Below are 72,089 nucleotides of genomic sequence, written 5' to 3' on the forward strand. Positions count from 1 at the left end.
AGCCTACTACACCCCTAGGCTACATGGTATAATCTTATGGGCCCACCATCACATATGCAGTCAGTCATTGACTGAAATGCCATTATGTGGCTCTTGACTATAATAAAGATTACAGGAGAGAGAAACAAAATAAAGAACAGAAATGCAATAGAGACAGTCAATGAAACTCAAAGTTGGTTCATTGATAAGATCAGCAACATGACATACCTTTACCTAGACTGGCAAGGAAAAAAAGAGAGAAGATGCAAAGAACTAAAATCAGAAATGAAAGTGGAAACATTACTGCCACATTATAGAAATAAAGAAAATTATAAGACAACACTATAAACAATTGTATTCCAAAAATTAGATAACCTAGTTGAAAAGGACAAATTCATAGAAACACATAAATTACCAAAACTAAAGAGGAAATAGAAAATCTTAACAGACACATAACAAGTAAAGAGATTGAACTTGTAATAAAAAATCTTTCAACAAAGATAAGTCCAGGACCAAAAGGCTTTACTGCTGAATTCTATTAAACCTTTAAAGAGGAATTAACACTAATCCTTCTCAAACTCTTTGAAAAATTGGAAGAGAAGGAAACACTTTATAACTCATTCCAAGAGGTCACCACTACCTTGATATAAAAGCAAGATAAAAACATCACAAAAAAATTACAGACCAATATGCTTTATGAATATTAGATGCAAAAATCCTCAGGAAAATACTAGCAAACTGAATCCAACAGCATATTGAAAGGTTTGTATGCCATAAACAAGTGGGATTTAACCCAGGAATGCAAATGTGGTTCAATCTAAATCAATCAGTCAATGTAATACACCAAATTAATACAACAAAGGAAAAAAAAACCCTGATCATCTCAATTGTTGAGACAAAGCATTTGACAACATCCAACATCCTTTCATGTTAAGAAACACATAGAAAACCTAGACTAGAAGGGAAATTCCTCAACATGACGAAGAGCATTTATGAAAAAACTGCAGCTAACAGCAGACACAATGGTGAATAACTGAAAGCTTTGCCTCTAAGATTAGGAACAAGACTGTGATGTCTACTTTCATTTCAACATCGTACTGTAAGCCCTAGTTAGAGAAATTAGGCAAGAAAAAGAAGTAAAATGTTTTGAGAATGAAGTGGTTGTTGAGCAACATTGTGAGTGTATAGATGCTGTCAAATTGTTCACTTTAAAATGATTAATTTTATGTTATGTGAATTTCGCCCCTATGAATTATTTTTTAAAATTAGGAACAAACCTGAAACTCTATTGACTACACTCAATTACCAAAGGAGAGGGGGCTTCATCCCAACTGGCTTAGGTTTCATATATGCTCTCATTCATTCTTTAGAATCCTTTCTTCCTGTGGTAAAATTCTACTTCAATCCTCAATCCTGGGTCAACTTCACCATAACATCACTCTTGGTTGATACTCTATCTCAGAGATTGCTGAAGAAATTCATAAATATTTCCAAATTGGACCATGACCTAATTTAGTCCCTTTCTTTTAACCAAAACTGTGCTTAACCATTTTCCACATACTTTGTAGACTGTAGTGGACTGCCTGGAGTGAATGCTCCAAAGTTGTCTTCTCTCTTGTAACTCAGACTCTTACTCCTATTCAGGACCTGCTTATGGTGAAAAATTGTTTAATGATATTATTTTTCCTTCCTTTAGTTTTTTCACATGGCAATTTCACATACATTGCCTATTTTTTCTTTGGGACAAGACTAAAAGGGGTAGAAGCGAGCATGTGTTCATGCATCTGTATGTGAATGTGTCTTTTTTTTCTTTGTGTGTTTATTTCTTTGTCTTTGTGTGTCGGAGGATGGGGTAGAAGAAATAAGAAGGAGCTGGTTGAAACCATTTTATAGAAGAGAAAACTGAATATCAGATGTTATATAACTTGTCTAAATCGCCAGTTTGAACGGTCAGTGTTTGACTCCGTTATGTAGGGCCCCCAGGCAAGAGGTCTTTCTACCATGCAGTGTCTTCCGGTCAAGGCTTGGCAGTGACTGTGCTCCATCATCTGGTATCTATGGATCTTTAAGATGATCCACACATTGTCTGTAAAAAGCCTCACTGCTAAGGACAGACTAGTGTACTTGCTCTGAGTACCCCATGGACATCCTTTCTTCTTGCCTTTGCTCAAGCATCTACTGAGCCTGGAATGTTCTACATTTCAATCCAAATCCTATTTCTAGTTTAACTCTCACCTTAATTTCAACTTCTTTCTTAGATCTTCCTTGATCATTTCCTTCTCCAAAACTCACCATAATATGTAATAATAGGGCAAATATTGTTTAGCAAGAATCCAATAAGTTCCAGGCACCCCTAAATGCTTGGTTTTTATTTTCCGAAAAAATTTGGGGCAAATCATTATATCCAGATTGTTAAATTCAGGAAACATAGTATTTGTATATCTTCTGAAATGATTAACAGCAGGATATCTATTTTAAAAATATGTTTTTTCTTTCTATCCTTTCTCTTCCTTCTTAATTTCTTAGGAATTCCTGTTTTTCTCCACAGTATGAAATAACTCATCAGCTCACATTAAGTAACTCTTCCCTGTAAGCATCACATGAATTACTCTCTTGATCTGGTAGTGTTAGTGCATGTGAGGTGTGTTTCTTTTTTTTCACCTCCAATGATGTTATAATGTGCTGTTTAATATTTTGTATCCAGAACATTTGGCACAGTGAAGGGAAATGCACATATGAGTATCTATTCAACTTGCTCCATGAAGACTGAAAATAATAAAGTGAATAGTACAGACTGTGTAGCTGACATTTTTTTGAGAACAGCTCAAGCCCCATAAGCTTGATAAAGATTCAGCACTAAGGGGAAGGGAAAGAGAAAGAAATGGTGTGTGTGTGCGTGTGTGCGTGCGTGTGTGTGAAAGGGGAGTGAGATTGTTGTAGCTGTGAAGGGTCTGGTAGTGGCCTTTAATTGTTCATCTACTATTACCTACCTGATCCCTGTATCTAAGGAGGCATCTCACACCCATTAGCCAATTTTTGATTATACTAGAAAAATTGTTTAAAAACCCATGAGATGGATAGAAGTCAAGATGGTGGTGTAGGCAGACTCTGAACTCACCTCCTCCCACGGACACAGCCAATTTACAACTACTCTTGGAAAAATTACCCCTGAGAGAGAACTGAAAACTGGATAAGAGGGACCCCTGCAACAAACTACAATCCCAATTGAGTGGAAGAGGCAGAAATTCCCTTTTGGAGAGAAAAAAATGCCACTTTACAAGCTGGAATGCTTCACGGCCGCACAGGAGAAATCCAAAGGTACGCAGCCTTCCCTGGAGGAGTGGGGGACCTGAGCCAGAGAGCGTTCCCGCTATAGGCATTTTTTGGACCCAGAACAACCGAGATGAGTGGCATAATATCTGACTTTGCTTGCTGCTAACAGCATTGGGGAATACCCACAGAAAAGCTGGTTCACAAGAAATTAAAGCTGGGTCTTAAAGGGCCCGTGGGCAAATTCACCCATTTCAGAAAGCAACCTAAAATCACCAGAAAGAAAGGTGCACAGTCCTTTGGTGAAAAGAGACTCACCTGATAGGCTCTGAGTGCATCTCGGTGAGAGGTGAGACCTCTCCAGGGACTGGGACATCGGCGGTGGCCATTGTTGTCACCTGGTGTGGGTGTGCTGACACAGAGGCTGAGACTTCATTGGAGTTCTTCCCCTGGCCTGCTAGCCCAGGATCTGTCCCACCGACTAGAACACCGATTTAATCCAGCTTAGCCAGGGCAGGCAGCCTCCCCTAGGAACAGGCCCCACCCAACAACAAGCCCTTGGGCAGCTTGTGGGCCTACTAAGTGAGCTGCCTGGATTCTCTGCAGCCTGGCGAGTGGGTCCACCTCTGTGGGGCAGGGTGTGCACAAGGAGTGGGTGGAGAGCGTGTGGCATTGGTGGAGTGTGTGTGGCTCCTGCCTTGGAGAGACTGGGTCCTCTTCAGGAGGTTGGGGCATGTGCATGGGGCAGGACTGTGTTGACTGTGTGTGTGGACCTGTGGGCATTGGGGCTTGTCAGCTGCACAAGACTTGTGCTTCCCAAAGAGCCACATAGGGGATTGGTCCCACCTTCCAAAGCCTGAAACAATTGGGTGGTCTCATGCCTGAGGCCAGCCCCACACAGCTGCAATCCTCAGAGAGCTGATAAGAGACTTAAAGCCCAGATGCTTATAGAAATTATAAGCCCCTGAGCCTAAGAACCTGCCATGCTAACTTAATAGAAATACTGCAACAGCAATGTGCTATTAGACCTTGCAGCCAACTGTGCTGGGGCTCCCCACACCTGATAAAGATACTAAGGGCCCACAACAACTACAAGCAGCTGAGCATTACAACAGCCTCCCTGGGCACCTAGGGGAAGAGCAACCCAGCCACAATAGAAGGACACATGTAGCCCACACAGGGATCACTCCTGGAACATTCAGAACTGGTGGTGAGAGGGGAGCACACTGCCGGGCTTCATAAGACATCACTTATATGAGGTCACCTCTCCAAGACTGGGACACATAGCTGATCTACCTAAGACATAGAGACAAGCACAGGGAAAGAGGCAAAATGAGGAGGCAAAGGAATACATTCCAAGTAAGGGAACAGGACAAAACTCCTGGAAAAGGAGCTAAATGAAACAGAAATGAGCAACCTACCTGATAGAGAGTTCAAACAAACAGTGTTAAGGATATTCACTGATCTTGGGAGAAGAACGGATGAACTCAGTGAGAACGTTAACAAAGAAATGGAAGATATAAAAAAGAACCAATCAGAAATGAAGAAAACAATACTGGAAATGAAAAAATTCACTAGAAGGACTCAAAAGCAGAGTAGTGGATACAGAAGAATGGATCAGCGAGCTGGATAAAAGATTAGAAGAAATCACCCAAGCTGAACAGATAAGAGAAAAAAGAATTAAAAAGAGTGAGGACAGTCTAAGGGACCTCTGGGACAACATCAAGGGCACTAACATCCGTGTTATAGGTGTCCCAGAAGGAGAAGCGTGAGACAAAGTGGCAGAGAATCTATTTGAAGAAATAATAGCTGAAAACTTCCCTAACCTAAGGAAGGAAACATACATCCAGGTACAGGAAGCACAGAGAGCATCAAACAAGATGAACCCAAAGAGGCCCGCACCAAGACACATCATAATTAAAATGTACAGAATTAAAGATATAGAGAGAATCCTAAAAGCCGCAAGAGAAAGACAAGTTACATACAAAGGAAACCCCATAAGTCTATCAGCTGACTTCTCAGCAGAAACCTTACAGGCTAGAAGAGAGTGGTACGATATATTAAAAGTGCTAAAAGGAAAAAACCTACAGCCAAGAATATGCTACCTGGCAAGGTTATCATTCAAAACGGAAGGAGAGATAAAAAGTTTCCCAGACAAGCAAAAATTAAAGGAGTTTGTTACCAAGAAACAAGTACTACAAGAAATGCTAAAGGGACTGATTTAAGGGGGAAAGAGAAGACCACAAATAGGAAAAATTATCTATTTCCATGATAAGAGGGTAATGGATACAAACGCACAAAAAAGAGGTTAGATACAGTACCAAAAACATAAAATGTGGGAGGAGGGGAGTTAAAGAGTAGAGCTTTCAGACAGAGGTCAAACTAAAGAGACCATCAACTCAATACAGATTGCTATATACATAGATTACTATATATGAACCTCATGGTAATCACAAACCAGAAACCTATAATAAATACACAAAACCCATGACGCTTAAAAATGGTTAAAATTGTAAGTTTTATGTTATGTATATTTTACAATAATAATAGTAATAAAACCATAACATTCAGTCTATAACCTCCTACCCATCCATCCATCCATCCATCCATCATCCTTTTGTCTGTTTGTCTAGTCATCTATTTGTCTGTAAGTCAAAGATTCCGTTCATAATCCCTCTTTCCATTTGTTTATTCTTCTACCGTTTCTCCATAACCCATTTATTTAGACAGCAAATATTCACATATTGCCTGCTATATGCCAGATTATGTTAGGCATTGAGAGGAAGACAACCTAGTATATACTGTGGTTCAACTTTTACATGAATACTCTTTTTTCTCTTAGATTTTAAATCACTCTTGTCCAACATTTAGGGATTTATTCTCTTAGCCTTTTTCCTTGTGCCAAACTTCAAGCCTGATCCAGTCTATACACTTAGGTTGTGCCTATTCATGAAACCTCTTGTCTGGCTTGGTAACACCACACAGTCTTCTGACCCCCTTGAGCTTGGTCTGCCCTGTATTTTCGAGCTTTGCCCTGATAACACAGAATCTGACCTTGGTGTTGCCCAAAGGACTCAAAACAACAAGTTAAATTCTGTAGAGCAGCCACCTTCCTAATCTTTGTTCTTTCTGGTCATTTCTCTGCTATTAATATTGAATATTCATACACTTTCCTAGACTATGGGACCTTATTAGATTCAATTTACATCTCAGGTCTTTGTACTAGACTAATATGCAGCATAGATGGTTCAAATCAACTCATATTCAACACTGAAGGGGAACAGCATGCTTGAACAAAGTAAATTTTAAGGAGTCCCTTTATCTCCACATTTGTCAAATCCTGTTGGAAGCAAACCACTTCTCTGGTATTTATATTAGCAGAAACAAAACCAAAAAATAAAGCAAATTGAGACCATTTTTATCAAGAATATGAACATTTCTGTGTTTGGAATTTTCTGTGTGAATTAGGTAGGTAATTGCTTCAATTCTTCTACATTTACTCTTTGGCCTCCTTGTGCTCACTTACCCTTCTAGAGAGATCACAGCACCTTCAATTCACACTGAAGTTTGGGTGACTGAGCCCAGATCCACAGCAGTAGGAGAAGGGATGTACTTCATCTTTACAGGGAGAAGAGAGAGACCAATGTAGAAGTTAGAATGCTGCTCCTAATGGAAAGCTGGGTTTAGCAAATGTAGAAGTGGCAATATGATAACATTTCTGTCCAGAATGTTGAATTTTGGGGGTTATTTTAATAGTCATTTCATTCTACCATTTATTCCACTAGAATGAGTATGTGTTTACACATAGGGTAGCACTTCAAACTGGGTTCAATATTAACACCTCTAGATATGATGAATAATGGTGATGATGGTGCTGATGATATGAAGAAGGCTAATTTTAGACACCAATCTCAGCAATTTACGTACATTAACCTACTTATTTCTCACATAAATCTTACCAGATAGTGGCCATTTTTATCCTTTATCCTTTTACTTTTTAAAAACAGATGAGGAACTGAGGCAGAAGGCGGTTAGGCAAGTTGCCCAAGGTCACAAAGGTTCCAAGCGGTGGAGCTGAAATTCGAGCTCAGTGGTCTGGCATGTGCCTTACCACACCCTTTCCAAGGGGACCGGGTGATGGGAAATATTCCTTGAGAATGAGACACATAACAAAGATTCCTAACACTTTGCTAGCCACAAATGTATTTCATGTAATAACGTTAGTTAATTTCACAAGTGTTGGGATTCATGAAGTAAAGAGAAGAACAGAGCTGTTCAGTGTTTTCTTTATTCACTGGGCATCAGAGAGTGCACTACGTGACCCCAAATAGGATAATTTTGATACTCAGAGCTAGGCTAAATCCCATGGGTATCTGAGAGGCCCCAGGACTAGAAGAAGGGATGAAAGTAGGCAAACATGGAATAATAACATTACTGAATTTAAATTTTTTCTTGAATTTTTCTTGGCTTCTGCCTCTTTTACACGTGCTTCAGCATCTATATTGGTTTGATCAGTTTTGAAGGTGGAGAGAGTTAGTAATAGCAGAAAAGTAGACTTTCTATGGTTTATGTGGTTGGATCAAACGTCCACCATCTACTCTCATGTACTCTCCCCATTCCTCCCCTGTCTGTTAACCTAGCTGCTTACCCTGCTTTCACTGTCCTCCTAGGGCCTGGGCTAATGCAGAGTTTGAACACAGAATGCATGAAATTCCCATTCCCATTGCCCAACATAAATTGCTGAGGCTAGAGATTTTTCTCCCAAGTAGCTGCTCAGAGAGGTGAACACATAGACCCCACTGCAAGGAAAATATGAAAGTCTGTCTAGATTTGAGGGCTCAGTCTCAGCACGTAGAAAGTCTATGAGAAGACCCAGGGTGATCTCAGACAGCCAGAAAGAGGTCATATGAGGAGAGGGAAAGAAGTTGTCAGAAGTGAGAGAGAGGGGAAACTTCAGAGAATCATGGAGGACATTACCGAACTCTGGGCTTTTTATGGCTCAGAAGACTTCCTGCAGCGCTGATCTTTCCTGAGGCTGAGAAGTGTCTGTATTTACAGGGACCGATAGTTTTATAGCCCAATTACAGGAACTTCAGATAATTTCTTTTTCTTGCTAAATTACAATAAGAGAATCACAAAAGATTACTCTAGAAGCTTCAGGGCATGCATCCTACGGACTCTGGCTTGGTCCTGCGTTCTCTCCCACTAGCTGTTAGGATGCTCAAATCCTCAACATAAAGGTGTGAGGAGTTTCTCTCTGATAGTCTTCAGCCCGACCACTGGGGCATCTCTTTATTTACTTTCCTCTCTGACTCTAAATACTGTGCTAGGAGAATCCATGAAGTGAGCGATTCCCAGATATAACTTTCAGGATGGAAGGTGTAGATTAGGCAGTCAGTAATTGGCCAGCTGAGCCTGGCAGCCTGGGAGACAGAGGATCCAATGTCCTTGTTCTCTGGAGTCACAGCCTGAAGCCCAAATTTAGACTCACACACTAAACAAACAGAAATCTTTAAAAGCTCAGGGGATTCTATTTAGTGTGGTCTTTTGGAACTTCTGTGTTGAAGCTTTGACTTTGATGAAAACTCTCAGGTGTCTGGTGGACTTTGAAAGGAGACAAGCTGGGTAGAACATCCTTCACGTGCTTAGTCTCAGTATGTCACATTTGGGAAAGCAAAGGGAAGCTGTGCACTGATCTTTAACTGAACTTCAGGTTATTTTCCTTTCCCCACATGATTCGAATTCATAAACTTCTCTCAGGTGAATATTTTAGTGATCATTTGTGTCAATGATCAGAGAGGTTTTCAGGGAAACAGCTGAATGCAGGTCACGAAAGCCAAGGGAAGAAATGATGTTAAGGACTGAGTGATCAATAGTGACAAAGGCAGCAGTTTGATCTTGAAGGAATAGAACTGAAAAATATCCATTAGATTTCAGAATTGGGTCTTAATGTTGTCAATAAGGAAGGGTGGGAATATTAGTCAGATTTAAGAAGATTTAGATATGCATTAATGATCAAAAACTGGTATGTTTTCAAACTTTTGGAAGATAATGAGACCAAAGCAATAATAAAGAAATAGCTGATATTTATAATGACTAACCAAATGTCAGGTATTGTTCTATAAGCTTTTGATATGTTAACTAATTCTGTGGAACAACTGTCTGAGGTAGAATCCCTTATTATCCCCTTTACAGATGAGGAAATGGAGGCAGAGAAATGTGAAATATCTTTCCCAAGTTCACATAGTTATTTAAGTGGAGGAGTCAGGATTAAAATTCAGATCACGAGACTTCAAAATCTGCTTTTTGTCACTGGGCTAAATGGCCTCAAATGGAGAAGTTGAGTCAAAGGTTTGTCACAGGAAGGTTTGTAGGCTGCAAAGGAGCTGGATATACCAAAGAAAGAGAGGGGTGACGAATAAGCAAAGTCTAGTGCTCTGATAGAAGGATGTACACCTGTTCTGAAGAATGACATTGGGTTAGCAGGCAGGACACATTCCACAGCTTTCGTATTTCCTGAATTCACACTGTTATAAACAGCTAAATGGTTGTTATTTTTATTTTTGACATGTACATGTTTTTTGTGTGCATTTCTGCTTACATTTGGAAAAATATTGGGATTATGCTATTCCTGACTAAACGTTGATTGAACCGAATACATTTTAATATCTGAATTAATATTAATGTAGATATGCTTTGTGGTTTAATTGCATTGTTTGGTACCTGTTACTTCTTTCCCTTAATCATTCAAAATAGGTAAATAGAATTTTATGATATTCTTGACTGATCCTTTCTAAATTGATACAATTCCTGCTGGTCTATAGGAAATCATTGTCACCCCAAAAATCAATTAAATTTTTCTTTCAATTTGAGCATCTCAGATGTAAATTTGTGATAAAGGAAGAGTAAAGTATGTATTTTGGCTTCTGAGTAGGAAAGTCATAAATCATTTCTAAACTCACCCTGTAAATATCCTTAACCTGCAAGTCATTAGAAGTAGAAAATGCGTAAAAGTTGCTCACACTACTTTTCTCAAATTAGTAAGTAGTTACATTTTTACAAGCCAATTTATATTCTTGTTTATGAGCCATGACTTCATCTTACAGTGCATCTCTGTCTCCTAGCTGTATCTTAACTAAGTTTTAATTAGTGCAGATTGAGACAATAAGCATTCAGTTAATACTTCTCACTGCAGTGTGCCTTCTCACATTGCACAGAGTGCAGATGCAGCAAGGAGAAAAAATTAATTATAATTTTTTTCCACCCAGTGCAGCCTTAATCATGAAAGGGCAGTTGTGAACATTGTAAATATCCATGGCATAACCAAGAACCCCTTTAAAGAAAGATTTGTGCGTAGAAGCCAGCAGAGCACACTGGAGTACTGAGAATAGGGCAGTCATGCAAGGAGGATTAGATTATCAGAACAGATTTGATGCTTTATAGGGTAATGCGTTTTTTTTTGCTGACTACATCATAGATAAAATGATTCTATATGTTTAATATTTTCTGTTTTTGAGTCCTTATTTCTAAATACTATGGATATTTCACTTGGGGATGTTTGGATAAGATCTAGTTCTTTCCTCTAGTTCTAGAGGAAGAAATAAACTGGCACTGTGACTGAAATTGGCCAAAGCAATAATGATGCATATGGGGTTTATGACAGCATAGAAATGAGTCATAACAATAAGAAGTAGGAGATATAATTTGGCATATTAGCAACGTGTTTCTAAAACTTTGAAAGACAGTACTATTTAAACCAACCCCAGTACCATTGACAATTTGGGTTGGATAATTGCTTGTTGAGTGGGGCTGTCCTGTGAATTGTAGGGGTTTTGGCAGCATTCCTGGCCTTTACCCACTGGATGCCGGTAGCACCCTCCCCAGTTGTGAGAACCAAAAATGTCTCCAGACATTGCCAAACGTCCTCTGTGGGTAAGGGAACAGAATCACCTTTGGTTGACAACCACTAATTCAAACACATGATTATGTGAAGTAATTTATATTATAAGATGCAGAATAGGGAATGAATATGGTACATGTGAGATGAAGTTTGTAATTTAGTTAAAAATAGAGAATTGCTAACATAGTTCATCTGTCAGAATTAAAGGCAGAAAAGAACATAATGAGGAGTTCAAATGAAATCACTAGCAGGAATTCATAACTTTGAAAGATCCAGCTCAGGCATCTAGTGTCACTATGTCTAAAAGCAAGAATCACGTAGGATGAGAAAAACATTCAGCCTTGGCTCCCATGGTGTAATTCTTTGGGCTGTTCTTCAAATCAACTAAGGATGCTTGAGGGGTAACAGGGCCAGATCTAGTGACAGGAAAACAAGATAGTCTTGGTTATCTTGCTGTAGTTGGAAAGTGATAATGTCCTTCTTAGTTTTCTGGCATAAAAATTGTGACAGTATAAGAGCAGGCCCCAACTGGAAGTTGACTATGAAAAGCAGTGATCATAATCTATTGAAATAAGCTGAGTGTATATGCGACATAAGCCCTCCCAACAAGATAAAAAGGGACAAGATAATATGAGGTTCACTCAATCACTCTGAGATCCCATATTGTCTTTTTTCCTGTTAATTATCATAATAAATTAATTTTAAAGTATAAAATAGAACACAGAATCACTGTAGAAATGAATTCGTTTGTATGAGTGAAAGTGAATTAACATAAAAGGGTGAAACAATGGTCTTCAAACTCACTGACTGCTAGACAGATGAGAGGTGAGAGACAAAGTTGGCCTCAGTGCCCTCTGGAGATGAGATCCAAACTAGGTCTCTGGTTGGGGCATTTGGTAATTCAGCCTATAGTCTGCAAGGCAGAGACACAACACCGTTTCGTTATGAGGATGAGTAACACAAAAAGAAAGAGGAAGATATATATGATAAAAAGTACTGTATGATACCATTTATGCAAAGTCAAGGATACTCAAAATAATATAAATATTTTTGTAAGTACATAAGTACGTCTTATATACTTTTAAGTACATAAGAAACATTATGAGAGAGACACAAAGGAAGACAGAGAGGAGTATACAAAGGGGGCTCAACTCTATCTGGAAAGTTTTGTTTCTCAAATTAAAAAAAAGTGATCTGAGGCAAATATAACAGTAACAAACAAAAGAGTAGGCAAAAAATAAAGACTACTGGATAAAATGAACTTGCTAGAGCTGTCAACCTTTTTTATACCCTCCTGTGTCAGCGCCAGGGCCGTCCCTGAGTGCAAAAGATGAGCAGTCCTATTCAAAAGACTGTATATAGTTAGGAAAGAGAGAGTCATTTACTTCAACAAATCACATCAGCCATAATTTATTTCAACTCTGCCCCCTCTATCTTGGTGATTTGCCTTCAATGAGTAGATTGCACAGATTTGATTATAAAAACTTAAAGCTACAGTATCATAAAAAAACAATAAAAGAGAGAGAGAAAAAAGGAAAAGGTAACAAAATAAGTTTGTAATGCTTATTAGACATTGAGGTAGGCAGAATAATGCCCCCCCCCGTCGATGTCCACAATCTAATCCCCAGAACCTGTGAATATGTTACCTTACATGGAAAAAGGGACTTTGCATATGTGATAAAGCTAAGGATCTTGACATGGGGAGATTATCCTGGATTGTCTGAGTGGGCTTCATGTAATGACAAGGGTTCTTATAAGAGGGAAGTAGGAGATCAAAGGCAGAAAAGGAAACAGGACAAGGGAAGTAAGCGGTGGAGTGATGTACTGTGAAGATGGAGGAAGGGGCCATGACCAAGCGATGCAGACAGCCTCTGGATGCTGGAAAAGACAAGACCATGGATTTTCTCATAGAGCTTCTAGAACAAATCAGCCCTGTTGACACCTTGACTTTAGCCCAGAATGACTGCTTTTGGACTTCTGACCCCTAGAACTGTGAGATAAAAAGTTTGTGTTGTTTTAACGACTGTTTGTGTTGATTAGTTATGGCAGCAATAGAAGATAAATAAGAACATAAAGGTTAATTTTCTATATTAAGAAAATCATATTTACGAGAAAACCACTAAGATCATAGCATATTAGTGGTGAATCAACTGAATACAAATTATTCATGGATGAGAAACTATAAAGATAAAAAAATGTGGAGAGAGTCAATTAAATCCACCATGATGTACGATTTTGTTGAGCAATTCACCATGATTTTAAAAGTGGTAATACTCAATACAGATGAGCATGTGCTTAAATAGACTTTTTCATATGTTATTGGGTGTAAATGACCTAATTGACCTTAGGACCTTGGATTCATACAATATTTAGATAATTAGTTAGTAACCTTTTTTCTTTTAATCTTGAGAAGTTTTAAAGAAATTAATATTCAAAAGAGACTGAGAGAGAATATAAAGAACACAATCATAACACAATCCCCTTGTTTTAATTGGTACGTTCTCACCTACTTATTGACGAATTTATTTTTCATAACACTCAAATTAAGATATAAAATCAATGCATTATAAATATTGTTTTGCAGTATGCTTGACAAAATTCTTTTTAAAAGGCTAGAGTTTTAAACTTAAAGATATTGTCATTTAAATATATTGTTTGCTACAATGATATTTATGCATATGTATAAACATTTGTATATATCAAAGTACATTAAGTTACTGAATAAAAACAAATCTGGTGTCCTAGAGGAGAGTGGTGTGGTATCTTAGAGAAAAATATTTTGAGTATACAGATTTTTCAAAATGAGATAACAAAACGTTCTTGTTTTCCTTGTATGCATCCTGCCCATATAGTGAGCTACTTCCCCCCAAGTGTGTATTCTTCTCAAAATCTGTTAACATTTTGACTTTCATTGTGGTTTTGTGAACTGCAAGACAAGAAGTAATCAACACCTAAATGTTCCTTAGATGTTCTATGTTACCTTCTGCTGAGGCTGTTATAAATGTTATTCTGGACAAGAATGCAGCCAAGATTCTGGCCATTTCTAGTACTCAAGCACATTTGCTTATTGGTCAACTGGCCAGTCTCCCGTGGCAACTTAATTTCCGTCCTTCTCCAAGATCGTGTCCCAGTTAAGAACCTTTGGAAGAAGACATGCAAATGGCCAACAAGCACATGAAAAGGTGCTCAACATCACTAATCACCGGGAAATGCAAATCAAAACCACAATGAGATATCACCTCACACCCGTTAGGATGGGTAGTATCAAAATGACAAGAAATAGTAACTGTTGTTGAGGATGTGGAAGAAAGGAAACACTGACACACTGTTGGTAGGAATGTAAATTGGTATAGCTACTGTGGAAAACAGTGTGGAGGTTCTCCAAAGGATTAAAAATAGAACTGCCATATGACCCAGCAATCCCACTTCTGTATATATATATGAAGGAAACAAAATCAGAATCTTGAAGAGGTATCCGCACTCCTATGTTCATTGCAGTAGTGTTCACAATAGGCAAGATATGTAAACCATATAAGTTTCTGTCAATGAATGAATGAATAAAACGAGGTGGTGTATATATATGTACAATGGAATATTATTCAGTCATAAAAAAGAAGAAAATCTTGCCATTTGTGACAATATGGATGAATCTGGAGGGCATCATGATAAGTAAAATAAGCCAGAGAAAGAAAGTATTGTATGATATCACTTACATGAGGAATGTAAAAGAAAGAGGGAAAGTGGGGAGGAAGGAGGGCAAAAGGGATGATTAGGCACATGTGTGTGGTGATGGATTGTAATTAGCATCTATGCAGAAATAGAAGTATAATGATGTACACCTGAAATTTATGCTATGTTATAAACCAACGTGACTGCAATAAAATAAAAAAAAAAAATAAAAGAAAAAAACCAAACCCAAAACTGTTTTCATTGAAACAGGGAATAGAATGGTGGTTGCCAGAGCTTGGCATGAGAGGGAAAAGGGAGATATAGAATAAAGGGTACGAACTTTCAGTTATAAGATGAATACATTCTGAGCATCTAATGTACAGCATGGTGACTATAGTTAATAATATGGTATTGTATACTTGAAAGATGCTAAGAGAATAGATTTTAAATGTTTTCTGCACACACACACACACACACAGTAATGAAGAGTGACATTAGCATCATGACAGCAAAAGATGTTCCTCCTTTTTAGCTCCTATTTTTAACAACGAATTAGACATCCATCCATGAAGGCGATAGTCTGCAAACAGATCCGAATAGGTCAAATATTAAGGAGGAAAAAACATCAGCCCAACTGGAAAGGGAAAACATCCACATCGGCTGAACAGAAATGACACAAATCAACCGGAAAGAGAAGCACCAGGTTGACCGAAAAGAGAACACATCAAATCAATTACTTCATATCAAATCAATTACTTCACATCAAATCAGTTACTCACAACATCCACGCCCCACTGCTGGGAGAGCCCTGTCAATCGACACGGCTGGGCATGGTGTCCCTTCCACAGGTGGAACTCTCACTAGGGCTCAGTTTCCAGCAGTTTTTATACCATCAGTAATTTTCAGAGTAAGCAATTACAGAGTTTGCAGAGCAAGCATTTAGTGTTTCCATGCACAAATGGTTATCAGTGGCGTACGTGCACTGAGCCCCCTGGCTAACGTCCCAGCCCAGTAGTTGTGTACGTGCATTGTTCTCTTTGGTTATCGTCTTAGCCCGGCACAGATGGACAGTCCATCCCGCGCTACGACGCTCCAAGAGCCTTGAAATGTTACAACTTGCAACTCTCTCCGTGGGAGAAAGGCCAGTTCCCGGGAAAAGGCCAGTTCCCACCACACAGAAAGCAGCTTTGTATTTCTTTTTTGTGCTGGTGGCTGTAGGTCAATGGAGCGGCCAAACATGGTTGTACTCATGTCAAGACAGGGATCTAGCAGCATACGCCAATGGTCCCCAGAGTAGTCTTAACCACCTGTGCACCCAGTAATAGGCAGACAGACCTCGGTATAGGCTGGGGAACCAGGGGAGCCAGGGAGTCTTCCCAGACCTCTCTCGCCATGGTCAGTAACTAGCTTGGAGAGTGTGAAACTGGGCAGATAACCACACCCAAGAGAGAATTTGCAGAAGTCCAGCCTTACCAAGGGGAGGTTCCCGTGTGCCACTGGAGAGAAAAAAAAAAGTTTGGTTGCAGTGGAAGCAGTAAGAGAAACTTTCCTAGCACTGCATTCTCTCTCTGTCCCCGCAAGGAAACACTGCGTGGGGCTGATTTATCCAGGGTCAGCGACCTCTCTCATGGGGTAAAGGAGAGCAGTGAGTGAGTGCCCAGATATCCCAACTGTACTGGACACGGCTGGAGAAACCCATTTCTCTGCAGCAGCGTCCAGAGTACTGACGCCGTTGGGAAAGTGGCAGATTCAAAGGGCATTATAGAGAATGGGCTCAGCAGGAAGTCCAACCATGAGCCTTTGGGAGTACCACAGCCAGCGAGCTCCCTACAGGGTCTGCAGGTACTCTCAAAGCCCCGAGTACTAAACCAACACCTCCACCTCTCTGTGGCTGGCTCCTTGTGTGGCTTCCATGTGTGGTGATGAGATAGGGCTCTGGGAAACAGGGAGCATGCTCAGAAAACAGGCCAAGGTCTGTGGGCAAGAGAAAACCACAAACTTGAGCTATAGCACAACTTTCTGTGAAGCAAAAGAGAAGTTTCCTGTAGCCTGCCTGGTGTGTTGTAAGAAGAAGAGAAGATGTAAAAGGTTAAGAATTCTGCCAAAACAGGGAGCAAGAAGAGTGGAGCAGGTGTACCCACACAGACAGAGAAAATCCCAGATAACAACAACTCCTTCACGCCAAATACCTCATGGGGAGGCAACTAGCACAGATTTAAGCAGGTGTCTGCTACTTCAAATGTGAAAGCAGCAACGCAAATCTACAAGGAATATGAAAAATTAAGGAAACATCCACATATTTAAATGAAAAAAATGATCAGAGCATGTAAAAATGACACAGCAGCCAATCTGAAAGAACTCCTAATAACAAAATAAATAGCAATAATATTGGACTATACCCCAAAGAATAAAATAAATATCTATGAGTCTATATATATTATAAATAAATGATTGAATAAATGAATAAATGAGAGAGAAGGGACAAATCTTTATAGAAGAATTCCAAATAATATATGTAAATAATCTTACTTTAAGGAGGTGATGCTTAATTCTCCTCCTCTTTAGTACGGGTGGGACTTAGTGACTCACTTCCAAAGAACAGAATATGGAAAGGGAAAAATAATACCTTTACAGTGGACAAACTTGGCAGATGCCACTTTAATCAAGTGATCAAGGATAACGTCATGAGTGATAAATCAGGTTTTTTAATGTCCTCCCTGTTATGATGTGATGTGAAGGGTACTTCACCTCTCTGGTTTTCTTCCCAAAGCCATTACCTCATCTAATCACAAGAAAACACTGGACAAACTAAAATTGAAGGACATTTCACAAAATACCTGCACAATACTCTTGAAAACTACCAAGGCCATGAAAAATAAGGAAAGGCTGAGAAACTCTCATGATTGGAGAAGACTAGGGAGACATGATGACTAAATGCAGTGTAGTGTCCTGGATTGTATTCTGGTGCAGTAAAAGGACATTAGTGGAAAAAATTGGTGGATTCTGAATAAACTATGTGATTTATGTCATAATATTGTTCTAATGTTAACTTCTTAGTTTTGAGGAATATACTGTGGTTATGTAGGATGTCAATATTAGGGAAAGCTGGGTGAAGAGTATACAGAAACTCTCTGTGCTGTAACTGTAACTTTTTATTAATTTAAAATTATTCCCAAAAAAGTTAAAAAAATGAATCACTGTAATTTACTGCTTAACAAACTAAAGAAGAAAGTTATCCTAAAGATGTTGAATATCCCTTGATAAAATTCAACACCCATACATGATTTTAAAAATAAAACAGAACTCTCAGTAAACTAGCCACAGAAAGCAACTCCTGCTATCTCATGAAGGGTATTTGTAACAAACCTACAGCTAATATAATACTATATTGTGAAACATTGAAGCCTTTCCCCCTAAGATCAAGACAAGAATTGTAGTATTGCCAGTTCCATTCGACATTTTACTGGCATTTATATTTACTTCAGTAGAGGAAGAAAAAAATCAAAGAGGATAAAAATGAAAAAAGAAAGAAGTAAACCTGTCTTTATTTGCAGATGACATTATTGAGTATATGGAAAATCCAAAGAAATTTACCACCTAGTAGAACTACTTAGCGAATTTACCAAGATCGAGGAATTCAAAGGCAATATACAAAAAGTATTTGAGGAGGGAAGTCTGCAAAAATGGTGGAGACCTCCTAAAAATCTCTCCTCCATAAAAACAAAGGACACAGGCAAAATGGTCAGAATCAACCTTTTCAGAACTCTAGAAATTAACCCAAGTCTGCAGCAATTCTTGGAGCATTTAATGAAGGCAAGTGGCTGAATCTTAGCAAGAATAGAGACCGTGGTGGTGTTTTGACTTGCCCTATTCCCATCCCACCCTCTTCAGCTTTGCAGTAGATTAGAAAATCAATATTCCTCAATCATGCTTAAAAAATCAGCAGACTAGCAATCTCTGGAGGGGGAAGAATGGGGTTAGAGCTCCTTCAAAGACTCCCCTTCCCCCCCCAACCCGAATTCCCAGAGAACAGTCATTATTTGACCTGCCTGGTGATTCCTGGGAGACCCCATTCACAAAGCTCGTCACCTAGTGTGAACAATGTGTTCTCAAGGGGTGTTTGTTGATAAAAATCAGAGGCAATTATGATTAAACATCACAGCCACCTAAGGCAGTAGACAACAGTTGGGAAAAAAAACAGGCTAATCAAAAAGCTTAAAAGGAAGAAGCTGGGAAAGAAGATGTCCATAGGGGGCGTTGAAAAGCTCCAATATATTACATGGAATCTAGAAATTCACCCACATTCATAGGTCTGTGCAAATAACCAGGGCTGTATGTATGCTCAGGAAATGAATATGTAACTAAAGAAATTGATCATTAAGAAAAACTTCTTCTTTAAGGAAATTTCCTGTTGTTGAATTGTTCTTGGATGATCTGTTCAGCTTCTGAAAATTCGAAGAGGCGGTGGAAAGGGAGTTCTGCAGAGGGGCATTTGAGGGCACTGGGTTCTTGGGGGGGCAAAACGGGGCATCAATAAGTGAGAGGGACAAAGAAAGGGAAGGAGAAAGCCAGCCATCTCTCAACCAACATGGACCCAAGGTTCTGTGCCCAGTGATACTTGACCATCTAAGTTTTAGACCAGTGTCACCCAATAAGACTATCTGTAATGATGGACACGTTCTATATCTGCACTGTCCAGTACAGTCACCACCAGCTATGGGTAACTATCGAGAACTTGAAATACATCTAATGCGAATGAGAAATTGAAATTTTCATTTTATTTAATTGTAATTATTTTTAATTAAATGAACACATGTAGCTAGTGGCTACCATACTGGGCAGTGCATCTCTAAGCCAGAGGTTGGCAAATTTCTTCTGTAAATAATACAAATAACAGGGCCGGCCCTGTGGCTTAGCAGTTAAGTGCGTGCGCTCTGCTACTGGGGGCCTGGGTTCCGATCCTGGGCACGCCCCGATGCACCGCTTCTCCAGCCGTGCTGAGGCCGCATCCCACATATAGCAACTAGAAGGATGTGCAACTATGACATACAACTATCTACTGGGGCTTTGGGGAGAAAAAGGAAAAAAAAAAAAAGGAGGAGGATTGGCAATAGATGTTAGCTCAGAGCCGGTCTTCCCCAGCAAAAAAAAAGAAAAAAAATACAAATAATAAACATTTTAGATTTTGAGAGCCATGCAGTCCCTGTCAGAACTACTCAACTCTACCATTTTTCTGCAAAAGCAATCACAGACAATAAGTAAATGAATGAGCTTGGCTGTGTACTCATAAAATTTTATTTACAAAAACAGGCAGTGAGCCGGATTTGGTCCATGGCCATAGTTTGCCAGCCTCTGCTCTAGACCATCCAGATCCAGATGCCCCAGGATATGAGATGCTTTAGTGCTCATTTATCCTCCTGGACTGATCCTTTGATTTTAATTGTGGCCTCAGATTACTTCCTTTACTTTCTTAACGATTCATTTAAGATCTTTTTTCAGTTTCATATTTGATTGACCAGATTTAGAAATTATGTAGCAATAGTGTTTCACGATTTCAAGTTCACCACTTTGCTGGCTATGATCTTTGTAATATGTGGTGGCAGTGGCATCCATCAGGTCCCTCAAGGTTAAAACTTGGATGTAACTCTGAGTCCTCTCTCTCATTTACCATAAGCATCCAGAAATGGTTAGAATTTAACTCCTTGGGTGTTTTCTCTCCCTTTTGTCACAGGAGTAGTTCAGAGTTCTTTCAGAATTAAGCTATAAACATCCTCCTAATCGATCTCCTTGCCCACAGTTCTACTCTCCCCAAAATCCAACTTCTACACATATGATTCAATGTTACATATAAAATGCTTATGTGCCCATGTTTTTCAAAGCTTAAATCCTTATGCCCAGTGCTTGGAGAATTTAAATCCCAAATTACTATATTTAACGTGAAATATAAAACCATAGACAATCTACCTCTAGAGTCTCATATCTAATTCACTTCAGTTCCCAATCACTAAATTCATGGTATTTTCCTATGAATCACGCTATTTTTCATATATTTGAACTTTATTCAAATTGCCCACTTGACCACTCATCTTCAAACTTGCTGGGTAAGTGTCTTCTGTCTACATCAATATTGCCTTTTGCATACTGCCCTTTCAGTACATAGCACATTGCTCCACCACTGCCCTATTATAGGAATGACCCTCCTTAGGCAGTCAAAATCTCTGTAGGCCAGGGACTCTTCCATAACCATTGTTATAATTATGTTTGTAGCTCATTCTAGGTATTTAACATGCCCTTTTATAAGCAGATGCCCAGGGCAATATCCCGGCAGCCATAGAATACGGGAAAAATGAATTGCTTTCACATATGTCAATCAGAAAATACATTTTTATGTTTCTAAATAAAAGTTTAATTCTCTAATTTTATACCAAATGCAGAGCTATTAATTATTAGATTAAGGAAGTGCTAATAAAGCAAAATATTACACCATTTATAATCTCGTTTCAATTCCCTTAATACAGTAGTTTAACATTTTATTATAACATGAAATTGAAGGCTCGAATATACAGTTTGGACTGCTGATTAAACTCTAATTAGCATACTTATAAGCCAACAAAACTTTGTGCCCAGTGCGAGTTTATTCAAATCCATGAATCAAACAGTTTTGTAAAAACCTACTATCTAACAGAGACTTCAGAAGTTCAGATTCACATTCTTTTGGATCCAATAAAACTTCAGTATCTTAATTGTGATAAAGATAATCTTTTGTGTGGTAAAGATAATATATATACCGAAAAAATATATGAGTATTAGTGTGCATACATACATATATCTTATACATGTTCTGTCTTCATTCTGTTTCAAATATTTACCTAGTATTTCCTTGCTTCCTCTAGTGTCTATCAGTCCGATATTTGCCAATAACAATAAAACATCATAAATTTTAGACAACTAGTTTTATACATTTAAATGTATGAGAGTTTTATATATCTAAATACCTGGAGAGATCTAGGTATTTTAACTGGCTCTTTGCATATAATGAGTATTACGAAAATTAGAAAAAACATGTAAGAAAATATTGCCCTAGCTCTGTCATAAATTACTGTATTACTTAGAGCCAGTCTCTCTTCATCTCTCTAGATCCAAGATATTACTTGAATAATTGGAACAGGAAATTAGGCTGGATTATCTCTGAAGATGATTACATCAATATTCCAAAATATCGCTGCCAGGTCCTTATGAGCTGGTTCTTCACTCAACAGGCTCTGCCAGACTAGGCCAATCATGCCACCAAGTTCAATCCTTTGCAAGTTTCCAAAATCGTTACAGAGGAATAGCCCTTTGGCATAGCAAACTGTACAAAGGTAGTACCCATCTCCAAAGCTTAATATTCATCAAATAATGTAAAATTCACAGCAAGGTAGTATTTTTATGAAAGACTACTCATAGAAAGATTTTTGAGCTAATTCATTCAGTTAATACTATGAGATAAAGCCAGATATTAAAACAGCAGATTGGGACTAAATTTATCCTCATGAAGAATAACATTTCAGAGATGTGGATAAATCACAGCCCAGACTGTAAGGTTTTCAGGAGGAAGAAGAAGATCTGTTTTACTGAGAATTTCCAATTTGTTTCTCAGTACTTAGAATTTATTGAGAAGGAAATAAATGTTTCTTTAGTTAACATTTAAAAAATTAATCTTCCCGTCTTGTTAATTATAGCCATTCTGACTGTGATGGTGAACATGATGTAATCTATGCAGAAATAGAAGTATAATGATGTACACCTGAAATTTATAAAATATTATAAACCAATGTTATTGCAATAAACAAAAAATTAAAAAAAAATCTTCCATTGGCTTTCTTCAGTTATGCAGTCATCTGGTCCTGTATGTGTTAATTATTATGTATGGATCTATGTATGGATCAGATAAAACAAATTTTTGACATTTCTGCCATTAAAACAGTCATGTCAAAAAAAATTTAAAATAATTTTATGCTGCACATGTACTTGCATTTTTTAGTTGATAATTCATTTCTGGAGATAAAGCTGCCCCTGAAAATGTGTGTTAGTTTACAGGCTGGTCTTCACATTAGCTCTTTTATTTTATAATTTTATTTATTTATTTTTCCCCCAAAGCTCCAGTAGATAGTTGTATGTCATAGCTGCACATCCTTCTAGTTGCTGTATGTGGGACGAGGCCTCAGCATGGCCGGAGAAGCAGTGCGTCGGTGCGCGCCCGGGATCCAAACCCTGGGCCGCCAGCAGTGGAGCGCCAGCACTTAACTGCTAAGCCACGGGGCCGGCCCCACATTAGCTCTTTGCAGTACTATAGTGTAAGTTGAGGGCTCACAGACTCCTCCAATAAAGTATCCACATCCAAATTTTTGTTTTTTCAGTTCCTTCATTCATTTTATCTTCAGACTGTTTATGTTCAGAAATGGAGCTCATGTAAACACAGGAAAATCTATGGAAAAGAGGAGTACACATCACAAGTTCCAAGGAATTCGCACACGAGGTATCCACAACCTAAGTATCAAATGTGGAAAATCTTCCAGCCCTGTCTCCTTTCTGAAGGGCAACAGACCCTCAGGAACATTCATCCAAGGGTTAAAAATACTGTATCAACCCAGAAGGTCCTAAAGTCCCAGATGCTAAAGAATTCCCTGTGGCTTAGAAGTTAACTTTACTTAGACAACGAATTAAAGTCTAGCTTCAGGCTGTGGCTTCAGGGAATAGATGTCATTGACCAGATGTCTCTTATACTGCCAGGCTTCACTAAATATAGATGCCATTCTAAAAGACTAGATCTGAAAATCGCTCATTTTCAGGTAGCTTTAGTACTTTACACAGATGTACAATGAGAAATAAATGAAGAGATGTTTAAGTGGCAGGGCTCCATCAAATGAGAGAAATTCTATACTTCCGTTATTATTTTCTCTGTGGAGATGTGTTCCAAGGGCAAAGATGAAGATTTTTCTCTGAACATAACAAGAATTTTGACTTCTCTATTTTCTTGCCTATTTGTGGCTTTCTATAAGAAAAAAATGTTGTGTGCTGTTTCTGTAGTTCCTTAGAAGAACTGGTTCTTTTGTGTGAAGAATTACTGACCTCAGACAAGCTCATCAGGGACAGGAGAGAGAAACGGACGTGTTCTGTACCAAAAAAGCCAGCAACTTGGTAGGTCAGATATGATTTCTCTAAAAGTTTTTCCTCCCTCTTTCTAGCTCTTTCCAGTTCTGTTTCTCTCTCCTCTTCAGATCTTCTCTCCCCCGGGGATCTAAGGTATATCTTTTCCCTTTGAATCTTCTCCCCTTCTGTGTCTCCTGTTACCATTTCTCTGCATCAGTGCTCCTTGCCTTCCTCCTTTGGTGGGATCTTGTACTCAGCTGCCCAGAAAGACCACTTTTCTTTCCTGAATAATAATGAGCATTGGCAATAGACACTCTTTGCATTCTGCACACAAACTCTGCCTGGCCTGGGCCCTGGAAGATTAGGGAAAGCTAATCCCAGAGGCTTAAGCTTCATTTTCTGAGAAGAAGAGGGGAAAACACTTCAGAACAGATAGTGATTTCCTGGTGGCCTACGCTTATCCTCTTTGTAAAACCCAAATTCTAATGTTATTGCAAAACTGCCGCTGCACCTCCACCGTGGACTCTGCTGAGGTAGGTGGAGGAGGGAACAGGAAAGAGTGTAAGAGCCACCGTAGGTTTTGGAGGATAGAAATTGATTGCACGAAAGTTTGTCTTCTGTGCATCTAATTACCAGCTTCCTCACCCTTCTCTTCTTTCTGCGTCCTGCCTCATGAACTTAGGTGTGTACACTGCCTCTCTGGAAGTCTTCATTCTAGTCAATCTGTACAGTTCTTCCATCTGTGAGCAGTGGTGTTCTCATCCTCCTTAGCCTCCAGTCCCTTATTCAGCTATCAATTCATTCACTTAAGCATGGAATTAATACTTTCTGAGTCCTTTCAGTGGGGAGAACCAGGTAGCAAGCACTTGTTATGTTTCTCATTTTCCAGGAAGGAAGCCTCACCTGCCTGTCACCTTGGGAAAGATATACAATCACTTGTGCATAAAAGAATTAAATTTGAAACCCGGATTCGTGTGCTATGTCTCCCAGAGTTGTTTCAATTTATCTGTAGATAATTTATCCTAATGGAATGAACCTCTAGTGGCTGAATTTTAGCCATTGCCAGTGGTGATTATTTTGGGATGGCAATGAGGCCATTGGGGAGTGGTGGGAGATCTGACGGGAAATGGAGTTAATATTAGATAGAGGAGGCTGTTGAATTTGAAGCAGAAGTTTAACTTTATTCTATGGGTCGTGAGTGAGAGCCATTTTAATGAAAAACAAAGCTCTTCACATAGAGATATCACATAAATGCACAGCTAACTAATGTGGGAAATTAGATTTGTTTAGGGACCTCCAGTATTCTCATCTGTAAAACAGACATTCTCTTTCATTGCTACCGAATTCCCATCTACCTGTTCACACACATAATCATACACAAGACTCTCAATCTTATTCCTAGGATTAAATCAGACAGTATATATAACCAATGTAAATAATAGAACATACACAAACACAATATGGTCTTATTAAGCATGAATTAATTATGGAAAGGTTTGAATGAAGAATTAAAAATGTGGGATAAGGGAGAGCAGAGAAGGTATAAGGGGCAGCCACTTTCAGAAGCATGCTAAAATGCATAAGAGATGATGAAGCTAAACAGAAGTAAGGGCCCAACTGAAGAAGGTGGAATAAATTAACATAGCTTTTAGATCAGAACAAGTATGAGAATCAAAATTTTGCATGACTGATCAGAGGGGTTCATGACCTGTGAGGTAGAAGAAAAATGCCTGGAGGAGATCAGTGAGCACAGCTTTAAAATCCTGATAATACCACGCAGACTGAGGAGAGGGGAATGTATAGGGAGAAGAAGGGGATGTCTAAACATTGGCAGGGGCCACTGGAAGGCTCAGTCCACTTCCTGTTCTTTTTTCAAAGGAACAAAGGATTCTCTAAATGGCCTTGGGGAACCACAGCACCATCACCGAGTTCATCCTCCTTGGACTTTCTGCTGATCCCAAGATCCAGGCTCTGCTCTTTGTGTTGTTCCTAGTGATTTACCTTCAGACTCTGGTGGGGAACCTGATGATGCTGCTGGTGATCAGGACGGATTCTCATCTCCATACACCCATGTACTTCTTCCTGAGTCACCTCTCTTTCCTGGATCTTTGTTTCTCTTCTGCCACAGTGCCCAAGATGCTGGAGAATCTCCTGTCTCAGAGGAAAACCATTTCTGTCAGGGGTTGCCTGGCTCAAGTCTTCTTTGTGTTTGACACTGGGGGCACAGAAGGCTGCCTGCTCTCAGTGATGGCCTATGACCGCTATGTTGCCATCTGCCACCCTCTGCTCTATGGCCAGAAGATGACCAACAAGCTCTGTAAAGGACTAGCATGGGGCTCATGGGGCCTGGGGTTTCTGGATGCATTCCTCAATATCCTACTAGCTATGAGTTTGGACTTCTGTGAGGATCAGTCCATCCCCCACTACAGCTGTGAGTTGCCCTCTCTCTTCCCTCTGTCCTGCTCTGACATCTCCATGAATTTTACTGTTCTGCTCTGCTCCAGTCTCCTTCATGCACTTGTAACTTGTGTCCTAATTGTTTTTTCCTATGCTCTCATTGTCTCCACCATCCTGAGTATCAGCTCCTCCTCAGGTAGAAGCAAGGCCTTCTTCACCTGCTCCTCCCACCTCACTGCGGTGCTCCTGTTTTATGGTTCAGCTTTCCTTCGTTATTTCATGCCAAACGCAGGTTCACCATTGGAGTTGATCTCCTCTGTACAGTACAGTGTGGTCACTCCCTTAGTGAATCCCCTCATCTATAGCTTGAAGAACAATGAGGTGAAAGCAGCTGTGAGAAGGACCTTTACAAAATATCTCCAATATTGCAGGAAGCTGACCACAGAGGATGATGGAGAATTAGTCTACCGGAGTAAAATATTCTGGTTTGGTGACAATCAGAGAATTTCCTGATTGCTTCAGATAATGATTGCAGAAAGGAATCTTAGAAATTCATAGAGCTAGCCAGGTGATCAAGAGACCCATATCAAGAATGAAGGAAAGGAATATTTCTTTCATTGCTGAGTAGTAATCCATTGTATGGCTGTTCCATGGTTTGTTTATCTATTACAAGGGTAAAAACCATTGTTTTGTTTCCAGTTACTGGCTATTACAAATAAAACTGCTAAGAACATTCATGTACAGGTTTTTGTGTGAATCTGTTTCAGTTTTTGTGGGTAAACACAGTAGAGCATTGCTGTAGCGTATGATAAGTGTAGGTCTAACAAGAAAAACAAATTTCCAAGCTGTTTTCCAGAATGACTGTATCATTTTACATTCCTACCAGAATAGTATGAGGGATTCAGTTAATCTGTAACACTGCCTATACTGGGTATTGTATTAAAAAAAGTTTTTTTAGCCGTTCTATTAAGTGTGCAGTGGTTTAATTTGAAATAAACTATACTCCTAAAAATAAGTGCATGTGAAAACTGGTGAAAGAAGAATAAGTTTAATAATTTTCCACCACTGTCACTTTCCTGGTTTTGATTACTGTACTAGTCTATGTAAGATAATATTGTTTAGGAAAATTAGGTGAAGTGCACACAGGAACTCTCTGCACTTTTTTTGCAAACTCTATGTGATTCTAAAATTCTTTCAGATGATAAGATTTTTAAAAAATGTGTTACAAACTGTGGATTTTGGGTGACTATAATGTGTCAACGTAGATTCATCAGTAGTAAAAATGTACCACTGTTGTGGGGGATGTTGATAATGGGGGAAGCTCATACATAAGGGCAAGGAACATATGAGAAATCTGTGTGCCTTCCTCTCAATTTTGCTGTGAACCTAAAACTGCCCTAAAAAATAAGGTCTTAATAAAAAAATATGTTTTCACATAGGTAGAGTAAAAGTAAAGGATTAAAAGATGATAAACAGTGCAAAGTCAAATAAAAGAAAGTTAGAGTGACTATATTAATATAAGACAAATTCAGCTTCAGAACAAGAAATACGATCAGTGATAAAGGGGATATATCATAAGTATGAAGGAGTTAACACACCAAGAAGACATAATACTCCAAAAATATATGCACACAACAACAGAGCTTCAAAATAAAAAAGCAAAAATTGACGTAGCTGAAACATAAGGAGACAAGTCCACAATTATAGTTGGAGATTGCAACACTCCTCTCTCAATAATCAACAGTAAATGTGGAAAAACAGTCTGTGAGCTGACTGTAGGAAGTGAGTGTAGAGAACACCTAAAGAACAATATAAAATAAGTTGATCTAGCTGACGTTTAGAGAAGAGTACCACAAGAACAGCACAATATACATTCTTTCAAACCGCACATGGAACATTCATCAAAATGATTTATTCTAGGGGAAAACCAAACTCAACAAGTATAAAAGAATTGTAGCCATATAAAGTACGTTTTCTGACCACTACTAGAAATCAGAGTTTATTCTAGAAATAAACCAAACATCAATATCAGAAAGAAATCCAGAAAACCTCCCAAATATTTTTGAACTCAGCCACATTCTTACAAATAACGAATAGGTTACAGATGAAATTCCAAGGAAAATTAGAAAATGTTTTAAATTGAAGAAAATAGAAATGTAGCTTATAAAAATATATGGGGAGAAGTTAAAGCAGTGCTTATAGAAAAACGAATGGCGTTAAATACTTGTACTAGAAAACAATGATAGCCTTGAATAAATCATCTAAGCTTCAATCTTAAGAAACAGGAAAAAGAGGGGCCAATTAAATCCAAAGTAAGCAAAACAATTGAAAATAATAAAAGTGAAAGCAGGAGTGACAACATCAAGTTGGCAACATATGTCATTCCCAACTTCAGTTCCGCTCACGAGAAGACCAAGTAACAACTATCCGTGGACAAGTCACCATTGTGAAAATCCCAGAACCCAGGGGTGAGGCCTGGGGTGAGGCCAGGTGAAACACCTCCCTGGATCTCAAGATGGAGAAAGACCACATTAGAAGGGTAAGAGGAGCTACTACACTCAATCGCATTGCTCTTCTTCCAGGCTGAAACAGCACTACACCAACAGGGCCCTCCTGGGCCTATAGTTTTTCTAGTGGGAAAAAGACAGCCAAGGTGGATATCCAGCTCCCCCAGTGTTGTAGCACACTTCCTGGGAGGCCCATTTTAGGTCTCATGTCACAGGGATTACTGGGGGAATCCATGGAGCTTGACCACTGGGGATCCGATAGAGACAGAGAAAAGGGCTAGGGCTTATGGCAACCACCGCCCAGATCTTGGTAAACAACATTTCTTCTTGCAGCAGCACCCAAGCAGAGACCCTGGCCAGCAGCTCTGCCCATCTGCAGAGGCAAACTGGTGGCCCTATCTGGCTAGGGAGCTGGTGGGAAGATCTGCCTGATTCATGTCCCCAGCTATAAAGCCATACCAGCTGTGGAGACTGCTCTATGGCCTGGTTCAGGTAGGGAGGCAAATTACAGCCCCACCTAACAAGTGAGTATAGCCTACAATCTCAGCCAACCAGGAAGCCTGACCTAGAATCCAGGTAGCTTCAGAGCCAATCCTACAGCCATGCTTGGGTAGGGAAAGAAGTCAAAAGTCTTGCCGAATGTTAAGTATAGTCTCTGGTGCTACATAACCAGGGAGCATTAATAGTGACCCTGGACAACTCAGAACCCAGTGTATGGCACCACTTAGCTGTGGCACCCAGCCTATAGCCTGTTCTACAGAATATCGCAGACTTCAACCTTCCCAGCTGCTGAATGCAACATGTGGCCCCACTCAATGAGAGAGCCCAAACAGCATCCCTTGCCAACTTCAGAGCACAGCCTGTAGCCCATCCAAAAAGAGCAGGGGTAGCTATACTTATATCAGACAAAATAGATTTTAGTTAAAAACTAACATGAGACAAATAAGGTCATTATATAAAGATAAAGAAGTCAATTCATCAAGAGGATATCACAATCATAAATATATATGAACCCAATATTTGAAAATCTAAATATATTAAGCAAGTACTAACAGATCTAAAGGGAGAAATAGAAAATAATACAATAGTAGTAGGATATATCAATACCCACTTTCAACAATGGATAGATCATCCAGAAAGAAAATCAATAATGAAACATTGGACTTGAACTATACTTTAGACTAAATAGACCTAACAGAGATATACAGAACATTCCATCCAACAGCATCAGAATACATTTCTTCTCAATCACACATGGAACATTCTCCAGGATAGGTCACATGTTAGATCACACCACAAATTTAGCAAATTTAAGAAGATTGAAATCATATCAAGCATCTTTTCAATGACAATGGTATGAAAGTAGAAATCAACAAGATGAGAAAAAAAGAAAAATCCACAAGTATCTGGAAATTAAACAACATATTCCTGAACAACAAATGGGTTAGAGAAGAAATCAAATGAGAAAAGAAAAAAGGTCTTAGACAACAAAAATGTAAACACAACATACCAAAACTATGGAGTGCAGCAAAAGTAATACTGGAAGGCAATTTTATAGCAATAAACACCCATTAAGAAGATATAAAGATGTCAAATTAACAGCCTAACTTTACAACTCAAAGAACTAGAAAAAGAAAAACTAAGCCTAAAGTTAGTACAAGGATGGAAATAACAAAGATCAGAGTGGAAATAAATCAAAGAGAGACCAGAAAAACAATAGAAAAGATCAATGAAACTAAGAGGCGGTTATTTGAAAAGATAAACAAAATTGAGAAAACTTTAGCTAGACTAACTAGAAAAAAAGAGAGAAGACTCAAAATCAGAAATGAAAGAGGAGACATTACAACTAATACCACAGAAATGCACAGGATCATAAGAGATTACTATGAACTATTATATGCCAACAAATTGGATTAGCTAGAAGAAATGAATAAATTCCTAGAATCATACAACCTACCAAGACTGAATCATGAAGAAATAAATCATCTGAACAGATCAATAACAATAAGGAGATTGAATCAGTAATCAAAAACTTCCCAATACAGAAAACCCCAGGACCAGAGGTTTCACTGGTGATTTCTACCAAACATTTGAAGAAGAGTTCTGCCAATCCTTCTCAAACTCTTCCAAAAGATCAAGGTGGCGGGAATACTCTCAAACACATTTTATGAGACCAACAATACCCTGATACCAAAGCCAGATGAGGATACTAGAAAAAAACTATAGACCAATATCCCTGATGACTATACATGCAAAAATCCTTAATAAAAGATTAGCAACCTGAATTCAACAACACATTAAGTGGATCACACACCATGATCAAGTGTGATTTATCCATGAGATGCAAGTATGGTTGACCATATGCATATCAATATATGCACCACATTAATAAAATGAAAGATAAAGATTATATAATTATCTCAATAGACACACAAAAAGCATTTGACAAAATTCAACATCCTTTCATGAAAAAAACCTCAATGAATTGAGTATAGATGAGCATACCTCAGCATAATGGAGGCCGTATACAACAAACTCACATCTAACATCAAACCCACAGTGAAAGGTTAAAGGCATTTCCTCTAATATCAGGAGCAGGACAAGTGTGCCCACTCTTACTACTCTAATTCAATATAGTACTGGCAGTTCTATCCAGAGCAATTAGGCAAGAAAATAAAATAAAAAGGCATCCAAATTGGAAGGGAAGAAGTAAAATTACCTCTGACTGAAGATGATATAATCTTGTATGTAGAAAATCCTAAAGACTCAGCCAACAACTGTTAGAACTAATCAATGAATTAAGTCAAGTTGCTGGATACAAAATTGGCATACCAAAATCAGTTGCATATCTATACACTAAGTATGAAATATCTGAAATATCTGAAAAAGAAATAAAGAACACAATTCCATTTAAAATAGCATCAGAAACAATAAAATACGTAGGAATAAATTTAACCTAGGGGGTGAAATATCACAATAATAGAAAAAAAATCCTAAATTTCATATGGAACCACAAAAGACCCTGAATAGCCAAAGCAATCCTGAGAAAGAACAAACCTGGAGACATTCTGCTTCCTGACTTCAAACTATATTACAAAGCTATATTAATCAAAACAGTATGATACTGGCATAAAAATAGACACATAGACCAATGGAAAACATCGAGAATCCAGAAATAAACCCTTTCATATACAGTCAACTCATATTTGACAAGAAAGCCAAGAGTGCAGAATGGGGAGAGAGTTGTGTTCGTAATAAATTGTGTTGGGAAAACTGAATAATTACATGCAGAAGAATGAAATGGGACTCCTATCTTACATCACTCACAAAAATTAACTCAAAATGGATTAGACTTAATCAGATGATCTGAAAATGTAAAACTCCTAGAAGAAAAATTCAGGAAAATGCTTTTTGACATTGGTCTCAACAACGTTTTTTTGGTTGTTATACCAAAAGTAAAAGCAACACAAGCAAAAACTACATCAAACTAAAAACTTCTGCATGGCCACAGAAACAATCAAGAAATTTAAAGACAACCTATGAAATGGGAGAAAATATTTCCAAATCTTCTATCTGATAAAGGGCTAATATCTAAAATATATAAAAAACTCATTCAACTCAATAACAAAAAATATGATTTGGAATAATATGAGAAATCGATATTGTGGCAAAGGCTGAAAACATGTCTAGTAACAGTAGGATTATTATATCAAATTTAGTTACTGTGCTTGATGAAATTGTATGATAACTGAAAATGAGGTTTTTAAAATTAGAAGTAATGAGAAAATGTTCATGATATAATTTTACATATTATGGTAGGATATTAATAAATACATCAAAGAATGCATTATGTAAAGATTTGCTATAGAACAAATTTAGAAGGAAAGAAATATAACTATTTCTGTTACTAGTTTTATTTAGGAAGTTGATCATTTTAAATAATTTATTTTTTAAATATATATTTACACATAGAAAATGTTGATTAGTGTTATTTATATAATATTATTTCATTACTTTTTATAAAAAGCAAGTGAAAAATAAAGTGCAATGGAGCTTACAAGTGCTCTAACATATGCATGATATATTTTTATTCTTTCTTTTTTTTTCTGGTGAGGAAGATTGTCCCTGAGCTAACATCTGTGCCAATCTTCCTCTATTTTGTATGTGGGATGCCTCCACAGCATGGCTTGATGAGTGGTGTGTAGGTCTGCTCCTGGAATCTGAACCCTCAAACCATGGGCCACTGAAACGAAGTGAGTCAACTTAACCACTACGCCATTGGGCTGGCCCCTATAATTTTATTTTAATGTAATTAATGGGAAACTATAGCAAACATATGGGAACAAGAATTGAGTAGGCACTATTTTGTTTCACAAAACCGTATAAAGTATGTATGCAAATATTTTAAAAAATAGTAAATGGAAGAAAAGAATCCTCAAAAAGGCTGAGTGAATCACAAATGAATAGTGCATATGTGATAAAACTTGTTAAAATATGTCAATAAAAAGAAGAGATAAATTAGCCAGAATCTCACCATCGAATCAAAAATGGAAAATAGATTGAAAATAAAATAAAATGTTCTAGGCCTAAACATATTTATCTTCTATGAAATCTCAAAGTTTGAAAAGAGAATTGACTACTGGCAAAAATAATCAACCATGATTATGATGTATAAAAAATAGTTCATAATGATTATGGTTTTTAGACAAATATCTTGTGGGAGAAAAGTCAAAGGAGCTCTGCAGAAGGTAGTTTGAAGGCACCAGAGAGACCAAGAGGTAGGAGAGTTGCACAGCAAGAGGGAGGAAAAAGTGACAAGGGTAGCTCCATATTTATCCAGGACAATAGGGTGTTCCAGAGCTCTTCCAAGGTCTCCATAGTATGAAACAAAGTGCCATGGACCTTGTGCAAGGCCATATTTGTGTATTTTGTGCTATTATTTTGTGCATAGTAAATCCCAGGGCAGAAGTGCCAATTGAATAGGTCTGGGATATGCCCTATGCTATGCATGATGAGGTAATTCTGAAGCAGATAATTGATTGACCACTTAGAAACACTGATAGAAAAACGGTTCATCTCATTTAATTGAAATGGAGAAGTTCAATAGAATTGATAAGCTCAGATTAAAGAATAAATTGCAAAAAGTTAATGTCTGGAACACTTTGGTTCTTTTTTTTTTTTTTGTGAGGAAGATCATCCCTGGGCTAACATCCATGCCAATCCTCCTCTTTTTGCTGAGGAAGACCGGCCCTGAGCGAACATCTATTGCCAATCCTCCTCCTTTTTTTTTTTTTCCTTTTTCTCCCCAAAGCCCCAGTAGATAGTTGTGTGTCATAGCTGCACATCCTTCTAGTTGCTGTATGTGGGACACGGCCTCAGCATGGCTGGACAAGTGGTGCACTGGTGCATGCCCGGGATCCGAACCCGGGCTGCCAGTAGCAGAGTGCGCACACTTAACCACTAAGCCACGAGGCTGGCCCCACTTGGTTCTTTTTATGTCTTTTTCTTCTCTTACTGGAATTCAGATTTTCTTTTTGTGTTATGTTTTCTCATATTTCACTACGATGTGTTCTGAAGTTTAAATGTGACTACCTACCTGTGACTCATTGGACTTCTTGAACATGGGGATTGATTTCTTTCATCAGATCTGAAAAATTCTCAGACATTATCTCTTAAAATATTGCTTTTCTTCAATTATTTTCTTCTTTTGGAACTCCAATAAAATTTATGTTAGTCTTTCTCACTGTGTCCTCTATGTCTCTTACTCTCCTCACTGCATTTTTTTTCTTTTTGTCTTTGTGTTGCTTCAACACAGTGTTAATGACATGTTACCCATTAACTAATTCTCTTCAGCTGTGTTGCATCTGCACACCGAGTTCTTAACTTTTGATTTTTATAATTTTCAGTTAAATTTTTTCAACTCTCTACTGCCACTTGTTAAAGTGTCCAATTTTCTGTGAAGATTTCCAAGCTTGGTTTTATCTCCTTAAACATGGTAAGCATCATCGTTTTATTATTGGTGTCTGACAATTGCATCATCTAAAGTTCCTGTTAGTCTGTTTTTATTCTTTATTGCTCTTCCTAGTTCTTACTCACTGTTCTTGTCTACTTACACACCTAGTGTGTTTGCTTGTAGGCAAAACATAGTAATCAGAAAATTATATGTATATAGAGACTGAAGGTGAAGTTATCTTCCAGAGTTAATTGATTATTGATTGATTGCTTCCTCCATACGCCTATGATGTCAGTAGTCTAGAATCATGTAAATTAAAGTTCAAGTCTTGATTGAGATGTTCTTCTTTACCTAAAAAACATGAAGTGAGGCTGCAGACCATGAAAGGAGTAGCTTTCTTTCCAATCATCTTTACTCCTAGTGAAGAATTTTAGGTCCCATCACTAAGTATAGAGAACTTGACCAGGGTTCTCACCCTTGGATGATCCTAAATCATGATTTTTGAATCCCAAGCTTCACTAGGCTACCAAAAGTGATGTTCGGGGTCTTAGCTGTTCCCTTTGGATAAAAATATGCCTCTAGGACAAAGATGATCCTAAATATTTTGGTCATCTTTTTGGGTTCCTGAACTTTTTCTAATCTTGATCTGCTAAATACTCACCATCTTGTTAGCTCTTTAATGCTTTCTGGTAGACATTTTATATATTTAATTCAAAATTTTCTGTTCTTTTTAGTGAGAGGGATGGTCTGAATATCCTGGTCTGTGATTCCTGGAAGTGGAAATTCAACTGAGCTCATTTCAGTTTTACTTTGGCTCATACTCAACAGCAATCCCTCACTCTTCCTTAGCTGCCAATTTGGTTCCATAATTCAGAGCTGGAGACAGTGTGGGGGAAACATCTACCCTCAGGCAGTATTGACAGATAATAAATAGATAAAAACATCTGGAGCAATTTAGCCCTATCTGTCAACATTTTACACTCTAAATAGTTATAAATACCAGATGAGGGCATATGCTCATCAGAGCTCTTTATACAATAACATGAAGTTGGAAACAACCTTGGGGTTTGGAAATAATGGATGGTATATGTGTATAATGGGATACCATGCAGATATTAAAAGAATGATGTAAAATTTTGTGTATATTTTAGGAGTATGAAACATTATATTTTAAGTGAAAAGATAATTTTTAGTTTACATATGACATAAAGTCGTTGTTGTTAAAAATTATACCTATGTATACGTGTGGATGTATAGCAGGATAGGATTGTATTTGCTCATCATTCCCTCTTTCCTCCACCTTTTGCTTCTGTTTGGAATAAATAGAGCAAAAAGTGAGAAACTATCGGTAAATTGATGTGTCAAAATTATATTTTAAGGGCAGTTCATTTGGAAAAGAATGATTTTTTTTTGTAGACACTTTGTCTTCCCAAGTCTCAGGATAAGTACATCTCACTATCCACTAGAACAGAGTCTGGAGAAATACTCAGAACACTTTTGAATTCGTGGAACTCCTCATGAATGAATTCATCCACACCCAGCACAAAAGTGAACCCTGGATGATAAGATTGCGGATGGGGAGGAGAAGATTTTATTTTAACAAATTTTCTATTTTAGAATAATTTTAGATTTACAAATAAGTTGCAAAAATTGTACAGAGAGTTCCTACATACCCACACCCAGTATCTCCTATTAATAAAATTTTATATTGGTGTGGTAAATTTGTCATATTAATGTAGCAATATTGGTACATCATGATTTACTAAAGTCCATAGTTTTTCATATTTCCTTAGTTTTAATCTAATGTCCATTTTCTATCCCAGGATCTCAGCCAGGATACTACATTACATTTAGTTGTCATGTTTCCTTAGGCTCTTTTTGGCTGTGATAGTTTCTCAGATTTTCCTTGTTTATAATGAACTTGCGAGTTTTGAGTAATAGTGGTCAGGTATTTTGTAGAATGTCCCTCAATTTGAGTTTGTCTGATTTTTGTGTTGTGATTAGCTGTGGGTTATGGGATTTGAGGATGAAGATCACAGAGATAAAGTAACACTGTCATCACATCCTGTCAAGGGTACGTACTATTAACGTGACCTATCACTGTGGATATTGATCCCAATCACCTGACTGAGGTAGTGTTTGTCCGGTTTCTCCACTGTAAAGTTATTCTTCTTTCCTGTGTATGTATTGTAGTCTTTGGAAGTAAGTCATTATTAGCCAACTGCATTTAAGAGGTAGGTTAAGAGTTTATGCTCTTTCTCCTTGATATTAGAATATTTACGTAAAGTATTTGGAATTCTTCTGCATGGGATATTTATAACTTCTCCCTCATTTATTTAATTATTCAACCATTATTTATATCAGTGTGGACTCATGGGTAATTATTTATACTTTGGTTATAATACAATATATTATCTTAGTTCCAGCTGCTCTAACAAATTACCACAGACTGGGTGGCTTAAACACTGAACATTTGTATTCACAGTTCTGGAGGCTAGAAGTCCAAGATCAGAGTGCCAGCATAGTAGGGATCTTGGCAGGCATCCTCTTCCTGATTTACATCCTCACATAGCCTTTGATTGGTGCATGCACGTGGAGAGAGAGATTTTGTGTCTTTTCCCCCTTTTATAAGGACACTAATTTGATCAAAGGGGATCCACTCTCATGACCTAATCTAGCCTTAATTATATCCCAAATACCTCACCTCCAAAATCCATCACATTGGGAATTAGGGTTTCAACATATGAATTTTAAGGGGGACACAAACATTCAGTCTGTAGCAAATATTTAATGTATTTTGTTGCTCAAATTGCCGCCGCTTTGGCCATTGCGAATTCTTTCATTTGACCCTGGCATCCTTTTGACATATCTCTAACACTGAGGTTTTTTGAGCACTTCCTTACTTTCTGGTTCTATAAGATGCTGGGGCTCATCTTGTATATTCTCTTCCCCAGTCCTAGGCTCAGCCATTTCTCCAGAGAGTCCTGGGTCCTTTTATTAGAGAATAGTATTAGAAATGAAGATCTTCTTGTTGGGTTCTTGCTGGTTCCTGGCTTTCTCAGGTGACAGAGGAAGGAATTATATGTGTGTATACTAACCATGTACACAAATATCTAAAGTCTATATCTTTATATCTGTACATATATCTATAAATACTATAATATATCAATAAATATTTATATATCTCTCTATAAATATGAATAATAAATATTTCTATATGTATCCAGGGAGAAGAAGAGTTTCATTTTTGATTTCTTACATTACAAAGCAATTAACAGGCAACAATTTGGAATTATGAGTTATTTTTACTTTTATCCTTTTTAGAATTTTTCCCATTTTCAAAAATAAAGGTGCATTGTTTTGTAATTAAAGAAATAACAATGTTAAATACTTTTAAAGAACTGATGAATTAAAGAAAATGGAATTGCTTATCAAAATTCTGGAGAAGTAATTGTTATATAGGCATAAAGTATATAAAATGTCTACCATCATGTTCAGCACGTAGTAAGAATTCAGTAAATGTTAGTTTCCTTATCTCTTTCACAAAATAACTAAGTCAAGACATTTATAAAATATTTGAATAGGATAATCATGAATTAAAAAACCCATCATCTCTTTGCCCACTGATACCCCAGAGTACAGAGCAACTACATGTTTCTAATGATTTTTTTCTCTCCTACATTTTCATCTTCTTTCCTATCACCACCCCCATCTTGGAGTTGCAGGTATATGTGGAAAGGACATTCTCTATTTTAGGTCAACTCTGAGTTATCAAAGTGAGTCACCCAACAACAGAAGAGAATGGAGTCTCCTTATTGAGTAGGGGAGGTGGAAGGAACTAGGAACATGGAAGAAGGCTTTGAGATTCCTTGAGGTAAGAATATGAACATAGCATTTGAAGACAGCACAGGAGGTGGAGGCCGAACCCATGTGTACATCCTCCTGTCTCTTGAAGGAAGCTTCCTAGTAATGATAGTAGAGGTTATACACAATACATTGATATCAGGGAGAATTGGGGGGTAGATCAAGGGAGTCTGTGAGCAAGTCTGTGTCAATGGAATGTTCCATTTTGGGAATCATCTTTGTATCATCTTTGAGTTGAGTGTCTGTTTGATGACAGATGACCAGGCCACATCAGGCAACAGAAGGAACAATAGCAATGATGATGACAGCACAAACTCAGAGTCCAGGCCTTTCTTGGTTTTCTGGAATCACAAAGGCCCAGAATTCATAAGATCCCAGAGATGGATGTAGGAAGTCCAGTTGTGGGTGAAGGTAAATTTTCTTCCACTCATAGGAGTAGACGCTTGGGGAAGACTTTGCTTGATTTAGAGAAATAAAGGAATGTGACATTTCTTGCTGCCTTCAATGATGAACAAAGAATCATTACAACTACAGGAATACTATAATAAGTGAACATGACAATGAATATATGTTTCACTGAGTGAATGAAAGTTACTGAAAGAGGCTGGAGCCATCTCAGTACTGCAGCACTCAGAGTCTCCTGGATAAACATTTCACTAGTTGCTTAGTATTGGAAATTTATGAAACAAATGTAATCTTAAGGCATAACGGATATGAGCTCCAAACCAGATCCCTAGTTTAGGGCGTGTAGTAAGTTAGCTTCCATTCTATAAGACAATGGTGCAAGACACGGCCATCATTACAAAATGAAATGAAGTTATGTAAAAGGAACTGGGAGATGAAAATTTCTGATCAAAGAATAAGGGCTACATGAAAAATCGAAGCTGCTACAGCTACGTAACCTCCTTCTGTACCAGCATTCAGGAGATTTGACTACCAATGCAGACTTAATGGTACCGAGAAAGGAAAGTGTATGTGTGATTTAAGTTAAGTAAAATTTAATCACTGGTTTGCACAACAAAGAAATAATTTCAAAGAAAATAAACACACAAAAATTAAGAGAAAGGGACATAATATATGTGAAAAAATGTTTGCAACCAATATAGATGTAACGATTAACGTCCTTTTTATATAGAGCTTTATCAAACCTATAAGAAAATCACTAAATTCTTATTAGCTTAATGGCTGGAGACTGTGTCAAGCTATTTACATAAATAGTACAATTAGGACGTAATAGGTTCAAATTGTAATTGGTAAGAAAATGCAGAAATAATTCACTCGCTTCACTTGCAAAAGAATGAAAAATAAATCTGCAATGATATAATTGACTGATTGTCAGGGTACTGCAACTTGTTTACAGAAGTAAAATCTAATTTAGCGACTATGAGCAGGGGGCAAAAGGCTGTTTCATAGTTTGCTATTTCAGTGTAATTTGTTATCATTCTCATTGGAAATCACTTTGGCTGAGATGTCTTAACAGTTCCTATACTCTTTGACGTAGTGATTCTCATGTGGAAGATTTACAAAATACAGAAAAGGCTAAAATGTTTAAAATTATATTATATATGATAGTGAATTTCTGATGTTTATCTCTTTGATCAAAGTAATAAGTGAAGAACTGCGTAAGGTGCGTAATATCGAGGACAAAGAAAGCTCTTTAAAGCAACAAGAGAAAAAGGAAAGATGTTCCCTAAAGGATCAGAACGACAGCTGGATTCTCAACAGCAACAATGCCAAGACTACCAAAGAAAAATACCTCACAATGCGGAAAGAAAACAAGTGTTCACCTAAAATTATGTATCCATCAAAAAAATATTTTTGAATGAGGAATAAAGATATTTACAAATAAAAAAAACTGAAAAAGTTTACAGTTTAGTCATGTGCTCTAAAAGAACTTTTAATAAATATCCTTGAGAAAGAAGGAAAATAATCTCAAAGAATGTTTAAGTTGCAAGAAAAAATGGTAAACACATAAATGGTCAAATATGGGTAAAACCAAACCAAAACTAATATGATAATATTGTTGTTAATTTTGTCAGATAAAAAAGGCAAATGAAATATTTGGTGACAGTTGTTTGGAATGGGGGAGAATCTCTAGATACATGCATTTTGTTAGCAATATTTCAGTTTTTAGCCTAAGTTTTTAGAGTGTTTATGATACTATTAAAGACAAGAAAACAAATATTTAAACAAAAAGTAAAATATTTAGAATGAATGAAAATAAAGTAAAATAAGAGAGATACATGTGTGGACCAATGACAATATGTTGTAAATGAAGGATAATGGTTATAATTCTGTGACATGAGGTCCTAAATGGGAGAAAAAAAGAAAAATGAAGGAAGAAAGGAAAGAAGGCAGAAACTCTGACTTTATATTGTTTTTGGAACAATTGCATGATTAATAAAGTAGGTCAATATTAGGAACATTTATATGTAGGCGAGTTATTAAATATACATATCTATGTGCTTAGTGGAATATAATAGAACTTGCAAATTATGTTTTGAAACATGGAAAAGTATTTATTCATAATAAGTTAAAATGTTGGGTACAATATTGCATAATTATAGTTATAATTATGTGTAAAAAAGCACACCAAAGATCTTTCCACAACGAAATTTGGAGAAAAATGGAACTAAACGTTAGCAATTTTCATTGAGAGGTAGAATCTTTCTTGTATTTTTCAAAATTTCAAAGTTGAAAACTTTTCTCAATCATGCAAAAGATGTTTGTTACTTTGTACTGTATAGAAATCAATAATGTTTTAAAATTTTTTTCCAGAACAAGATCTACCAGACTCATCCTTTGGAGCCACCAGTAAAACCCAGAAAGTGTAACAAGCAGGGCTGCTATACTCCCCTAGAAAGAATGGAATTCTCCCCCAGATAACACTTCACAGAGCTTGTGGAAGACTTCTGTCAGCCTGGACTTCAGCCCCACAAGCTGACTTCCTCTCTCAGACCCCTTCAGCTGCATCTGCTTTGTCTCTAAGGCCCTCTTCAGTAAGAGCTCATCTTAAACCCACCTTCCACTCACTCCACCATGAGTCTCAAGCCTATGTCTTTCTTCCTTCAGAGACTCCAGCCTTCTACTTTGTAGCAAAGTTTAATGCCTAATTTCCATGCTCACAGGAATCATGTAAGAATTCAGGACAAAAACAATTTTCACAGTGCTAAGTATTTTGTTAATGTTTCACAAACAAAAGGAATAATATATCTCTATGTCTGTAACCATATTAGCTGGATTGAAATAGCTATCTGATGCATTTCTTTCTGCCTCTGAGAAAGACAAAATACTAACCAAAGCAAGCAAATACTTTGCTGCTATTTTTATTGTGTATTTCCAAGAAAGGAGGCTTTTCAAGATAGTTTGTCATGTCTGACATTATGAGCAAACAAAAATTTTCCCTAATGTCTATTATTCAGGTATCTTGCTGTAATTCCATCCTGTTTCCCGAATATCCTCTTCCTGTTCTTTGCGACCTGAGATATTGTAAACTTTTCTGCAACGTGTTTTTTAGAGCTGCTTTTACTTCCTTGTTCTTCAAGCTGTAGACAAGGGGATTCACTAGGGGAGTGACCACACTGTACTGCATGGAAAAAACCAACTCCCACGGGGAACCTGAGGTTGGCATGAGATAGCGAAGAAAACCTGAGCCATAGAATAAGGTCACTGCAGTGAGGTGGGAGGAGCAGGTGGAGAAGGCCTTGCTTCTGCCTGAGGTGGAGCTGATGTTCAGGATGGTGGAGATAATGCGGGCATAAGAGAAGAAAACCAGGAGGAAGGTTCCAAAGGCATGCAGGAGTGCAGAGCAGAGCAGGACAGCAAAGTTTTTGGAGCTATTGGAACAGGATAGAGGGAATAGAGAAGGTATCTCACAAATGAAGTTGGAGATGACTTGAGTCTCACAGAAGTCCAAATTGCAAGCTAGGAGCGTATTGATGAAAGCATCGAAAAAGGCCAGGCCCCAAGATCCCAGTACCAGTCCCACACACAGCTCATTGCTCATCATCTGACCATAGAGTAGAGAGTAGCAGATGGCGGCATAGCGGTCATAGGCCATCACTGCCAGGAGGCAGAGCTCTGTTCCCCCAGAATCAAACACAAAGAAAGCCTGGGTCAAACAGTCCTCCACTGAGACGGTTTTCTTCTCAGACAAGATGTTCTCCAACGTCTTGGGCTCAGTGACTGAAGAGTAACAGAGATCCAGGAAGGAGAGGTGACTCAGGAAGAAGTACATGGGGGTGTGAAGGTGAGAATTGGCCCTGATAACCAGGATCATCAACAGATTCCCTGACAGAGTGAGGAGGTAAATTGTCAGGAAAAGCACAAAGAGTAGGGCCTGGGTGTGATGATCAGCAGGCAGCCCAAGGAGGAGGAACTCAACGATGGTGCTGTGGTTTCCCAAGGCCATTTAAAGCTGATAATGCTTTGGGAAAAAACAGAAAGAGGAATGAAGCATCACTGCCTCCTCTGGCAACCCAGAACTTCCACCCATTCTATGTACACATTCTTTTCTTCTTCAACTGCCTGTAATTGCCATGGTTGTCTTACAACTCTTGTGGAGTCCCCTGAAGCATGCCCTTCTTCTCATTGATTTCCTGCTGCACAAGTCCTGAACCTTCCGAGCTCTTTCCATTTGTTGCTTTTCCCGTACAAATAACTCTGGAGAAATTCAAGTAATTTTTCAGATCTGACTCTTGAATAATTTTCTGTCTCTTTAATCTGGGCCTTGTTTTTGAACATTCTGGTCAAGAGCTGACTTTCTGCAGAAGATGATCTAATCTTGTTCTCAGTTTCAGTCTTTCACCTCCCATTTGAAACTCTATATTGGTTCATGATTACTTAATTATATACTATTTGTGACATGTTTTTCCTTTTTAAATTATCTTTCATACATTTGGCACATTTAATCTTAGAAACAACTTTGAAATCTGAGTGTGTCTGTGTGTTGGGGAGGTGAGATAAGGAGGAAATTGCTAAACCTATTTTTTAAAGTTAAAAAGTAAAGCTGCAAAAATAAGAAAGGTAAAACAAAACTCAGTTGCTCATCAAAAGAAACCACCAAAAAAAAAAAAGAAAAGGCAAGTTAGAGCCAGGGAGAAAATATTGAACAAAGTACATATATATGTAAAAATTTTCTATGAATCATTAATAAATGTCACTGACAACAAATATACAATAATAAAAATTAAAACCAATCCAATACAAAAATAGGCAAAAGAATAGAATAAAGCCTTCTCAAAGGAAAGTATCAGAATGACCAGTAGGCTTATAAAAATATGTTCAACATCATTAATCATCAGTAAACGCAAAATATAACCACAAGGAGGTACCACTAAATACTCATCAGAATGGCTAAAATTACCAAGTGTTGGCAAAAAGAGTGGAACAATTGGAACTTGTCTTGTGGGAATGTAAGACAGTATAGTCACTTTGGAAAGTTGGACAGTTTCTTACAACGACTAAGAGGAGACATATACGTACTCTATGACCCAGCAATTCCAGTCTTGGAAAAATGAATGCATCTGTTGACAAAAAGACTTATGCAAAAATGTTCACGGTGACTTTTTCCCTAATTGCCATAAACTGGAGATGAAAACCCAAATGCACCTCAAGGACAATGGATAAACAATGGATAAAGAAGAAGCAGTGGTATATTCATACATGGATTTCTATTTAGTGAGAAATAAATGAACTATTGATACATGCAACAACATGGATAAATAATAATAAAAACCATTATGTGTGTACATTCATTAAAATACAAAAATTTTAAATGTATACATTTTGAAAAATTTTTAAATTTGAAAAATGTATACACCATTGTAACTGTTACACTGATGAAGATGCAGAAAGTTTCCATCATGCCAGAAAGATCTCTTCAGGTTCCTTTTCAGTCATCTCCCCATCAGATGAAACCACTATTCTTATTTTCATTGTCATACATTTGTTTTTTTTTTCTTCGAATCCATAAACACAGAATCAAATAAACTGTGAAATATAATGACATCTATTATTTCTTTAGTGCCATTTATGTTCTAGGTATTGTTAAATATTTAACTTCCCCCTATTTATTTATCACAACAAAAACTAGGAGGGTTGCATTGTCTTGATTTTTACAAATGAGGAAACTGAAGCTAAAATATGTTGTGGAAACTTGCTGGTACTGACAGAGGAAATGAGGGGATAAGCCTTACATCCGTATATAACTACAATATCCGTGATTTTTTTCTCATGCCTTGGTTACCTGATACCCTTTCTTAAGCATACCCATTTTCTTAAGCATATCTGCTTCTCTCCACTTTGTGTCCTATTTCAGTAATGTATTCTCTGGACTTTTTTGTGTTTTCAATTGCATGTCTATCTTACTTTGGCATTTAGTAATAAGTGTTTTTCTTTTCTTTTCTTTTTCAGTTAAACTGCATGTTCCTTGAGGACAGGGATTGAGCTCTATATTACTTTGAATACTCTGAACACACATTGCAGTGTGAGGCACATCATGAGTCCTTAATCAAGATTTTTTAAACATAGAAAGAAGAGGAAGGATGAAGCAAATCAGACAGACAATGTAAGGCCTCTCCTTGAGCAATATCCTCAACTTGAATTCCAGTTTCAAAAGCAAACCAACCAGGAAGGAGACTGGAAAGGAGAATAAATGCAGAGGGGTATGAAGCTTATCTTTTAGCTGTAAGTGCTGGAAGAAGATGTATCTGATAACTAAACAGTGCCTACAGAACCCTGATCCACAGATCACACATACTAGCTCATTTTTGTCCACACCAGGCAGGTTGCTTAAAACCACAACATTTAACCATCTATCTATTCACTCATTCATCCTTATGTCCATTAATTAATTATCCATCTAATTTTACATTCATCCATTCCATCCTCCAACCTATTTGTCTATTCAGTCATCTATTCATCTATCCATTCATCTGTTCACTTATACTTTCATTCATTCATTCACTCAGTAATCGACAGATATGTATGGATTACATTGTGTAGAGTGTTGTGCTTCAAATAGATCGATTGACAGCCTGGCATAAACCTCTGATGAACTATTGATTCAATGCACTTATTTGTCATAGATTTCAAATAATACTCCCCTAATATCCAGGGCTAAATTCCCTCGCTAGCCTTTTTTTTTTCATACCAAATGTGAAATCTGACCATCACTATACACTTAAACTCTGCCCCTTCAAGAGCCCTCTTGCCTGAAATGGTACTTCTTACAGTAATTCTAACTTGCCCACCAAAACTCTGAATCAGCCGTGAATCCTTTAGCTTTCACCTGATATGAAATGGTCTGATGTTGGTATTGCCAATAGGACTCAAAATAACAAGTTCTGTTTCTGCTGGGACAGCCCATGAATTAGTCCTTGCTCTTCCTGGCTTTCTTCACTCATGCTATATAGTATTTAGGTATCTTCCCATATTCCATACCCTTCTCAGATATCATTTGTGTCCAGTGGATAATGTGCAGTCCAAAGTGGTAGCCCAAGTTAAATTAGACTCTGCAATGAAGAAGAAAAATCAAATGGAAAATTCAATTTTAAGGTGTTTTCTCATCTCCAGGCTTGTAAAATCCTGTTGAAATAAACATTCTCTCTGACTTCCAGTTTAGAGAAATAAATCTACTCAACTGAAAAATTTCTAAGCGGTTTCAATTTGCTGCCTACCTTTGAGTTGATAACTGCTTCAATTCTACCACATTTACATTCAGCATAGATCCCACACAACCCAGCAACAAAGAAAGTAGAAGCCTATATTGTGGGATTCCAGACTTTCTCACCCCAACCCCCAACACAGATCCTCTGGTGACAAAATGAGGACAATGCTTATTTTAACGGTATAGTGAAAGGTAAACACAAATTCCAAATTCTGCTCACTTACCTTTGAAGAGGGAACACAGTGGATTCAATTCACACTGACTTCTGAATGACTATTTCTGAAATTCAGGAAAGGGGGAAGAGGGACACGTTTCTTTGCTTACAGAGAAGAGTGGTAAGTCCAAAATTGGAGCCCAGGGCTTTTCTCTTAACATAATACTTATTTTGCCAATTTTACAGGAATATCTCCGCTTGAGCACTTCTCAGATGGTCCTTTACTGGTATCTAGTCCACATTTTTTCAGATTCTATCTCAAAGAGACGTAGAACATGAGGTTGCTTTTTTTGAGTCGTTTTAAGAAAAATATTTAATTCATTTTAAGAAAAAAAGTCAGATGATTGATGGCTAGAATTTCACTACTGGGAATGTACATTTCTTAAAATGTGTCTAAATTTAAAATTCAATCAGCTCTGAGAGACACAGCACATTATTTTATTTATAAACTTTTAAATCCTGTAGTTCTAATAATCTTATCCCACTATTTTCAAAGATTTAGGTAGCTGAGGACTATTCCATGTCTAACACTTTATCTGCCCAGTGTAATCGCACATAAAATGTTAGTAATTTGAAGAAATGTCTGGGAAGATTGAGAAATGAGGATAGTAGGAAAGACAGGATGTCTCGTGCTAGAAGCAGAACTCGTCTGCTCCTGGTATCCTGGGAGGCACCTGTAATGGGGAGAAATAATGTGCATGAAAGTTAGACTTCACCTACCTCAGTATTTTTTCCTGAAATTCTTTTGTCCTTTCCTCCTTCTGCTTTCACCACCAACATGACTGGCAGCTAGAATTGATAGGGAGGTAAATAAGAGCAAAAAAATGAACTCTCTTCTCTAGCATATGTGATTAGACTTTTAGAAGAGGGCGAGTCTAGGCCTCCAGGAACTCCCTGTCTACTCTGATGTGATTCCCCCACACCTGTCCACAATAGAAACCTCTCAGCTGCTTGTTTCGGCTTCCCTTAAACCTAAATTTCCAGATTAATGCAAATTTTATAGCAAGAATGCAAGAAATCAACAAAACCAATTGTCAACAATACTCTGGAAGCACAGAGAGGCATTCTTGAGTAGATAGTAAGAGTAGTTGATGACAAAACCCTTGGTGGAAAAAAATCCTTAAAGCCCTGATGTAATTAGTTCTTAGAGTCCAGAGCTCAGCTCCATCACAGGGAAATCATGATGAGAGGGTACAGAGGAGAAGAGTGGCCTCAGAGAGCCAGGAGTAGAAGGCAGGAGGAGAAGAGAAACATAACCTGGAAGTCTCCAGCTGGGGTGGGAGTCAGATGAAGACCATTACAGAAACCGTGGAAGACATACCCAGCTCCTGACACTTCCTGGCCCAGAAGACATTTGGGTCTGGTCTTTCCACAGGATAAGGAGTCGTCTGTAGTCAGGCGTTCTTTTTGCCACCAGAACCAATACTTCTAAAGCCCAATCTTTGAACCAGGAGACATTTTTTTTTCTTGATTGAAAGTCTCAATTATGGAAAGGAAATAGACTGTCTCTGATGAAGGAGCTTCAAAATAAATTACGTGGTTAGGTCTGTCTTAATAACTTACCACAGCGGAAAACACTCAGATTCTTCAGAGAAACTTCTCGCAAATGATCCAGACGAAATCACATGAGCATCTGTTCCTTAGCTGCCTTTGTGATTCTAAATACTGGGCTAAAGTATCAGTGAAACAAGTAATTGCCAGATATAATCCACCAGAAGGGCAATCAGTAAATTGGCCAACTGAGTTTGGTGGCTCAGGAGACAGATGGGCCCATTTCTTGAATTCCCTGAAGTGACCACCAAATGCTAAACTTTAATTAACTAGAAGAGTTGAAATTTGTAAGAACCACAGACCATTCTCTACGATAAGGTGTGCTTAGTATTTTTGGGTCAAAGCAAGGACCTTGACTCTTAGGTGGAGGTCTACTGGACTTTGAAAGGTGGAAGGCTGGGTAGCAGTATCCTCTGGACCTGTAAGGAGCTGGATACTTCATTTAGGAAATCACAGGGATGCTATGCATGGTCCCACAGCTTACTTCTAAATTATTTTTCTCCATCTATATGAGTTTGGGAATATAAACACCTGGGTTACAAAGTGTGATGATCAAAGGAGTCAATCAACAGAGAAGATAGTTTTACAAACTAGCATAGGATTCTCACTGCTTCACATCCTCAACAACAGTTAGCAGTTTCTGTCTTAAATTTTTGTCTATATGTGAATACATATATGGTTTTTAACTATAATTTTAATTGGCTTTTCCTGATTACTAAAGGTTGAGCATGTTTTTATAACTTTTTGACATTTTATTTGATCACTGTAAGGACATTTGATGTGAGATTTTCCCTTTTAACAATTGTAAATGTACAATACATTATTCTTGACTATGTGTACAATGCTGTACAGCAGATCTCTAGAGCTTATTCTTTTTGCTTAGCTGAAACTTTATGCCTATTGATTAGTAACTACACATTTCCTTCTTCCCCCATCCCCTAGAAACCATCATTCAACTCTTTGATCTACGTATTTGACTCTTTTAGATGACTTGTACAAGTGGAATCACGTAGTATTTGTCTTTCTGTGACTGGCTTATTTCACATAGCATAATGTCCTCAAGGTTCATCCATGTTGTTGCATGTTATAGAATTTCCTTCTTTTTTAATGCTGAATAGTATTCTATTATATGTATATATCACACTTTCTTTATCCATTCATCCACAGATGAACGTTTAGGTTATTTCCACATCTTGGCTATTGTAAAGAGTGCTGCAATGAACATAGGAAAGCTAATATTCTTTGAGATCCTGATATCAACATGTTTTGATAAATACCCAAAAGTGGGCTCGTTGGATAGCATTGTAGTTCTAGTTTTAATTTTTTGAGGACCTTCCATACTGTTTTCCATAGTGGTTGCAGCATTTTGCATACTCACCAACAGTGTGCAGTAGTTCAATTTCTCTATATCCTCACCAACACTTGTGGTCCTTTGTTTGTTTGTAATAACTATTCTGACCAGTGTAAGGTTATATCATATTATGGTTTTGATTTACATTTCTCTGATGATGATTGAGCACCTATCGGCTACTTGTGGATAAAGCGTATGTTCAGCCATGCAACAAATGTCAATAACTTTAAGAAGATATAAAGTATCTTGTTTTATTACAGTGGAATGAAGGTATAAAACAGTAACAGCAGAAACCGGAAAATTAACAGATACATGGAAATTAAACTACATGCTCATAAACAATCAATGGGTGAAAGAAGAAACACAATGGAAATTAGAATATACTTTCAGAAGAATAAAAATGGAGACAAACATACAAAACTCATGGAATGTGGTAAAAGCAGTACTCAGAGAAAACTGTACAGCTGTAAATACCTACATGTAAGGAAAAAAAAGATCTCAAGTGAATAACCTAATTTTTCCCCTTAAGGAACTGGAAATGAAAGAGCAAACTAAACACAAAATTACAAGAAGAAAGGAAATAATAAATATTAGAATGGAGCTAAATGAAATAAAACATGAAAAAAACCAATAGAAAGAATCAAAGAGAATAAAATTTGGCTCTTTGAAAAGATTAACAAAATTGACAAGCCTTGAGCTACAATGAGCGAAAAAAAAAAAAACACAACAAAATCAGGTATGAAAATGGGGATGTTTCTATTATACCACAGAAATTTTAAAAATTCTAAGAGAATACTATGAACAACTGAATAACAACAAATTAGATAGCTTCCATAAAATGAAGAATTGCCTGGAAACACATAAACTACCAAAACTCACTCAAAAAGAGATAAAAAAATTGAACAAACCTATCACAAGCAAAGAGATTATATCAGTATTCAAAAGTCCCAACTAAAAAAATCCCAGGACCAGATGGCTTCACTGGTGAATTCTACAAAATGTTTAAAGAACAATTAACACTAACCATCCTCAAAACCTTCAAAAAGACAAAAGAGGGCAGAATGCTTTCTAACTCATTCTATGAGGCAAGCATCACCCTGATACCAAAGCCAGACAAAGACATCACAAGAAAGGGAACTTACAGAGCAATATCCCTTATAAATATATGGAAAAATCCTAAATAAAATACTAGTAAGTTCTTTATATATTTTGGAGATTAACCCCTTATATATCTCAACAACAAAAAAACTAACAACCCAATTAAAAAATGGGCAAAAGACCTGAACAGACATTTCTCCAAAGAAAATATACAGATGGCCAACAGACACATGAAAAGATGTTCAAAATCACTAACTATCAGGGAAATGCAAATCAAAACTACAATCAGATATCACCTCACGCCCGTCAGAATGGCTATAATTAACAGGACAAGAAACAACATGTGTTGGAGAGGATGTGGAGAGAAGGGAACTCTCATACACTGCTGGTGGGAGTGCAAACCGGTGCAGCCGCTATGGAAAACAGTACGGAAATTCCTCAAAAAATCAAGGCTAGAACTACCATATGATCCAGCTATTCTACTGCTTGGTATTTATCCAAAGAACTTGAAAACACCAATGCGTAAAGATACATGCACCCCTGTGTTCATTGCAGCGTTATTCACAATAGCCAAGACTTGGAAGCAACCTAAGTGCCCATCAAGGGACGAATGGATAAAGAAGCTGTGGTATATATACACAATGGAATACTACTCAGCCATAAGAAACGATGAAATCCAGCCATTTGTGACAACATGGAGGGACACTGAGGGTATTATGGAAAGTGAAATAAGTCAGAGGGAGAAGGTCAAATACCGTATGATTTCCTTCATTAAGTAGTAGATAATAATAACAATAAACAAACACATAGAGACAGAGATTGGATTGGTGGTTACCAGAGGGGAAGGGGGGAGGGAGCAGGGTGAAACGGATAATTCAGCACATGTGTGTGGTGATGGGTTGTAATTAGTATTTGGGTGGTGAACATGATGTAATCTATGCAGAAATAGAAGTATAATGATGTACACCTGAAATTTATACAATGTTATAAACCAATGTTACTGTAATAAACAAACAAACAAATACTAGTGAGTATGCCAAATCCAGCAGCTTATCAAAGGAACTATACAACATGACCAAGCGAGATTTATCCCAGGAAGGCAACTTTTGTTCAAACACAAAAATCAATCAATGCAATTCAACACATCCTAGAATGGTGGGTGTGGTGGGGATATGATCTTCTCAATTGATGCAGTAAAAGCATTTGACAAAATTCAACACCCTTTCATGATTAAAAAACCCCAAATGCTCTACAATCAAGGAATAGATAGAAATCATCTCAACATAATAAAGTTCGTATATGAAAAGCCCACAGCTGATATCATACTCAATGTGGAAAGACTGAATTTTTTCTTCTAAAGATCAGGAACAATAAAAGGATGCCCACTTTTACCACTTCTATTTGACATTGTACTAGAACTAAATAAATATTTTTGACTTTTGAATAAGTTTTCCTCTATTAAGTGTCCAAAGTCAGTGACACAAGTCTTCTGTGTGTATTGATAAATATATCTCATCATATAAAACATGTTATGGCATTCTTCCTTTACAACAGAGGTAAATGGTGCTGTCTCTGTTTTTGGAATAGCCTTTAAAACAGAAATTTCATACTGCCTGAGTAGAGGCTCCTTTTGATTAAACAATTTGTTTCCAAAGAGGAGGCTGCCTTCCCTAAGCAGGTTCATTAACCTGAAGCAGGAACCACACTGTAAGATTGTCCTGGTCTCTATACCGTTTTTTGCAACACTGTTGTGTGGGATGAGGACTCACAAATGTGTCAGATGCAAATTGGACACAGTCAAAAATAACTGTTTCTGATTTTTAAACTAATTTTATCATCAGAACATTCAGACCAAATGTGTTTAAAGACATGGTTCATGTGAATATGGGAAACAAAGCTGTCTGGTGAACTATACCTCATTACACACCTACCTAAATAATTTCCACATTGAGAATCCCTCTTAAGTGGGCAACTGGGAAATGCTACCCATCCTGCCTACTTTCAAGTCCACCAGACCCTAGGGTTTACAGTTAGAGCTTCAACCCTAACGTTGCAAAGCCTATATCTGTGAGAATTCCCTAGCACTTGCACAAACCTCCATTATTCTAATTAATGAAGTTCAAGTTTGGCTTCAGACTGTGACTTCAGGGAATACCACTCTCTTGAGTTTCTCAGCTCCATCAGCCAAACAATTGGCTTCCCTTCTGCTAGATTATATATGAATCTCACCTGCTTCACTGATATTCCTTGTCCGGTACCTGGAATCACAAAAGCAGGTAAACGAAAAGAAGCATCTGTGATTCGGTCTGGAATGACATGAGAAAAGTCTCTCTTGTACTCTTTTCAGAATCTGAGTGTTTTTCACTATATTTGGTGAGTCAGTGTGGCAGTACTAAAACAGATTTCAGATATGTGCCCTTAAGCTTCTCTGTTTGCAGTGGTCTGCTTTCTTTCCCTCATTGTCACTTGCCAATAAGAAAAATTAATGTGCATGCTTTCTGTAGTTAGGCCGGGGAAAATTTTCCTGTGCATAGAGATCCTCGGATGAAAGATGACTTCTTATACCATGGTAAGACCAAAACTACAAGATGACTTTGTGCCAGAAAAAGTCAGAACTCCATGATTTCTCTAAAGCTTCACCTCATTCAACCTGGAATTTCTAGGTCCCGATTTCTTCTTCTCATCTAGCCTTCTCTGCCTGGCTCTTTCAGGTAACTCATTTCACCTTAAGTTCTCAAATCATCTTTTCCTTCTGCTGGAGTCTGAGTTGTGGACCCTTAGGACTACATGGATTTTTACCTACTGTGAGACTCATATCTTCAACTGCTCTTGGAATCTACTAAATAAATCCTCTTTATGCTCTCTAAGAAGTGTTGAGTGTACACTGACTATAAAATCTGCATGGATCTGGGAAGCTGAGACCAAGAGCTAAGAGGTTCCCAGTCTTGGAGGAGTGGGTAAAATCACATCAGAGTAGATAGTGAGATTTAGTGACCTAGAGTCCTCCTCCTCTTCTAGACCCTAAATGCACAAGCTAAAAATAGTTTATTTTTCTGCTATTATTAACCACATCATCAACTCTGGTCAACAAAATTATTGATGGTAAAAGAGAAGGGGGAAGAGTACATTTCAGGCAAGTTTCTAAGGAAAATATTGAGTTATGTGGAATTTGTTTGCATGCACATAGACAGCAAGTATTGTGGCCCTTTTCCCATTTCAGATGCTCCTGGGGTACGCAGGGTCTTTATCTTCTTCTGACTGACTTAAATTCCCCATAATAGTTACCATGACCATTTCTGCCTTGTGGCATTAGACTTATCTTTCATTAACCCACCTATCCAGTCATTTATGCAATCAACTAACATTTCTGTGTGATTGCAAATAGATAGAATAGACAAATTGTAAGATATTTCTTTGAGGAGTGTCCTCAGTTACCAATTTCAATGGAAATTATATAAGAACATTGGATCTAAAGGAGGTAATAATTTATAAAAGGATTAAATGTGCTTTGTCTTCAGAATTAATTGAATTTTAAATTATGGCACATATTAATCTAAGTGGAAGGAATTCACAGTAGTATAAATTTAGATGTAGATCACAGGGTGAAAGATGACCATTATTTGGGATTTTTAAAAAATTGATCCAGAAAGTGCCATCTCCTGCTCAAATTCTCTTTAAAATGATGTCTGACAGACATATGCAAGATACCAAAAAGTGACCTGTTTGACAAGTGCTCAAACACAGCTACTCAAGTTAACTGATAAATTACACACCTCAATAACAGGATCTCACTGGACTCCAGTTTCTTTTCATCTGTTTTTCTCTGTGTAAGCACCAAATTTCCCTTCTCTATTACTTTTTCTGAAATTAGAAGTAGGCGTTTACGAGGACAGTGTCCAGATTGTGGCATAGGCAGACTGTGAACTCACTGCCTCCCACAGACACAATAAATTTACAACTACTCTTGGAATAATTACCCCTGACAGAGAACTGAAAACTGGTTGAAAAGAGCTCTCACAACAAGTGACAGTGTTGACTGAGGTGGACAAGGCAGAAATTCTTTTCTGGAGAGAAAAGAGCCACCTTCTAGCTGTGACACTTCACAACTGGCCTGGAGCAACCTTAAGGTAGGAAGCCTTCCCTGGAGGGTTGGGGGATCTGAGCAGGGGAGCGTTACTGCAATAAGCAGCATGTGGACTCAGCACAACAGAGACAGTGTCGTAATATCTGGCTTTGCTGGCTAGTAACTACAACGGGGAATACCCCCAGAAAAACTATTGGACATATGGGGAAAAAAGCCTGCTTTTAAAGGGCCCATGCACAAATTTACCCATTTCAGAAAGGAGCCTAAAATCACCAGAAAGAAAGTTACACAGTCCTTTGGTGAAAAGAGACTCACTTGATAGGCTCTGCATGCCTCTCAGTGAGAGGTGAGATCTCTCCAGAGACTGAGACATTGGCAACAGCCATTATTGTGACCTAGTACAGGCATACTGACGATGACACTGGCAGACACCATTGGAGTTCTTCCCCTGGTCTGTTAGCACAGGAGTCTGCCCCACGCACTAGAGCACCAATTTAATCCAGTTCAGCCAGGGCAGGCAGCCCACCCTAGGAATTGGCCCCACCCAACAGCAAGCCCTCAGGCAACTTGTGGGCCCACGTAGGCAGGATGCCTGGAACCTCTGCACCAGGTGAGAGGGTCCACCTCTGTGGGGCAGAGTGTGCATGAGGGGCTGGCCTGCTTTGGTGGAGGGTGTGGGGCCTCTGCAGTGGGGCAACTGGCTCCACTTAAGTGAGTCGGCATGTGTGCACAGGGCAGACTATGTTGACAGGGTGTGTGGCCCTGCAAGTGGTGGGGCCTGTCAGCTGCAGGAGAGTTGTGCTTCTCAAACAGCCACATAAGGAATTGGCCCCACTTTCCAAAGCCTGAAACAATTGGGTGATCCCATGCCTGGGGCCGCCCCCACTCAGCTGCACTCCTGAGAGAGCTAACAACAGCCTTGCAGGCTGGAGGCCTATAGCCATTGTAAGACCCTGAGCCTAGCAACCAGCCATGCTGGGGTCCTACTCACTTAACAGAAAAACTGCAAGAGGAATGTGCTATTAGACTTTGCAGCCAACTGTGCAGGGGCTCCCCACACCCAATAAAGTGACTGAAAGGACCATAGCAGACACATGCAGCTGAGCATTACAACCAACCAGCCAGGAGGACAGCCTAGCCTCCCCCAGGCACCTGCAGCAAGAGTAACCTTACCATTATGAAAGGACACATATAGCCCCCACAGCAGATACCCTTGGAACATTTGGAACTGGTGATGAGAGATAAGCACACTGCTGGGCCTCATCAGGCATCTCTTACATAAGGCCACCTCTCCAAGATTGGGAGACATAGCCGAACTACCTAATACATAGATATAAACACAGAGAATGAGGCAAAGTAAGGACATAGAGGAATACATTCCAAGTAAAGTAACAGGACAAAACCCCAGAAAAAGAACTAAACGAAACAGAAATAAACAATCTACCTGACAAAGAGTTCAAACTAATATTCATAAGGATGCTCACAGACCTTGGAAGAAGAATGGATGAACTCAGTGACAACTTCAACAAAGAATTGGAAAATATAAAAAGAACCAATCAGAAGTGAAAAATACAATACTGGAAATGAAAAATTCACTAGAGGGACACAATAGCAGAGTAGATGATAGAGAAGAAGGTATCAGTGAGCTGGATGAAAGACTACAGGAAATCTGTTCCAGACAAGCTGAATAGATAAAAGAAAAAGAATTAAAAAGAACGAGGACAGTCTAAGGGACCTCTGAGACAACATCAAGTGCACTAACATCTGTATTACAGGTGTCCTAGAAGGAGAAGAGAGAGACAAAGGGGCAGAGAATCTATTTGAAGAAATAATAGCTGAAAACTTTCCTCACCTAAGGAAGGAAACAAACATCCAGGTACAGAAAGTACAGACAGCACCAAACAAGATGAACCCAAAGAGGTCCACACTAAGACACATTATAATTAAAATGCCAACAATTAAAGATTAAGAGAAGAGAAAGTCAAGATGGCGGCATAAGCAGACTCTGAACTCACCTCCTCCTGTGGATGCAGCCAATTTACAACTACTTGTGGAAAAATTACCCCTGAGACAGAACTGAAAACTGGATAAGAGGAACTCCTGCAACAACGGACAATACTAATTGAGGTGGAAGAGGCAGAAACTCCCTTCTGGAGAGAAAAAACGCTGCCTTCACAAGCCGCAGCGCTTCACGGCCTCCTGGGAGCAGCCCAAAGGTATGCAGCCTTCCCTGGAGGAGCAGGGCCCTGAGCCAGGGAGCGCCCCCACTGTAGGCACGTTGTGGACCCAGCACAATCGAAACGAGTGGCATAATATCTGACTTTGCCTGCTACTAAGACATTGGGGAGTACCCCCAGAAAACCTGGTTCACAAAGAAACCAAAACCGGCCATTAAAGGGCCCACGTGCAAACTCACCCATTTCAGAAAGCAGCCTAAAATCACCAGAAGGAAAGGTGCACAGTGCTTTGGTGAAAAGACACTCACCTCATAGGCTCTGAGTGCATTGCAGTGAGAGATGAGACCTCTCCCTGGACTGGGACATTGGAGGTGGCCATTGTTGTGGCCTGGTGTGGGCGTGCTGACACAGACACCATTGGAGTTCTCCCTGGGGCCTGCTAGCCCAGGGTCTGCCCCACCCACTAGAGCACCGATTTAATCCAGCTCAATCAGGGCAGGCAGCCCACCCTAGAGACTGGCCCTACCCAACAACAAGCCCTCAGGCAACTTGTGGGCCTCCATAGATTGGTGACTGGATTCTCTGCAGCCTGGTGACTGAGCCCACTTCAGTGGGGCAGGGCATGCACAAGGAGCAGGTGGAGAGTGTGGGGCGGTGGTGGAGTGTGTGGGGCTCCTGCCGTGGAGAGACTGGGTCCACTTCAGGAGGTTGGGGTGCGCACACGGGGCAGGACTGTGTTGACTGTGTGTGTGTACCTGTGGGCAGTGGGGCTTGTCAGCTGCAGAAGACTTGTGCTTCTCAAAGACCCACATAGGGGGTTTGCCCCACCTTCCAAAGCCTGAAAGAATTGGGTGCTCCCGTGCCTGAGGCCAGCCCCACCCAGCTGCAATCCTCAGAGAGCTGACAAGAGACCTAAAGGATGGAGGCTTATAGCAATTGTAAGCCCCTGAGCCTAACAACCAGCCACGCTGGGGGCCTACTCACTTAAAAGAAATACTGCAACACAAATGTGGTATTAGAACTTGCAGCCAACTGTGCTGGGGCTTCCCACACCCAATAAAGAGACTGAAGGGCCCACAACAACTACAAGCAGCTGAGCATTACAACAGCTGGCCAGGAGCATAACTCAGCCTCTCTGGGCACCTACAGGGAAAGCAAACAGGCCACAACAGTAGGACACACGTAGTCCACATAGGGGTCACTCCTGGAACATTGAGAACTGAGGGAAGCACGCTGCAGGCCTCCTAAGGCATCACTTATATAAGATCACCTATCCAAGTAATACATTCCAAGTAAGGGAACAGGACATAACCCCAGAAAAGGAACTAAGTGAAACAGAAATGAGCAACCTACCTGACAGAGAGTTCAAATAAAGAGTGTTGAGGATGCTCACTGATCTGGGGAGAAGAATAGATGAACTCGGTGAGAATATCAACAAAGAAATGGAAGATATAAAAAAGAACCAATCAGAAATGAAGAATACAATACTGGAAATGAAAAATTCATTAGAGGGACTCAAAAGCAGAGTAGAGGATACAGAAGAATGGATCTGCGAGCTGGACAAAAGACTAGAAGAAATTACCCAAGCTGAACAGGTAAAAGAAAAAAGAATAAAAAAGAGTGAGGACTATCTAAGGAACCTCTGGGACAACATCAAGCGCACTAACATCCGTATTATAGGTGTCCAAGAAGGAGAAGAGTGAGACAAAGGGGAAGAGAATCTATTTGAAGAAATAATAGATGAAAACTTCCCTAACCTAAGGAAGGAAACAGACATCCAGGTACAGGAAGCACAGAGAGCCCCAAACAAGATAAACCCAAAGAGGCCCACACCAAGACACATCATAATCAAAATGTCCAGAATTAAAGATAAAGAGAGAATCCTAAAAGCCACAACAGAAAGACAAGTTACATACAAAGGAAGCCCCATAAGGCTATCAGCTGACTTCTCAGCAGAAATCTGATAGGCTAGAAGAGAGTGGCAGGATATATTTAAAGTGCTAAAAGGAAAAAGCTTACTCTACTCGGCAAGGTTATCATTCAAAATGGAAGGAGAGATAAAAAGTTTCCCAGACAAGAAAAAATTAAAGGAGTTTGTCAACCAGAAACCAGTGCTACAAGAAATGTTGAAGGTATTGATTTAAGGGGAAAAGAGAAGACCACAAATAGGAAAAATTATCTATTTCCATGATAAGAGGGTAATGGATACAAATGCACAAAAAAGAAGTTAGATATGATATCAAAAACATAAAATGAGGGAGGAAGGGAGTGAAAGAGTAGAGCTTTCAGACAGAGGTCAAACTAAAGAGACCATCAATTCTGTATAGAGGACTACTAAAACACCCAGAAAAAAAAAAGTTAAAAAATGGCAGTAAGTACATACTTATCAATAGCTACTTTAAACGTCAATGGACTAAATGCTCCAATTAAAAGGCATAGGGTGGCTGATTGGATACAGAAACAAGACCCATATATATGCTGCATACAAGAGACACAATTCAGACCTAAAGACACTCACAAACTGAAAGTGAAGGGATGGAAAAAGATACTCCACACAAATAGCAATGAAAAGAAAGCTGGGGTAGCAACACTACTATCAGAAAAAATAGACTTTAAAACAAAAACTGTAAAAAGAGACAAAGAAAGGCATTACATAATGATCAAGGGTCAATCCAACAAGAGGATATAACACATGTAAATATCTATGCACCCAACATAGGAGCACCTAAATATATAAAGCAATTATTAACAGACATAAAAACAGAAATAGACAGTAACACAATAATAGTAGGGAACTTTAACACTCTACTTACACCAAGGGATAGATCATCCAAACAGAAGATCAATAAGGAAACACTGGCCTTAAATGACACATTAGAACAGATGGACCTAGTAGATATATACAGAGCATTCCATCCAAACACCAAAGAATACACGTTCTTTTCAAATGCACATGGAACATTCTCCAAGACTGATCACATACTAGGCCACAAAGAAAGTCTACGTAAATTTAAGAAGACTGAAATAACACTAAGCATCTTTTATGACCACAATGGTATGAAACTAGAAATCAACTATAGGAAGAAAATCAGAAAAGCCACAAATACATGGAGATTAAACAAAATGCTACTGAACAACGACTGGGTCAATGAAGAAATCAAAAAATACCTGGAGACAAATGAAAATACGACATGCCAGAATTTATGGGATACAGCAAAAGTGGATCTAAGAGGGAAGTTTATAGCAATACAGGCCTATCTCAACAAACAAGAAAAATCTCAAATAAACAATCTAACAATGCACCTGAAGGAACTGGAAATAGAAGAACAAACAAAGCCCAAAATCAGTAGAAGAAGGGAAATAATAATAATCACAGCAGAAATAAATGAAATAGAGACTAAAAAAACAATAGAAAAAATTAATAAAACCAAGAGCTGGTTTTTTGAAAAGATCAACAAAATTGAGAAACCTTTAGCTAGACTCACCAAGAAAAAAAGACAGAAGGCTCAAATAAGTAAAATCAGAAATGAAAGAGGAGAAATTACAACAGACACCTCAGAAATACAAAAAATTATAAGAGAATACTATGAAAAGCTATATGCCAACAAATTGGACAATCTGGAAGAAATGGATAAATTCTTACAATCATACAACCTTCCAAAACTGCATCAAGAACAAATAGAGAATTTGAAAAGAGCAATCACCAGTAAGGAGATTGAAACAGTAATCAAAAACCTCCCCAAAATTAAAAGTCCAGGACCAGACGGCTCCCCTGGTTAATTCTACCAAACATTCAAAGAAGACTTAATACCTATCCTTCTCAAACTCTTCCAAAAAATTGAGGAGGGGGGAAGCTCCCTAACTCATTCTACAAAGCTGACAGTACCCTGATACCAAAACCAGACAAGGACAACACACACAAAAAAGAAAATTACAAGCCAATATCACTGATGAATATAGATGCAAAAATCCTCAACAAAATACTAGCAAATCGAATACAATAATACATTAAAAATATCATACCACATGATCAAGTGGGATTTATTCCAGGGATGCAAGGATGGTTCAACATCTGCAAATCAGTCAACGTGATACACCACATCAACAAAATGAAGAATAAAAATCACATGATCACCTCAGTAGATGTAGAGAAAGCATTTAACAAGATACATCAATGATTTATGATAAAAATCTTTGAATAAAATGGGTATAGAAGGAAAGTACCTCAACATAATAAAGCCCATATATGAAAACCTCAGAACTAACATCATACTCAACTGTGAAAAACTGAATGTTATCCCTCTAAGAACAGGAACAAGAAAATGATGTCCACTTTTGCCACTCTTATTTTACATAGTATTGAAAGTCCCAGCCAGAACAATCAGGCAAGAAAAAGAAATAAAATGGATAATAAAATCCCTGGGAATAAATTTAACCAAAGAGGTGAAAGGCTTGTACACTGAAAACTATAAAACTTTGTTGAAAGAAATCAAAGAATACCCAAAGAAATGGAAAGATATTCCATGCCCATGGATTGGAAGAACTAACACAGTTAAATTGTCTATACTTCCTAAAGTGATCTACATATTCAATACAATCCTTATCAAAGTCCCAATGACATTTTTCACAGATATAGAACAAAGAATCCTAAAATTTATAAGGAACAACAAAAGACCCCAAATAGACAAAGCAACCCTGAGAAAAAAGAACAAAAATAGTGATATCACACTCCCTGATTTCAAAATATATTACAAACTTATAGGAGTCAAAATGGCGTGGTACTGGCAGAGAAACAGACACACAGATCAATGCAACAGAATTTAGAGCCCAAAAATAAACCCACACATCTATGGATAGTTCATTTTCAACGAGGGAGGCAAGAACATACAATGGAGAAAGGAAAATCTCTTCAATAAATGATGTTAGGAAAACTGGACAGCCATATGCAAAAGAGTGAAAGTAGACCATTATCTTACACCATGCACAAAAATTAACTCAAAATGAATTAAAGACATTAATGTAAGACCCGAAACCATAAAACTGCTAGAAGAAAACAGGTGGTATGTTCTTTGACATCAGTCACAGCAGTATCTTTTTGAATACCATGTCTCACCATGCAAGGGAAACAAAAGAAAAAAACAAACAAATGAAACTACATCAAACTAAAACACTTCTACATAGCAAAGGAAATCATCATCAAAATGAAAAGGCAACCCACTGCATGGGAGAAGATATTTGCAAATTACATATCTGACAAGGGGTTAATATCCAAAATATACAAAGAACTCATACAACTCAACAACAACAAAAACAAACAACTCAATTAAAAAATGGGCAGAAGATCTAATAGACATTTATCCAAAAAAGACATTCAGGTAGCCAACAGGCACATGAAAAGGTGTTCAACATCACTAATTATTAGGGAAATGCAAATCAAACCACAATGAGATATCTCCTCTCACCTGTTACAATGGTTATTATCAAAAAAGTCGAGAAATAACAAGTGTTGGAGAGGATGTGGAGAAAAGAAAACCCTCGTACACTGTTGGTGGGATTGTAAATTGGTGCAGCCAATATGGAAAACAGTATGGAGAGTCCTCAAAAAACTAAGAATAGAACTACCATATGACCCAGCTATTCCACTTCTGGGTATTAATCCAAAGGACATGAAAACACTAATTCAAAAAGATATATGCACCACTATATTCATTGCAGAATTATTTACTATGGCTGGGATATGGAAACAACCTAAGTGTTGGATGCATGAATAGATAAAGAAGATGTAGTGTATATATACAATGGAATACTACTCAGCCATAAAAAGATGAAATCTTGCCATTTGGGACAACATGGATGGACCTTGAGGGTATTATGTTAAACAAAATAAATCAGATGGAGAAAGCCAAATACCATATGATCTCACTCACAAGTGGAAGATATAAACAACAATAACAAAAACCAACACACAGATACAGAGATTAGATTGGTGGTTACTAGATGGGAAGCTGGGAGGGAGGAGGACAACAGAGTTAATAGGGCACATGTGTATGGTGACAGATGGCACTTAGTCTTTGGGTGGTGAACATGATGTAGTCTACACAGAAATTGAAATATAATGATGTACACCTGAAATTTATGTAATGTTATAAACCAATGCTACCTCAATAAAAAAAGGTTTGCATACATACTTTTATATGGTTTTATGAAACAAAATAGTGCCTAGTCAATACTTGTTCCCATATGTTAGCTATATTTTTCCCATTAATTTCAATTAAGCATAAAAATATGTGGTGGGTATGTTAGAGTATTTAAAAATCTCATTTAACTGTATTTTTCAGTTTTTTATTATAAAAGATTGTTAAATCATATTACTTAAATAATACTAATGAACTTTTTCTGTGTGTAAATAAATACTTAAATGATAAATTATTAAAAAAATCAGCCACCTAAATAAAACTAGTAACACTGAAAGAGTTATATTTCTTTCCTTCTAAATTTGTTCTACAGAAAATCTTTTTGTAATGCATGCTTGGATGAATTTATTAATATCCTACCATTATACGTAAAATTATATCATAAACATTTTGTCATTATTTCTAATTTAAAAACCTTATGTTCAGTTATCACCCAGTTTCATCAAACACACAAGCCAAATTTGATGTAATAATCCTAACTAGACATGTTTTCAGCCTTTTAGCATGATACCAATTTATTTATTCTAATATTGTTGCAAATTATATCTAGGGCAGGTTTATTGAAATGTACAATAATTCATTAAACCATTTTAGCATGAAGTTTTCTCTGTTTGTCCAAGAACCTGAATACTGGGCCAAAGTTTATGAACACCATTAAGGTTCTTGATACTGTTCAATTTAAATGAGACAGTATTAACTCGCTCTAAGTAGTAAATCAAATAGATTCATGGATTTTCACTTTTCCTCCCATTTTATTGATGAATTAAATTGGATAGATTTAAGTGTATAATGTGATGATTTGATATATGTATACATTGTGAAATTATTACCAAAATTAGGTTAATTAACACATCCATAACCTCATATAGTTACCATTTGCATGTGTGTATGTGTAGAGAATGTTTAAGATCTACTCTAATAATTTTTAAGTGTACAATACCATATTATTAACATAATTATCATTCTGTTCATTAAATCCTCAGAACGTAGTCATCTTATAACTTAAATTTTGTACCCTTTGATCTGCAACTCCCATTTCTCCCTTCTGCCAACCTCTGGCAACCACCATTCTCTGTTTCCATGAAAACAATTTTTGTTTTTTAGATTCCAAATACAAGTAATATCATACAGTATTTTTCTTTTTCTGTCTGACTTATTTCACTTGGCATAATGCCCTCCAGGTCCACTCATGTTATTGCAAATGGTAGGATTTTGTTCTTTCACATAGTTGAATAATATTCCATTTTTCATATATACCACATCTTCTTTATCCATTAATTGGTAGATGGACACTGAGTTTGTTTCCATATCTTGGCTATTGTGAGTAATGCTGCAACGAACATGGGAGTGCAGATATCTCTTCTAGATCCTGATTTCATTTACTTTGGATATATACCCAGATGTGGGATTTTTGGATCGATCATATGGTAGTTTTATTTTTAATATTTTGAGAAACCTCCATACTGTTTTCCATAATGGCTGAACGCATTGACATTCCCATCAGTACTGTACAAGAATTCCCTTTTGTTTACATCCTCTCCAATACTTGTTATTGCTTGTCTTTTTGGTTATAGCCATACTAACAAATGTGAGGTGATATCTCATTGGGGATTTGATTTGCATTTCCCTGATAGTTAATAAGATCAAGTACTTTTTCCTATACCTGTTGGCCATTTGTATGTATTCTTTGGAAAAATATATTCAGTTCCCCTGTCTGTTTTTCATCGAATTGTTTGGAGTTTTTTTTGTTGTTGTTCTTACTGAGTTATATATGTTCTTTATATATTTTGGATATTAATCCTTTATCAGATATATGGTTTGCAAATATTTTCTCTCGTTCCATGGATTGCCTTTTCATTTTGTTAACTGTTTCTTTTGCTGTTTTTAGTTTGATGTAGTCTACTTACTTATTTTTATTTTGTTGCTTTTACTTTTGGTGTCATTTCCAAAAGCCTGTTGCCAAGAACAATGTCAAAGAGCATTTAAAAAAATTTTTCTTCTAGGAGTTTTACAGTTCAGTTCCTATGTTTAAGTCTTTAATCCACTTTGAGTTCTTGTGAATGGTGTAAGGTAGGGGTCTAATTTCGTCCTTCTGCACATAATTATCCAGTTTTCCCAACACTATTTATTAAAGAGTCAATTCTCTTCCCACTGAGTTTCTTTGCTTCCTTGTCAAATATTAGATGACCATATATGTGAGGGTTTATTTCTGGGTTCTTAATTCTTTTCCTTTGCACTCTGTGTCTATTTTTATGCCAGTACCATACTGTTTCGATTACTATAGCTTTGTCATATAATTTATATAATATATTTTGTAATATAAATCAGAAACAAGAATGCTTCTTTCTTTGGCTATTCAGGGTCTTTTGTGGTTGCATATGGATTTTAGGATTGTTTTTTCTATTATAGTGAAAAATGTCACTGAAATTTTGGTAGGGATTGCATTGAATCTCTAAATGGCTTTGAGTAGTATGGGCACTTTAACAATATTAATTCTTCTGATCCAAGAGCAGAGGATTTCTTTCCATTTGTTTGTGTCTTCTTCAATTTCTTTCATCAATGTCTTAAGGTTTTTATTGCACAGATTTTGCACCACCTAGGTTAAACTCATTCCTATGTATTTTACTGTTTTACTATTCTAAATGTGATTGTTTTCTTTATTTCTTTTTCAGATATTTCATGCTTAGTTTATAAAAATGCAACTGATTTGGCATGTTGATTTTGTATCCTGCAACTTTACTGAATTTGTTCATTAGTTTTAACAGTTTTTTGGCTGAGTTTTTAGTATTTTCTGCATAGAAGATCATATAATCTGCAATCAGAGATGATTTTACTTTTACCTTCAATTTGTACACATTTTATTTCATTTTTTGGTCTAATTGCTCTGGCTAGGACTTCCAGTACTATATTGATTAGGAGTAGTGAGAATGGGCATGCTTGTCTTGTTACTGATCTTAGAGGAAATGCTTTTAACTTTTTACGTTGGATATGATGTTAGCTGTGGGCTTGTCATGTGTGGCCTTTGTTATGTTGAGGTACATTCCTTCTATACTAAATTCATTGAGAATTTTTTCATGAAATGATTTTGAATGTTAAATGCTTTTTCTGCATCTATTGAGATGATCATATAATTTTTATGTTTCATTCTATTAATGTGGTGTATCACATATACTGATTTGTGTATGTTGAACCATCTTTGCATCCCATGGATAAATCCCACTTGATCATGGGGTGTGATCCATTTACTGTGTTGTTGAATTCAAATTCCTAATATTTTGTTCAGAATTTTTGCATCTATATTCATCAGGGATATTGGTCTATAGTTTTCATTTCTTGTGGTGTCCTTATCTGGGTTGGTATCAGGGTAATGCTGGCATTATAAAATGCATTTGGAGCATTTACTCCTCTTCAATTTTTTGGAAGAGTTTGTGAAGGATTGGTATTATCTTTCTTCACATGTTTGCTAGGAATTCACCCGTGAAACCATCTGGTCCGGGGGTTTTCCGTTTTTGATTACTGATTTGATCTCTTTTATAGTAATTGGTCTGTTCAGATTTTCTATTTCTTCTGGATTCAATCTCTATAGGTTACTTGATTCTAGGAATTTATTCATTTCTTCTAGGTTATCCAAAGAGTCGACATATAATTTTTCATGGTAGTCTCTTACCGTCCTATATATTTCTGTATAACAGTCGTAATGTATCCTCTTTCATTTCTGATTTTATTTATTTGAGTCTACTCTCCTTTTTCCTTGGTCTAGCTAAAGATTTCTCAATTTTGTTTATTTTTTCAAATAACTAGCTCTTAGTTTCATTGATCTTTTCTATTGTTTTTCTGCTCTCTATTTGCTTTATTTCCTCTCTGAAATTTGTTATTTCCTTCTGTCTACTAACTTTAGGCTTAGTTTGTTCTTCTTTTTCTACTTCCTTGAGGTGTATAGTTAGGTTGTTTAATTAAGAGCTTTCTATTTTCTTAATGTAGGCATTTATCACTAAAAACTTCACTTTCAGAACTACCTTTATTGCGTTCCATATGTTTTGATATGTTCTGTTCACATTTTTGTTCATCTCAAGATATTTTTTGATTTCTCACTTAATTTCTTCTTTGATCCATTGATTGTTTAGGAATGTGTTGTTTAATTTCCACATATTTGTGGATTTTTCGGTTTCTCTCATCTTGTTGTATTCTGCTTTCATAACATTGTCATTGGAAAAGATACTTGATGATTTCAAACTTCTTAAATTTACTAAGACTTGTATTGTGACATAACATATGATCTATACTGGAGAATGTTCCATGTGCAACGGAGAAGAATGTATATTCTATTGCTATTGGATGGAATATTCTGTATATGCCTGTTTGATCAATTTGGCTTAAAGTATAGTTCAAGTCCAAGTTTTTAGGCTGGGTTTTCTGGCTGGATATTCTATCCTTTGTTGAAAGTGGGGTATTGAAGTCTTCGCTGTTATTGTATTGTTTTTTATTTTTCCTTTCATAACCATTAATATTTGCTTAATTTATTTAGGTTTTCAAATATTGGGTGCACATATGTTTACAATTATTATATCTTCTTGGTGAATTGACCCCCTTGTCATTATGTAATGACCTTCTTTGTCTTTTGATACAGTTTTTGACTTAAAGTCTATTTTGTGTAATCTAAGTATAGCTACCCCTACTCTCTTTGGGTGGGGCTAGACTGTACTCTGTGGTTGGGCAGGGATGCTGTCTGGGCTTCCTCATCAAGTGAGGTTACAGGCTGTGTTCAGAAATTGAACAAAACTGTAGGCTGGGCTCTTCTGTGGGGCAGGGGTATAGGTTGATCTCCACAGGTGGGTGGTACCATAGGCTGGGTTCCAAGGTTGTCCAGGGTCAGTTTTAATGCCCCCTGGTCACATTGTGCCAGAGGCTATACTTAAGAGCTGGGCAGGACCTGGCTTGGTTCCCTGAAGAAGCATGGCTGTAGGATGGGCTATGTGGCTGCCTGGATTCTTGGTCAGGCTTCCTGGTTGGGTGGGACTCTAGGCTATACTCAGAAGTTGGATGGGGCTATGAACTTGCTCCCTGTCTGGGCAGGGCCATAGAGCAGGCAACATGGCTGATATGGTTCTGTCACTGGGGACCTGAATGAGTTAGAACTGTCACCAAGCTCCCTGTCCAGATGAGGCCACCAGCTTGGCTCTACAAATGGGCAGAGTTTCTCACTAGGATCTCCGCTTTGGTGCTGCTGCAAGCAGGAATGTTGTCCACTAAGATCTGGGCACTGGTTTCTATAAGCCCTGGCCCTCTTCTCTGTCTCTATCTGATCCCTAGTGGTCATGCTCCATGGATTCCCCCAACGATCCCTGTGAGGCAAGACTTGAGTGGGCCAACCAGAAAGTATGTCACAACACTGGAGGAGCTGGACATCCACCTTGGACACTCTTTTTCACAATAGAGAAATTGTAGGCCCAGGGGACCCTCTTGGTGTTGTTTTGTTGGCCTCATGGAGGGCAATGTGGTCAGACTGTAGCAGTTCCTTTTACTCTTCTAATTTAGTCCTCTCGGTCTCTGAGGTTCTGGGGGGTGCTTCCGTCTCTCTCCTGGATTCTGGGATTTTCACAGTGGTGTCTTGTCTATGGATAGTTGCTAATTGGTCTTCTTGTGAGGGGGACAAATGTCAGGACAGACCTATGTTGCCATCTTGATGACATCACTTTTGCTTTTGATTATTTTGATTTTGATTATTTCCAGCTGTTTGCTTAGTTTGGTTTTAATTTGCTCTTCTTTGTTTCTTAAGATTGAAGCTCAAATGATTTTTGTTTTCTAGTACAAATGTTTAAAGCTATAGATTTCTCTGTAAGCACTGCTTTAACTCCTCTCCACATATTTTTATATGCTACAATTCAGTTGAAAACATTTTCTAATTTTTCTTGTAATTTCTTCTGTGACCCATTTGTTATTTAGGAGAGTGTGATTCAATTTGCAATTATTTGGGGGATTTTCTGGATATCTTTTTCTTGTCGATGTTTAGTTTATTTTTAGAATAAACTGTAATTTCTGGTTGTGGTCAGAAAACATACCTTACATAACTTCAATTCTTTTTTATTTGGTGAGTTTTGTTTTCCTCTAGAATAAAACATCTTGTTGAGTGTTCCATGTGTGCTTGAAAAGAATGTGTGTTATGCTGTTGTTGGGGCGCTCTTCTCTAAATGTCACCTGGATCAATGTATTTTATAGTATCCTTTAGGTCCTTTCTACACTCATTTCCTGTAGTCAAGAGACAGATTGTTTTTCTATTTTTACAACTGACTATTGATAGAAGAGTGTTGCAATTTCCAGCTACAATTGTGACTTTTCTCTTTATATTTAACCTGTCAGTTTTTCCTTTATTGTTCTGAAGCTCTGTTTTTATGCACATACATTTTTAGAATTCTTATGTCTTCTTGATGTCTTCACCCCTTCATACTTATGAAATCTTCCTGTTTATCACTGATAATATTTCTTGTTCTAAAGTTGAATTTGTCTAATATTAATAGAGTCACAACTTTCTTTTATTTTGAGTTTCATTGCTTATTCTTTTTTATCCTTTTACTCTATGTGAAAACATATTTTTTTATTAAAACTTTTTTTAGAGCAGTTTTAGATTCATAGTAAAATTGAGAGGAAGGTACAGAAATTTCCCATATATTCCTTGTCCCCACACTTGCATAGCCTTCTGCATTATTAACGACCCCACCAGAGTGGTACATTTGTTACAATTGATGAACCTACATTGACACATCATAGTCACCCAAAGTCCATAGTCCTTATCATATTTTAAAAAACCTTTAGTTCTGAAAATGTTAGAATCACAAAGAATTTGCAAAAATAGTACAACCATTTCTTGTGCACCCTTCACCTAGGTTTCCTAAATGATATTTTCTTATATAGTCATAGTATAGTTATCAAAACCAGGAAAGTGAGAGTGGTACAAAACTATTAAGCTATTTATGGTTGGACCAGTTTTCACATGCATTCAGTTTTAGGGGTTTAATTTATTTCTAATTAAAACCACTATACACTTATTAGAATGGTTAAAATTAGGAAAAAATACAGTACCAAGTACAGGCAATGTTGCTGAGTAATTGAATCTCTCATACATTTCCAGTGCGTATATAAAACGTTACAGCCATTCTGGAAAACAGCTTGGAAATTTGTTTTTGTTAAGTTAAACCTACACTTACCATATGCCACAGCAACCCCTTTCCTGGGTATTTACGCTTACGAACTGAAAACTTATGTTCATATAAAACCTGTACATGAATATTCATAGCAGTGTTATTTGCAACAGCTAGAAACTGGAAACAACCCAAATGTTCTTAGCCTGGTAATAGATAAAGAAACCATGGAACAGTCATACAACAGATTACTACTTAGCAATGAAAAGAAATATTCCTTTCTTTCATTCTTGATGTTGGTCTCTTGTCACCTCACTAGCTCTAAGAATTTCTAAGATTTCTTTTTGCATTCATTGTCTGAAGCAATGAGGAAATTCTCTTATCACCAAATCAGAATGTCTTGCTCTAGTAAACTAATTATCCAATTATCCATCATCCTCTGATTGTGGTCAGCTTCCTGAAATATTGGAGATATTTTCTAAAGGTCCTTCTCACTGCTGCTTTCACCTCTTTGTTCTTCAAGCTATAGATGAGGGGATTCACTAAGGGAGTGACCACACTGTACTGTACAGAGAAGATCAACTCCAATGGTGAACCTGAGTTTGGTATGAAATAGCGAAGGGAAGCTGAACCGTAATACAGAAGCACTGCAGTGAGGTGGGAGGAGCAGGTGAAGAAAGCCTTGCTTCTACCTGAGGAGGAGCTGATAGTCAGGATGGTGGAGACAATGAAAGTATAGGAAAAAAGAATTAGGACACAGGTTACAAGCCCATACAAGAGGCTAGAACAAAGCATAACTTTAACATTGGTGGAGACATCAGAGCAGGACAGAGGGAAGAGAGAGGGCAGCTCACAGCTGTAGTGGGGGATGGACTGATCCTCACAGAAGTCCAAACTCATAGCTGGTAAGATATTGATGAATGTATCTAGAAACCCCAGGCCCCATGAGCCCCACACTAGTCCTTTACAGAGCTTGTTGGTCATCTTCTGGCCATAGAGTAGAGGGTGGCAGATGGCAACGTAGCGGTCATAGGCCATCACTGAGAGCAGGCAGGCTTCGGTGCTCCCCAAGTCAAACACAAAGAAGACTTGAGCCAGGCAACTCTTGACAGAAATGGTTTTCCTCTGAGACAGGAGATTCTCCAGCATCTTGGGCACTGTGGCAGAAGAGAAACAAAGATCCAGGAAAGAGAGGTGACTCAGGAAGAAGTACATGGGTGTATGGAGATGGGAATCAATCCGGATGACCAGCATCATAATCAGGTTCCCTATCATTGTCTGAAGGTAAATTATTAGAAACAGCACAAAGAGCAGAGCCTGCACCTTGGGATCAGCAGAAAGTCCAAGGAGGATGAACTCAGTGATGGTGCTGTGGTTCCCCAAGGCCATTTAGAGAATCCTTTGTTCCTTTGAAAAAAGAACAAGAAGTGGACTGAGCCATCTTGTGCCCCCTGCCAATGTCCCAGACATCCCCTTCTTCTCCCTATACATTCCCCTCTCCTCAGTCTGCATCGTATTATCAGGATTTTAAAGCTGTGCTCACTGATCTCCTCTAGGCACTTTTCTTCCACCTCACAGGTCATGAACCCCTCTGATCAGTCATGCAAAATTTTGATTCTCATACGTGTTTTGCTCTAAAAGCTATGTTAATTTATTTCACCTTCTGAACTGAGTCCTTGCTTACGTTCAGGTTCATCATCTCTTATGCATTCTAGATTACTTTTGAAAGTGGTGGCCCCTTATTTCTTCTCTGCTCTGCCTTATCCCTCACTCTTCAGCTCTTTATCCAAACCTTTCCATAGTTAATTAGTGCTTAATAAGAGCATGTTGCATTTGTTCATATTCTGTTATAAAAGGCAGTTATATATATATTGTTTTATTTAATCCTAGGAATAAGATTGAGAGGATGGTGTCTGTGATTATGTGTGTGGGGAGGTGTTTGGG

The 72,089-nt window shown here is 37.8% G+C and overlaps 3 protein-coding genes across 3 annotated transcripts; 1 reads left to right on the forward strand and 2 right to left on the reverse strand.

The window, feature by feature from the left end:
• The first annotated feature begins 25,846 nt into the window (after window positions 1-25,846).
• Window positions 25,847-26,860, forward strand: LOC131415538 (olfactory receptor 8S1-like). Its single transcript, XM_058557386.1, has one exon. The coding sequence runs from the start codon at window positions 25,847-25,849 to the stop codon at window positions 26,858-26,860; it is 1,014 nt and encodes a 337-aa protein (XP_058413369.1).
• Window positions 26,861-42,089: 15,229 nt separating this feature from the next.
• On the reverse strand, window positions 42,090-43,082 carry LOC131415539 (olfactory receptor 8S1-like). Its single transcript, XM_058557387.1, has one exon. The coding sequence runs from the start codon at window positions 43,080-43,082 to the stop codon at window positions 42,090-42,092; it is 993 nt and encodes a 330-aa protein (XP_058413370.1).
• Window positions 43,083-70,577: 27,495 nt separating this feature from the next.
• Window positions 70,578-71,534, reverse strand: LOC131415541 (olfactory receptor 8S1-like). Its single transcript, XM_058557388.1, has one exon. The coding sequence runs from the start codon at window positions 71,532-71,534 to the stop codon at window positions 70,578-70,580; it is 957 nt and encodes a 318-aa protein (XP_058413371.1).
• Between the last annotated feature and the right edge of the window lie 555 nt (window positions 71,535-72,089).

The sequence above is a fragment of the Diceros bicornis genome, chromosome 17 (genome assembly GCF_020826845.1).
Source record: "Diceros bicornis minor isolate mBicDic1 chromosome 17, mDicBic1.mat.cur, whole genome shotgun sequence".
Classification (NCBI taxonomy): Eukaryota; Metazoa; Chordata; class Mammalia; order Perissodactyla; family Rhinocerotidae; genus Diceros; species Diceros bicornis.

What these genes read in the sequence shown, in the direction of transcription:
- LOC131415538 (XM_058557386.1), top strand. Translation starts at nt 25,847, where the DNA reads ATGGCCTTGGGGAACCACAGCACCATCACCGAGTTCATCCTCCTTGGA.
- LOC131415539 (XM_058557387.1), bottom strand. Translation starts at nt 43,082, where the DNA reads ATGGCCTTGGGAAACCACAGCACCATCGTTGAGTTCCTCCTCCTTGGG.
- LOC131415541 (XM_058557388.1), bottom strand. Translation starts at nt 71,534, where the DNA reads ATGGCCTTGGGGAACCACAGCACCATCACTGAGTTCATCCTCCTTGGA.